Source organism: Pelodiscus sinensis, chromosome Z, assembly GCF_052426305.1.
Source record: "Pelodiscus sinensis isolate ZL-2025 chromosome Z, ASM5242630v1, whole genome shotgun sequence".
Lineage (NCBI taxonomy): Eukaryota > Metazoa > Chordata > Testudines > Trionychidae > Pelodiscus > Pelodiscus sinensis.
Window position 1 is genome coordinate 912,181 of NC_143085.1, and position 67,734 is coordinate 979,914.

The 67,734-nt window shown below is 61.9% G+C and overlaps 2 protein-coding genes, 1 long non-coding RNA gene and 1 other non-coding gene across 10 annotated transcripts in view; 2 read left to right on the forward strand and 2 right to left on the reverse strand.

Annotated features, from left to right (window-relative positions):
• The window catches only part of GAS2L1 (growth arrest specific 2 like 1), a 51,629-nt gene extending 45,645 nt beyond the window's left edge, over positions 1-5,984 (forward strand). For all 3 annotated transcript variants that reach the window (XM_075897919.2, XM_075897921.2, XM_075897920.2), the window contains 3 exons: positions 36-132; positions 601-1,033; positions 4,062-5,984. In XM_075897919.2, the coding sequence (XP_075754034.1) occupies positions 36-132; positions 601-1,033; positions 4,062-5,421 (1,890 nt within the window). In that variant the 3' untranslated portion in view covers positions 5,422-5,984. The remainder of the gene's footprint in view (positions 1-35; positions 133-600; positions 1,034-4,061) is intronic.
• A 3,562-nt stretch (positions 5,985-9,546) lies between these two features.
• Positions 9,547-43,350, reverse strand: AP1B1 (adaptor related protein complex 1 subunit beta 1). 4 transcript variants are annotated; one of them, XM_075897917.2, is made up of 23 exons: positions 43,236-43,350; positions 34,207-34,265; positions 31,667-31,772; positions 30,396-30,531; positions 28,134-28,379; positions 27,572-27,762; positions 26,211-26,432; positions 25,494-25,614; positions 25,047-25,142; positions 21,764-21,879; positions 20,365-20,530; positions 19,456-19,554; positions 18,317-18,576; positions 17,898-18,099; positions 16,671-16,691; positions 16,154-16,183; positions 15,932-16,057; positions 15,408-15,553; positions 13,179-13,308; positions 12,530-12,614; positions 11,560-11,646; positions 10,570-10,724; positions 9,547-9,829 (listed from the first exon to the last, which is right to left on the reverse strand). In XM_075897917.2, exons 2-23 carry the CDS (start codon positions 34,241-34,243, stop codon positions 9,755-9,757), a joined length of 2,853 nt encoding a protein of 950 aa, XP_075754032.1. In that variant the 5' UTR covers positions 34,244-34,265; positions 43,236-43,350; the 3' UTR covers positions 9,547-9,754. The 4 variants fall into 4 exon arrangements, with proteins under 4 accessions (XP_075754032.1, XP_075754033.1, XP_075754030.1 ...); XM_075897918.2 differs by lacking the exon at positions 43,236-43,350 and adding an exon at positions 35,081-35,208; XM_075897915.2 differs by lacking the exons at positions 16,671-16,691; positions 43,236-43,350.
• Positions 14,773-14,869, reverse strand: LOC112546921 (small nucleolar RNA SNORD125). The gene has a single exon (XR_003090648.2). It is a non-coding gene; the product is annotated as a small nucleolar RNA SNORD125 (small nucleolar RNA).
• Positions 43,351-43,508: 158 nt separating the features above from the next.
• Positions 43,509-60,138, forward strand: LOC102452584 (uncharacterized). 2 transcript variants are annotated; one of them, XR_016348342.1, is made up of 6 exons: positions 43,509-43,739; positions 44,540-46,181; positions 48,243-48,495; positions 58,430-58,582; positions 58,804-58,883; positions 59,541-60,138. It is a non-coding gene; the product is annotated as an uncharacterized LOC102452584 (long non-coding RNA). The 2 variants fall into 2 exon arrangements; XR_012895926.2 differs by lacking the exon at positions 43,509-43,739 and having other exon boundaries at positions 44,472-46,181.
• The last annotated feature ends 7,596 nt before the right edge of the window (positions 60,139-67,734 follow it).

Here is a 67,734-nt window from a genome sequence, read left to right on the forward strand (position 1 = left end):
AGCCTGACGGGCAGTGTCTCTCTGGGGCCTGCCAGGTGCTGAGGAGCCACGTGATGGTGCGAGTTGGTGGCGGCTGGGATACCCTGGAGCACTACCTGGACAAGCACGATCCCTGCCGGTGCGCCTCTCTCTGTGAGTGTGGCGAGGGGGGAGGACTCGTCCCTCCACAAGTTCCTGAGGGGCTGGGGCTAGAGAAATGCCATTGCCCCCCATGCCCTGTGCATGTGGCTCGTTCTCACCCCTCTCCAGGGGGACGGTTCTTGGACACTACTGCCCCTCCCCCCGTCCCTTTGGCTCCTTGCTCCTGAGCCATGGAGGCAAGCTGGGCTGGCCCAAGAGGAGAGGCCCTTGCAGCTTTGTGGCTTCTTGAGACCCCCTCTGGTCTCACTCCTCCCCCCTTCCCAAGCCGAGTTCTCTTTCACCTCCCACTATCCTGGGGGACCAGGGCCCATCTCTTGTCCCTTGCCCAGCCCTGCTGCAGGCACAGCAGAGCGGTGGGATCCAGCGGGTGTATTTGCAGCTGTCATGGGGAACGGGGGGCCCATTGATCCTGGCCTGGTCCGTGAGACACTCATGCTGATGTCTCTGTTCCCTCCACAGCGCATCGGCTAACGCAGGCACGTGCCCTGGGCTTCTCCCCACAGAAGGCGGCATCTCCCGGCAGCTTCTCCTCCAGCCCACGAGCTGCTAGCCCCAGCTCCCAGCGCCACTTGGAAATCATGAGCCCCTGCCAGCCAGCAGAGACCCTCCGCACAGGGGACAAGCACCTCGCAGTTGGTGGGGACTTGGGCCAGGCCAAGATGGAGCGGTCCAGCCTTGCGGCCAGGGGGGTGGGAGAGCTGTCTGTCCCATTGGACTCCTCCAGACAGAGCCCCAAAGTGACCTCGCACACCAGACAGGAGAAGCTGGAAGGGCTCCGTCCACAGGCTGGCGCAGGCCCCTCGTCTGCCCAGAGCTCCCCCAGTCCCTTGCGGAGAACCACGGCACAGGCACGCTGCGACGCATCTGAGCCACGACCTGCAGCTGCTCTCAGGTACCATGTGCCGGGGTGCCCAGTGGGAACTGTGCCCCAGAGCACAGGCACGGCTAGGAGACCACAGCTCGCGAGCCAGAGAGCTTCCTCCCCCGCATCCCCGTGCAGTAGGGCCATGGCCCCCTGGGAGGGGGGCCCGGACAGCTCCTGAAGGCCACGGACTGTTGTGCCCGTGCTATGGCAGCCGTCCCCATCTCTGTGCACAGAGAATCTCCTGCACTCCCCCACCTGCTGCTCTGGGGCAACCGGGTCTGCCCTTTCCTAGCCTGGGCTCCTCAAGGGCCTTGCTCCCAAGGCGGGGCTGGGTCCCGCTGGCCAAGGGGCCATGAAACAGCACTCTTCCTGAGGCAGGTTTTGCAGCCACAGGGGTGGGACTCCCCAGCCATGCCTGTAACTTGGGGGGTGGTTAAGGGGCCGGGCTCCAGCGCCACCTTGGTGGGCTGTCACGAGCCTACGTGTCAGAGGAAACCCAGCTCCAGGACGTCCTACCCGCCCCCAGGCAGGGCTTGGCTCAGCCAGCCACTGACTCACTCCCTGGGAATGGCTGCAGGCCACCATGACAACCACTTCCTCAAACAGCAACAAGGTCTCTAGGCCGAGCCGAAGTCTCCCTGTGGCATCGTCCAGCCCCAGATCCCCAGGAAGTATCCCGGAGCCAGGTGCAGCCCTCCCCCAGCGCGGCGCGCCCAGGCATTGTAGCTCTATTCTTAGCTTACTTATCGGCTTTGCTGGGGATCAGCCTTGCTCTCATGCTAGTGAGCCAGGCCGCACAGCTGTGCACGCCTGTACAGGGAGCTAAGGCAGCCACCCGCAGCCTGGGGGAGGGGTGTCACCCTTCGCTACAGCCAGAGGGGGCCCTTCTGGAAATGTTTTGCATTTTACTGTTGCTAGTAACTGTCTCCACCTCCGAATCCCTCCTGGGCTGAATGTATTTTCCAGCTCAAAGGGGAAGGTTTCTGGCAGGCCTGAGCAGGGCTATTTCTGATGGGGGGATAAAAATACTTCCCGCGCCTTTCGGAATGTTACACGCTGTGGCTCGAGCATAGCTGGAGTGAATGACTCAGGCTGGCTTGTGCGGTAACCTCCCTCGGGCTACAAAGCAAGGCCTAGGCGCCAACTCCACGGATGCTCTGGGCCTCAGGCACCCTTAGAAAACACCAGTGGGTGCTCGGTCCCCGGAGCCAGAGCTGGAGTGTGGAATGGGTGTGCCGTGGGGCCAGGCGTTCGGGGGGGAGGGTTAAGAGAACAGAAGGCTTGCTGCACTAAGGATGGGGAGATGATCCAGAAAGCTGCCCTGCATTCCTGTAAAGGTAGGAAGAAATGGGAGAGAAGTTAATAGCAGTGTCCCCAGCGGCTTGGGCTGGGCCAAGTGCTGCTCAACATATTCCTAAATGGTCTGCACAGAGGGAGGTAGCAAGGTTTATGTCGCTCTGTGGTCTGTGTTGGGATCTCACAAACTGGGCAACACAATGGCAGATGAGACTGAGTGAAATGCAAAGTAGTGCATGTGGCAAACCGACTGCAATGGTCTCCCCGTCAGACCTCTGCGGGGAGAGATCGTGTCTTAAAGCGGGACGATAGTGAAGACAGCTTGTAGGGGATGGCAACGTTTTTAATGCACTGATTCATTCCGTAGTTCGTTATTAAAACAGCGACATACCGAAGGCGGCTGCCATTGGTAACTAGGGTATGAAAGATGTACATAACGGTGGTAAAAATAGCCTCCCCTAAGCTGGCAGAGAGCCCCACAACACCCCCTCTTCAAAAGCACCACTAGCAAATCAAGTGTCTGCGCCTGTGGATTCAGTGGCTAGTGCATGGGCAGCATGAGGCACGGGTCACTTGCAGGCTTCTGCTGCGGCAGTGGTGACTCTGCAACCTGAAGTCTTTCTCTCAAGCTTTGAGGACATCCCTGCCTCAGCCAGACACAGGAGCCTGTTCCAGGAGTATGCGGAGGGGGGGAGGTTCCTGTGGCTGGCCTTAGTGTTTGTCTGTCTGGGCAGCAGTGGGGTGCCATGAATAGCAGGCTGGCTGGGCCTGGGTTCTATTCCTGGCTCTCCAGCTGACCTGTGGAATGACCTTGGCCAAATCACAGTGCCGCTCTGTGCCTCAGTTTCCCTTTGTGCAGTTGTCTGTTCGAGGGTAAGCTCTTTGGGACAGGGCCTCCCTCATGTCTGTACAGCACCTAGCACAGCGACCCAGCTCTCGGTTGTCAGTGACAAAAGCCCTGAGCTGCCCAGGCCAGCGGGTGCTGGGGCCCCTGCAGTTTGCTAGTTGAACCAGGAGGGGCAGGGGGCAGTGTGAAGCCGGAGGACTTGCACATCAGGAAAGCTCAGCAGTGGAGGCTTGGCCCCAGGAAGTGGAGCTGTTATGCTGAATGATCTGTGTAGCTACATGTGCCCCATTTCCCCCCCGTCTGGGCAGTGGAAGGCTTGGGTGCAGCAGGCTGCATTCTGGATTCACAGCAGGGTCTGGCTGCCCCGCGCGCTGTACGCCCAGGCCCCTCGCTCCGGAGAACAGAGTGCTGCGCAGAGGCAGGGGCCAGCTGGAGAGGGACCAGAGCTGTGACAGGGCAGCAGAGGGGAAAGGCTCTGGCAGACATTCACGGTGGCAGAGCGGGCTGCCCTCCAGTGGGCTCCTCAGGGAAAACGGTCTGGCTGCGAGCGCCGGGCCACGAGCCTCCTGTTCGGCCCCTGGGCTGTGAGCTCCAGGGCATGACACATCAGCAGCCTCCAAGCCGGCTGTGCAGCCAGGTGGGATTCTGGGCTTGCTGCAGGGCCTCCGGCGAGTGCGAGCTGGGCCTGGCTTTGTGTGAGGGATCCCAGTGCCCCAGCTATGGGGAGGGGACTTTGGATCCCAGCTGGGGCTGTGCCGCCTGCCAGCAGCTAGTATTGACTGGCTGCCCCGGCCCTGGCCGAGGCTTCTGCCGGGCAGTGAAATGTGCTGTCTCCAGCAGTGCCTCTCTCTCCCCCGCCCAGCCGCAGATGGCGCTGACGCCCTTTCCTCCTTGTGCTCCCCTCTGTTCCAGGCTTCGGGACCAGCTGCCCCCCAGGGCCAGACGCCTCTCTGGAGACAGCGACTCCTCCACGTCATCCGCCCAGAGCGGCCCTCTGGGCAGGAGGCATGGCGAGGACGGTGCCTTCCAAAGGGTGCCCAGGAAGGCGGGGGGGAGGCGCGCGTCCGAGGGGACCCCCACAAAGCAGCCTTCTAGCCGGAGCCAGTCTCAGGAGCGCGGGGCCCTCCGGGGGCAGAGGAGGACAGCCCCTGAGGAGCGGGGCCGGCCTCGCCTGGCCAAAGGGCCTGGCAAGCCCAGCCCCCGAGCGCAGAGCCAGGAGCCAGTGCTGCTCATCAGCCGAGGGAAGGACGGGCAGCACTCCTGGGCCAGGACCGCCGGGCTGAAGGAGAGCAGCCGAGCCAGCCCCAGGAACAAAAGCCCGACACGGGGCGGCTCCAGCAGCCCAGCACCTGCCGCTCGCCGAGCCCTTCCGAGCAGCAGTGTGGCCGAGCCCTCGGGCCGGGTGCCGCAGCAGCCCCTGGGGCCTGAGAGACAGTGGCAGGCGGGTGAGTCTGAGTCCGGGGTCCCTGCGAGGGGGCGGCTCCTTGGGCAGAGCCCCCAGGCCCAGGAGCTGGAGGGGCTGGCGAAGAGCTTCCGGACCCCCCTGCGCCTGGACCCTAGCCAGGAGCAGCAGCTGTACCGGCACCTGGAGGAGGAGTTCCTGGCCAACTCCCAGCTGTTGGCGCTGGCCGGGGATGAGGGGGAGCCCCTAGGCTGCACCCAGCAGACCACGCCAGACGCAGGGGCTGTTGACTCTGCCTACTGTTCCTCCAGCTCCTCCTCCTCTTCCCTGAACTTCTTCACTAAGCACGGCCTCCAGGCCGACTTTGAGCCCAAGAGGAACCTGGCGCCCCAGCGCCCATGGGCCCCCACTGAGCTCCCGAACGGCTCTGTCTGGGACTCCGTGGCCCCGGAACTGGCCTCGCGCCGGAGGAAGCCAGCTCTCTCGAGTTCCTCAGATGAAAGTAACTCCCCGGCGGTGGGCTCCGGGCCTTGGACCAGCGTGGAGCTGGCGGGCTCAGACACAGAGGAGCTGACTGAGGCCCAGGAGGGTTCTGTGGCGGGGAGGTGGGGCAAGACGCCGCAGGGACTCCAGCCACAGGAGGCCCCGAAGAAACCGGAGCAAGAGCTTTCCAGCTACAAGCTGAGGCCACGTGTGGATGTGCAGCTGGACAAGAAACCCTCCAAGATCCCCACGCCGCGCAGCTACCAGATGTCAGGCACCTTGTCCACGCGCCCGGCAGAGCACAGGCGCCTGCGGACCTTCTCCTCTGCAGAGCCCCCGTGGGGCCAGACGGAGCCGGGAGGGCCAGAGGAAGGTGCCTGGGCCTGATGGCTGGCGCCCGAGCCTGTAGCATTCCCCGCTGCTGCTTCAAAATCCACTGCCTTGCTGTGCTGCTACGGGAGGGGGACGAGTGGCCAGAGTCCCGGCCTCTTGATTTGTGCCTCTGCAGGGAGCGTCCGTTTGCAGGCCGGAGCAGGGGCGGCTCTCATATGCTCTGAGCCTGGCTTTCAGGGCCACGGGCTCAGGCTGGAATAGCTGTGCTCTGGGCCACTCCCTCCCTCTGCCCTGAAAGCCACGGGGCTCTGCTCACGGTAGCAGAGGAGGGGGCTGCCCACCAGTCTCCAGGCGAAGGCAGTGGCCTTGGATGTGTGGGGGGTTTTATTGACTGACTGTGGCTTGGGGTGGAGGGAGGGTGAGCAAACCGTGCTGCATGTTCTTGGAGGCGCTGCTGGCCCCGAGCCGGGGCTCCCAGCACTGAGCCTGCGCCGTGCTGTACCGTGTGCTGCACTCAGAGATAATATATTGACCACGTCGCTGCTCGCATAGCTGGCGTTAGCCCTAGGACTGCAGCACTGGGACTTACCCAGGACAGTAAAAGCTAATGAACCCACCCTGTGCTGTCTGGCCCGATTTGTCTCGAGCTGGGGCCGTGGGCTTAGGACCCCCAAAAGCGCAACTGAGGCAGGGTTCACCTGCCCCTCACATTGCCCAGCAATGTTCCCGCTACTCGTCTCCAGCCATGCCAACATGCACCACTGGGAGAAACACAAGCCCAGCTGCGGGCGCGTCTGAACCTCTGCTGAGCAGCTGCACAAGTGCCCAGCTCACAGGGACGCTGTTGGAGGGGCAGAGGAAGTGAAGGCAGCGCTACTTCCCCCTTGGAGACACTGTGATTGGGGGGGGGGGGGGGAGTGCCAGCTGGGTTAAATGGCCTGGCCTGACTCGGGGGGATGGGCAGTGGCCCAAGAGCAGCACTTCAAATTCCAGCTGCCCCAGCCCTGTGCGTGTGTGCAAGGGGAAGCTATAGCCTGAGCCACAGCAGATGAGATGGGGCCTCTGCCTAGTAGGCTCAGCACAGTCCTGACCTAAGCATCCAGGGTGCTCCATGCCCCCCCCTTGACACCTGTGGGGTCCTTGCAGGCTCCAAGCAGCTGCAGCGTTCTTGTGCGAGGCCCTGCTGCCCATGTGCTGCGCTAAGCTGCTGTTTGTGCCACCGGTGCACCAAGCAGAGCTTCCCCGCCCTGCCCGTGTATTCTGAGAGGGGACTGCTTAGCCCCAGGGTGGGACTTGGGACCCTCCCACGTTGGCGGGGGGAGGTGCCCTTTCGCTTTACACATGCTGCCCACAGCAGTGGGAGAGCAGGAGAGACGGGGCAGAGCTGTGGGGGAACCAGCCTTCTCCCATCATCCCCAACCCAATACGCTGCAGCACCTGGTACCCAAAAGGCTTTTCCTCCCCTGGCAGTGCAGTAGCGGCCAGGAAGGGGATTCCCTCCACCCCGCCTGAGGGAGAACAGACAGGTTCCCCCCATGGTCAGCGGGGCATGGCCCGGCTCCTGCCCTCGTCAAAGAGGGGGCGTCAGGTGCTGCTCCGCGGCAGGCCAGGGAAGCAATGGGCGCAGGCACGCACAGCTGCAGAGCCAAGAGGGGCCTGAGTTTCAGCTTGGCCGCTGCCGAGAAAGTGGTCTGGAGCCCGGCGCCCATCTGAGCCATGGCCAGTACGGTGTAATGTGCGCAGCTCCTCTTCAGTCAGCGCACATCCAGGACAGCCCGGGGCGCTCTGCTCTGCTCCACTCCCAGCTCATAGCCCCTGCAGGCCATGGGCCAGAGAGCCCTGGGTGGGCCCTGCTCTGAGTGCCCCACAGCCAGAAGCCAGGGCAAAGGGCTGAGCCGAGGCTAGGCCTGGGAGAAGGGGGCCGAGTCCCAAGCCAAGCAGCTGCACGATCAGAGGCTGTTTGCCTGGCCCCCGGCGCTGCAGGGCTGGAAGAGGGCACCGCTAGGCACTGGTACTTTCCCACACACAAGTACACATACCAGCTCTACTAAATATATTTAGTGGCAGGTGCTGCAGCCTCACCCCGCTCAGGGGGCGAAGCGCTGTGCTGGGATTTCTGGAGGGCGAAGAACATCGGCACTGGTTTCCAGGGCCCACGGCCCCTTCCCCGACAGCAGCCACCACCAGGACAAGCCACCATGCTGAGCGGAAGGGCAGCGCTTGCTGCTGCGGTAAAGGAGGCAGGGAGCAGCAAGAGGCGGTGCCTGAGGACACGCTCTCCTGGGAAGCGGCCCCCGGGCAGGGAGGGTTACGCAACCTTAGCACAGGGTTCGGCTCCAGCGCCCTCTCCCAGGGCATCAGAGCCCTGCCTGGCAGCAGCCCTCAGCTCCGCTATGGTGCAGGGGCGCCGCTGCCACCAGCCCGAGAGGAAACGCTGACAGGGCTGCTGCAGCCGAGGATGGGGCGTTTTGACGGGCTGGCAGGCGCTCCAGCCCGCTGCTCTGAGGGGACCGGGGAGCTACCCCGTCGGGCGCTGCTGCAGCCGAGGATGGGGCGTTTTGACGGGCTGGCAGGCGCTTCAGCCCGCTGCTCTGAGGGGACCGGGGAGCTACCCCGTCGGGCGCTGCTGCAGCCGAGGATGGGGCGTTTTAACGGGCTAGCAGGCGCTCCAGCCCGCTGCTCTGAGGGGACCGGGGAGCTACCCCGTCGGGCACTGCTGCAGCCGAGGATGGGGCGTTTTGACGGGCTAGCAGGCGCTCCAGCCCGCTGCTCTGAGGGGACCGGGGAGCTACCCCGTCGGGCACTGCTGCAGCCGAGGATGGGGCGTTTTGACGGGCTGGCAGGCGCTCCAGCCCGCTGCTCTGAGGGGACCGGGGAGCTACCCCGTCGGGCGCTGCTGCAGCCGAGGATGGGGCGTTTTGACGGGCTAGCAGGCGCTCCAGCCCGCTGCTCTGAGGGGACCGGGGAGCTACCCCGTCGGGCGCTGCTGCAGCCGAGGATGGGGCGTTTTGACGGGCTGGCAGGCGCTTCAGCCCGCTGCTCTGAGGGGACCGGGGAGCTACCCCGTCGGGCGCTGCTGCAGCCGAGGATGGGGCGTTTTGACGGGCTGGCAGGCGCTCCAGCCCGCTGCTCTGAGGGGACCGGGGAGCTACCCCGTCGGGCGCTGCTGCAGCCGAGGATGGGGCGTTTTGACGGGCTAGCAGGCGCTCCAGCCCGCTGCTCTGAGGGGACCGGGGAGCTACCCCGTCGGGCGCTGCTGCAGCCGAGGATGGGGCGTTTTGACGGGCTAGCAGGCGCTCCAGCCCGCTGCTCTGAGGGGACCGGGGAGCTACCCCGTCGGGCGCTGCTGCAGCCGAGGATGGGGCGTTTTGACGGGCTAGCAGGCGCTCCAGCCCGCTGCTCTGAGGGGACCGGGGAGCTACCCCGTCGGGCGCTGCTGCAGCCGGGGATGGGGCGTTTTGACGGGCTAGCAGGCACTCCAGCCCGCTGCTCTGAGGGGACCGGGGAGCTACCCCGTCGGGCGCTGCTGCAGCCGAGGATGCGGCGTTTTGACGGGCTAGCAGGCGCTCCAGCCCGCTGCTCTGAGGGGACCGGGGAGCTACCCCGTCGGGCGCTGCACTCTGCCTTATGGGCCATGCGCTTGGGGAGGGCAGGGAATGCAGAACACGGGCCTTTCACATGTTTAAGAGGAAGGGCAGCTCTCCCTGGAGACCTCCCAGCACGAAGCAAAGATCCAAGGCAGCCATTCAGCCTGCAGGGCTGGCCAGGCAGCAGCCAAAGCGCTTTCAGCAATTACCCTACAGCAGCCAAGAGCCCGAAATCATTTTAACTCCTGCTTCATCCCCCGGGCTGAGACTTGGGCCAAGCTTCCGCAGGAATCCCTAGTCGCCAGCCCCTCCGCCCAGGAAGGGTGGCTCAGAGCAGCCCCACGGGGGCGCCTGGCTGTCCCAAGCCGACGGGAGACAGAGCCCCATGCATAGGGTGCTCCAGCAGGGCTAGCCCGTCGGCAGAGGGGTTACTAGCGAGGACTTCTGCACCAGCCAGCACATGCGTTCAAGGCAAGGGACGCCAGGCAGCACAAGCCCACCTAAGCACTGGGGCACGTCACTGACTTTGCACGGAGGGGCTGCAGGGAGTGACGAGACAGTGGGCACTGAGCTCTGAAAGGACAGCGGCAGCCAAGAGGACACTGCATGACTTTACAGGACAAAATTCTACACAGAGGCACTGACTCACAGCTCGACCTCCCCCTTCTCCCCCCACCCGGCACAGGATGGCCATTCACGTCACGCACAGCAGCAGGGAGCCAGTGGTCTCCAGGGGTCTTGAGCTTGCAAACGGAGCCGTTCCCTCAGCGGGGCACAGGAGAGGGGAGCAGCTGTGGGCCTCAGTTCTTCACAATGGTCTCGTAGGCTTGGTACACGTATGGGGAGACCTCGGGCGCACGGCACTTCACAGAGAGCTGCAGGAGAGAGGGAGAGAATCCAGCGGACCTCAGGGAGCGCCATCCGAGAGGCACCCGCCGGATGCGCCAGGGCACAGCCTCTAGCAAAAGGCTGTGGATAGGCAGAGACACAGGCTAAAGGCCGGGGTTCAGGGTGGGGCAGACTGGCCTGATGGCCACCGGGGAAGGGGGGTCAGAAAGGCTGTGCCTCCCCTAACAGCCAGGCATGGCCCAGCCCTCCAGCCAGCCTGCCCCACATCCTGGGACACCCCTGGCCATGCCCCTGGAGACACTGGGGAGCCGAGGCTGTGAGGGCAGGGGCCCCGCTAAACACTGCGCTCGTGCACCAGCACAGAAGCCAGGGCCAGGGGGCCCGAGCGCGGTTAGCCCCCTGCTAACCAGGAAGTGCCAATGCTCCATCACCATTACGCAGCGCACCCAGCGTTCCCAGAGAGCCCGGGACAGCCCCAGCTGTTCTCACACTGAGCCCTGGAGCCGGCGGCCTGGGCCAATGCCGGAAGTTTGCCCCAATTGGGATTCCCAAGCCGAGGAGCCCAGGGACTGCTGGCAGCCCAAGGCACCCAGGGATGCCCCGTGGGCCAACAGGCTGGAGAGCTGCAGAAGGCCTCAGGCGAGAACCCTGGCCGACGGGGACGAGCACCACGTGAATCGGCGCCAACACGGGGCTGGGAGGCCAAGAGAACACGGAGCTCAGCGCTGGCGACCCTGGCACTAGCCTCTGGGAGGAGCTGTCTTACCATTAAGCCGGGGCTGCCGGGCTGGATTCGCAGCTCCGCCAGGACCCAGATCCCATTGGTCAGCTTGAGAGACTGGTACAGCATGTCTTGGCCCTCCACGTTGCGCTTGGCTACCGTGAAGATGTTGCTGCCTTGAAGCTTGCTGCTAACAGCATCTGTGCGGACAGACAGAGGCAGCTGAGTCGGGAGTGCTGCAGACACGGCTGGGCGGCTGTCACTGTGCAGTGAGCCCCCCTTGCTTAAAGGGGCTTTGAGACCCCAGAGCAGGACGTGGCGGGCAGTTTGTGTCTCTCCCAGACCCACATTTAGGGGGCTGCTGCCCTGAGCACATGGGACTGAGCTGCCAAACAGGCTGCTCTGCTCCTTCTGTTTGTAAGCAGCCTGCCCCGCAGCGACTCGTCGGCAAGTACCCGGTCCCAGCCAGCCCCAGCGTGATGACATACACAGGCGATTCTCTGGCAGTCCTGCACTCCCCAGCACTTCCTGAGCAGACTCCTGCGAACGAGGTGGCTGCTCTGATGTGCCATGCGCAGAATAAAATTCATTCCCTCTTACTCTGTAGGTGCTTGCGCGGGACACACCTCTCCACCACGGTGCGGAGCCGCCCTCAGAGACCAAGGGACCTGTCCGCATTGGATTTTCACCCTCTGACTCTGCTGGGTTGTGTGGGAAACGGACACTGACCCAAGCCGGGAATCCCAGCCCAGCCCGGTAGCGGCATGGGGCAAGGAACGGGGACTGCACAGCTGGAGTCTCTGACTCAGACCCTACGGAACATGCGATGGGCACTGGGGTGCTGACCGAGAACCATACCAGGCAGGAGGGAGGGACTTATGGCCAGGAATCGCTCGGCATGCGACAGAGCCTGGGTGCGTCACAAAGCAGCCGCTTCCTCCCGACTTCAACCCAGCGCAGCCCCCTCTGCTCACAGGGACGGAGAGGGGGCTGGGCTGCCTTTGCCAGCTCGGGCCCGGTTCCCAAAGCGCTCACCTGCACTGAGAGGACACTCTTTGATCTGGAACTGGGCTTCGTTCTCATTCGGAATGTCCTTCCAGGTGGCCAGGAACATCTGCCGCTCTGGAGACAGAAGCAAGTCTGGGCCATGAAACCCACGGGATTGGCTACCTCCCCTGCAGACACACATCTGCCCACTGCCCTCAAAGAAGGGCCCCTGCTTCCCACAACCTGGAGAAATGGGTCCCTGCGGGCTTGTCCACGGCAGTGCTAGGAAAATTCATCTGGATTAACTGCAGGTGGGAACTGAAAGGGCATCAGCTAAGCTGTTAAGCCCCGGGCGGGTGCTCATTCAGCACCAAGTGGCCTTCATGAGCTGCCAGAGTTTAGGCCAGCCCTGCTGGAAGCATTTTTTTAGAAGACATGTACAATCAAGGCTCGATTAGCAGAACTGCACTGGATTCTGGCTGAATTTATACGAGGCTGCTCCAATCTTGCCGTATTCGTCAGCATGGTTGTAGTGCCTCGTGCAGACAGGCGTGTGCACGTGTGGAGGCTCTACACACATGCCTGGCAAAAGGTGCACTGTAGCCGACTCCTAGGAGGGACTCACAGGGAAGCGGGTTACCGTCCTCAGTCCTTCCCCAGCCCTGCTGCGGAAAGCAGCAAGGACAAGCGGCTTGGCAAGAGGGCACGGCAGCCCCTGCTCTAGGCTGACTGTCGGGACATCCCAATTCTCTTCCCCCAAGGCCAAGAGTCGGGAGCGACAGGGCTGGAAACGGCGATGTGGATGGTTAATGCTGCCCAGCTCCAGAGCGGCCCCTGAATCGGTCCAGTGATAGCCCCTCGCCGCAAGGATTCCCTCTGGACAGCAAGCAGCATGGGGGGCCAGTGGAGGGACTGCACTTCAGCTGCCTGCGCAGGAGTTCTCCCCCGCTCCTCCCGCCCAGCACTGCAGCAGCCTGGTTCCGCCTTCCCCACGTGCGAGGCAAAGCCCCCCGCTCACCCATCTTCCCGTCTTCCACGAAGAGGATGTGCAGCGGGTACAAGGTGCTGAAGTAGAACACGTCGATGTTGTTCTTCACGGCGACCTGGTGCCAAGGGGCAGTGGGCGTTAGCTTTCCCTCAGGTGCCCCCACCCACGCACGGCTGGCTTGGAGGCGAGGCAAGGGTCCAGGGCAGCCAGCATGGAGCCAGGCCCCAGGAGCGCTCGAGCTCTAATCGGAGCCGTTCGGCTCCTGGGCACAGATCAGCTGAGGGTGGCCGAGCCTGGCCAGTGTTATTACCCGAAGAGCAGGGCCCCTGCCAAACCCACACTCCTACAGGCCCCTTCCCACGCAGGTGCAGCGCCTCCTCCCGAGGCGAACCACGCGCCAAGTGCTGGCACTCTGCGAAGCTGGGGGCACGGGATCAGTTGCATCTGGCCGGGCCATGTGCAGAGAAGGCTCCCGGAAGCAGAGAGACCGGCTGCAGCCGAGTTCCACACGCAGGAAATACCAACTCTCCCCACGTCCCGGCATCCGCTCCCCCAACGCAGCCTCTTCTGGATGAGGGGAGTCCCTCAAGCCGCTGCCACATTTGGCATCCCTCCCCTCCCATCCCCACGGTGCTACTCAGGCTGGGCCACGTGAGCGCAAAGGCCACGGGCGCCTCACCTGCAGGTTGTTGAGAGGCTCCATCTTCATGACTGAGCCAACCGTGTTGAGAGGCAGGGAGATCTCCACGGTCTGGTTGGGCGCGAGAGGGGCGTGGATCTGGAGAGGAGCTGCTGGTGCCAGGCCAAAGCTGTGGGTACACCCCAGAGAGCTGGTGGGTGAGTGGGGAGAGGCAGGCGACTGCTAGAATTCCTGTGGCTCGCGAGTGCCCTGCCAGGCAGGGAGAGGATGCTAGTGGCAGCTCGTGCCAGCGGCCTTCCCTGGGCAGCACATGCACCAGCCTGCTGACCGGGCCGCGTGGCAGGCCGGCCACGCCATTGCTCAGGCCACGGAACCCCCCCTCCTTCTCTGCCTGCTGACCGGGCCGTGTGGCAGGCCGGCCGCCATTGCTCAGGCCACGGAACCCCCCCTCCTTCTCTGCCTGCTGACCGGGCCATGTGGCAGGCCGGCCGCCATTGCTCAGGCCACGGAACCCCCCTTCCTTCTCCGCCTGCTGACCGGGCCACGTGGCAGGCCGGCCACGCCATTGCTCAGGCCACGGAACCCCCCCTCCTTCTCTGCCTGCTGACTGGGCCGCGTGGCAGGCCGGCCGCCATTGCTCAGGCCACGGAACCCCCCTTCCTTCTCTGCCTGCTGACTGGGCCGTGTGGCAGGCCGGCCGCCATTGCTCAGGCCACAGAACCCCCCTTCCTTCTCCGCCTGCTGACAGGGCCGCGTGGCAGGCTGGCCGCCATTGCTCAGGCCACAGAACCCCCCTTCCTTCTCCGCCTGCTGACAGGGCCGCGTGGCAGGCTGGCCACGCCATTGCTCAGGCCACGGAACCCCCCCCCCCTTCTCCGCCTGCTGACAGGGCCGCGTGGCAGGCTGGCCGCGCCATTGCTCAGGCCACGGAACCCCCCCCCCCTTCTCTGCCTGCTGACCGGGCCGCGTGGCAGGCTGGCCGCGCAATTGCTCAGGCCACGGAACCCCCCTTCCTTCTCCGCCTGCTGACAGGGCCGCGTGGCAGGCTGGCCGCGCCATTGCTCAGGCCACGGAACCCCCCTTCCTTCTCCGCCTGCTGACAGGGCCGCGTGGCAGGCTGGCCGCGCCATTGCTCAGGCCACGGAACCCCCCTTCCTTCTCCGCCTGCTGACAGGGCCGCGTGGCAGGCTGGCCGCGCCATTGCTCAGGCCACGGAACCCCCCTTCCTTCTCCGCCTGCTGACAGGGCCGCGTGGCAGGCTGGCCATGCCATTGCTCAGGCCACGGAACCCCCCTTCCTTCTCCGCCTGCTGACCGGGCCGTGTGGCAGGCTGGCCACGCCATTGCTCAGGCCACGGAACCCCCCCCCCCTTCTCTGCCTGCCTGTGCTGGTACCCACGGGGCAGCACGGTCTCCAGAGCAGCGCACGCGTGACCAGCACAGGCTGCGGAGCCAGGCCCATTACACATCTCAGCCATGGTGGGTCCTGGGGCGCGGCAGGCAGCCAGGTCCCGAGAGCCTTCGTTCTAGGCTGCCTCCGAGCATTACGCCTCGGGTCTGTCCCGGCATCGAACGAGCGCTCCAGCGCCCCCTGCAGCCCTGCACCCGTCCCTCCCGCAATCTCTGCTCTGAGCTGAGCACCAGCCTCCTCAGTCAACTTCTTAGAGGCTCAGGTTACTCATCACCATGGGCACTCAGAGAGAAGGATCATCACGCGAGGCTGCCCAGCCTGGCCCCACGGCCGCAGCCCCAGTCAGGCTCCGCCGAGTGCCCAGCGGGCTGGGGCGGTTACCCGCCCTAGCTGGCAGCAGTGCCCCAGAGTGACTCCAGGGAACACGCAGGCTGCCGGGTACATGGGGATGGCGTCTCCAAGGCCTGTCTGGAGGACACTGCAACCAGCTGCAGCCTCGTTCTCCTCCCCACAAGCCTGCTGCAGTTCCCTTTATGCGCTGCCCCGCGTTGCAAGGGGAGCGCTTGTAGTGCATGGCCGCAGGCTAGCCCCTGCCGCTTGCTGGCCCAGGCCCCGCACAGACCCACCGCTGCCCCCTATCCGAGGAGCCTCCCAGCGGCTGGCCAGCCCTTCTCTTGCCAGAGCTGTTCCCGTCCCCAGGTGCTTTTGGAGCCTGGAGCAGACAGCTGGGCCTGCAACACTGCTCGGCAAGGGCGAGCCATGTGCAGCTGGCCCGCTGGCCGGGGGCAAGTCGATTGCACCTGGCTAGTCCTGGCAAACGCCAGCCTCCCCGCGCTGAGCCGGCTGCAGCCCTTTCACCTGTTCCGGTTGAACTGGATGGCGAAGTCGGACATCACCTGCAAGGCCTTGTTCGTCAGCAAGAGGTCCATGGAGATGGTGCCCACCTGACGGCTGAATGTGCCAGAGATCTCCAGCCCCTTGGCCTTCATGGCTGGGAGCCAGACCTGAGGACAGGAAGAAGTCGCTGACCGGTGGCACACGAGGAGAACTGGCAGGTGGCCTCCCTCGACGGGCCCCAGGCCCTTTCCCACAGCCCTGCTGGGCGTCACTAGCGCGGGACGTGCGGGACTCTGCTCAGATGGTCGCAGCTTTCTGGGGAAGATTCCCCTGGGGCCAGCCCTTGCTCTTTCCTAAGAGGTGCCCTGTTCCGGCACCGAGGGGCTCCAGGCCATGTCAGCCTGCAGGCCACGCCCGACTCCCTCGGCACCAAAGGATCCTCCACGTTCCCCTCCGCCTGAGCAGCTTCCCCACCCCAGGTTAATCTTCGGTAGCGCAGCCCCCGCGGCCTGGGAACGCTGGAGCCCGCTAGCCAGGCCACTCACCGTTCGGGGCGCCACGTAGGAGCCTGACAGCGTGCCCACTCCGCCGGCCAGATCAAATAGGTCTCCCAAGCCACCACTGAGGGGGGGCCCGAGGCTCGGGGGCACGGCTGCGCTGGTGCCACCCATCTGCATGAAAGAAGGAGGCCCGTTACTCTGAGCCAGGCAAGGGAAGGGGGGGGGGAGCAGACGGGACAGACAGTAACACGGAAGGTGCACACTCACGGCAGGGCTGCCTCCCACATCGCTTCTCAGCTGCAGAGACAAGAAACAGGAAGGTCAGAGGGCAGCGGCGAGCGAGTACAGGACAGGCCCGCTGGGGAGCTCCGCACTGTCAGAGCCCTGGCTGAGAGCGGGGGCAGGCACCGGGCCCGGGCTGCAAGGTGAGCGCCACCGGGACGCTGCTCTAACAAGCTACGCAGGGCGGAGACAGCCGGAAAGGCCGCCCGGTGCTCGGGGGCACTGCCTGTACTGCGGCATTCCTCTCCTCCGGGGCCGGGAGCAGGGGTACTGGGCGCTGCAGGAGGGTCCCCGTGGGAGCCCCAAAGGGTTACAAGTGGAGTGGGACCGCATCACGTGAAGCCCTGAACTAAGCTAAGCTCCCGGCTTTCCTCCTTGCCCCCTCCAGGCACGCGAGCAGTCACTAATCCCCCCTCCGTCTGTGCTGCATGCCAGGGAGCAGGTGGGCGAGGGGACCCCGTGGGGATGGCCCAGAGCGCTAGTGAAAAGGGCTGATCCATACCCCTTCAGACTCGTCCCCCATCTCCAAGCAGAAAGAGACACAGTGAAGAGAGGAGCCAGCCACATGCAGAGACGCACAAGCCAGGAGACAAGAGAAGGGGAGGGACAGGAGTTAGTCCAGCCCATACATCAGACTGTCCGTGTGTGCAGGGGCCGTACCCCAGGACAGCCAGGGAGATGCCGTGGTGGGGATACCACCGGCTTCAGGAGCTCCCAGCGCCGCCCGCCTCTGGGCTGTCCATGTGGCTATTCTGCCCTGCCAGCCCAACCGCTCCTGACCGAGCTCAGCACCCCCCGTTTCACTGGTCCTGAGCCTTCCCAAGCAGCCTCCCCCCCGCACCAGGGGCTGCGATGGCACGTGCTGGCCTCACGCCAGACCTGCCACAGGCCTGGAGCGCCAAGAGACCTCGCTGGCGTCAGCCTGGCTCTCCTGCAGCTCCCAGCGACGCGCAGCCTGCCCAAGGAGCCAAGCCTACGCCACCCACTGAGCTGTGAGCGCCCAGTCCAGAGCCAGGCTCGGGGCGGGGAGAGCCTGGCGAGAGCACACTCCAAGCCAGGCCTGCACCCCCAGGACCTACCAGGCTGTCCAAGCCTTCCCGAGCCCACGCCACCCGCTGAGCTGTGAGCGCCCAGTCCAGAGCCAGGCTCGGGGCAGGGAGAGCCTGGCGAGAGCACACTCCAAGCCAGGCCAGCACCCCCAGGACCTACCAGGCTGTCCAAGCCTTCCCGAGCCCACACCACATGCTGAGCTGTGAGCGCCCAGTCCAGAGCCAGGCTCGGGGCGGGGAGAGCCTGGCGAGAGCACACTCCAAGCCAGGCCTGCACCCCCAGGACCTACCAGGCTGTCCAAGCCTTCCCGAGCCCACGCCACCCGCTGAGCTGTGAGCGCCCAGTCCAGAGCCAGGCTCGGGGCAGGGAGAGCCTGGCGAGAGCACACTCCAAGCCAGGCCAGCACCCCCAGGACCTACCAGGCTGTCCAAGCCTTCCCGAGCCCACGCCACCCGCTGAGCTGTGAGCGCCCAGTCCAGAGCCAGGCTCGGGGCAGGGAGAGCCTGGCGAGAGCACACTCCAAGCCAGGCCAGCACCCCCAGGACCTACCAGGCTGTCCAAGCCTTCCCGAGCCCACGCCACCCGCTGAGCTGTGAGCGCCCAGTCCAGAGCCAGGCTCGGGGCGGGGAGAGCCTGGCGAGAGCACACTCCAAGCCAGGCCTGCACCCCCAGGACCTACCAGGCTGTCCAAGCCGCCTCCGAGAAGGTCCACGGCCCCCAGCTGCACCGAGGATGTAGCCACAGGAGGCCCGCTCGCGGGGGGGCCCAGATCCAGGTTCAGGAGGTCCCCCAGGAGGTCCCCCTGAGTTGGGATAACAGCTGGTGGCTCTGAAGGGGGGGGCCCCGAGGGGGCTGCGTCGGGGCTCTCTGCGCTCTCGCTCCTGCGGAGGGAGAGAGGTGAAGCCTGGGCCTGCCGGAGACGCGCTCCCGCAGGGCAGGGCACTGAAGAGTGAGAGGCTCAGCATCCCGACACCTCAGCATCCTCCCTCTGGCCAGAGAGCCGGCGGCGCTGGGGGGAGGGCGCCTGGCCCCACGGGGAGCCCATGGCTGGGAAGGGGCTCGGCCCAGAGCCTGCCGGGGGCACCGCTAGGTACTCACGAGCCCGTCCGCGGAGGCAAGCTCTTATGCACGATGCCTCTGCTCCCCTCCACGAAGGCAGTGGGGGGCTTGTGGTACACGGAGGCCAGAGTGCCGATGTAGCAGATCAGCTCGTCCAGCAGCGTGGGCTCAATCAGGTCCGTCTCCTCGGAGATGAGCGGCTTCTCCGCCAGCACCACCTCCTTGGCAGCCACGGGGTCCGTGGAGAGCAGGCGCCAGTAGATGTAGCCACGGTCCCGCAGGTCCGGGTTGTCCGAGTCCTTTGGGAAGGCAGCAATTAGAGCAAGGCACGGGCTCCTCACCGGCCCAGGGACCAGCACTGCCAGCAGCCCTCCTGGGCAGGGCCAGCCGCCTCAGCAACCCCTGCTGCAAGGCGGCGGGGCAAACCTGGCACGTAGCATCAGGTCGGCGGTGCCGCGCGCTGCAAGGTGCAGGCACTTGGGCGCATGTTCACCCATCTCCCTGCCTTATCGCTACGGACGCTCCAGCTCGCCTCAGTCCTCGGCAGCACCTCTGCGGCAAGGCGACCGAGGGCGCCAGATGGGCTCGAGAGGCTGTCTCTCCAGGCATGTCATGGCAGGGAGGGCGGGTGAGCCAAGAAAATCCTCGGCCTGCTTCCACTCCCATGCTGCAGTGCCTGCAGGTAACAATCTGTGCAGCACCTAGCACAGAGCCCGGAGCCCAGCACGACTGAGCATCTGCCGGGAAAGCCTGCGGCCCAGGCGGCGTCACAGCGGCTGCCTTGCAGCCGGAGGGATATTCTAGCTCAGGTGCAGTGGGAAGCAGGACCCCAGATTCGAACGGGCAGCCCAGAGGTCACGGGCTCCTGGGCAAACAGGCCTGGCAGAGACCTCAGGAGCCAGGAGTACAAGCCGCTAGCGGCTCCAAGCGGGACCGGCCCCGACCGCTGTCAAGCTGGCACCCCTGCCGCCGTGTTAACCCCAGGACAGTGTCTGGCCAACATGGCCGCTGCACGGCTCTCGGGAGCCAGACCACCAGCAGCGCTGCTCGCCAGTCGCCTGCACCGACACGGTCCGTTCTGGGGCGCCCTCCCGCGCCTGCCTCCCCGCCTTGTCCCGGGCCGGCCCCCGAGGCCGCAGGCCCACTCTGGCCAAAGGCGCTGCGGACGTGCTACCCACCTGAGTCGCGAGGCTCAGCACCTGCTGCACCAGCTCCTGAGTCTCAGTCGGCTTCTTCAGGAAGAGCTTTACGATGGCCGTCAGCAGCTGCAACTGCACCTGCACCGCGTGGGCAGGGAGGGGTCAGGGAGCAGACCATGCGCACCCACCAGCAAACGCAGATCCCGTCCCGCACCAGCTGAAATCTGCCCCCCACCCCCCGGATGGCCGAGCTCAGCCCCCGGCCCGGCCACGCAGTCTCTGCCCTCGCCAGTTCAGGGCAGGGATTGGTCCTAGCGCCCGGGGATGCAGGCGAGAGGAACAAGATGACAGCCATTTGCCCTTCCCCCTTGCTACATGGAGATGTGAGGGCTACTTGGCTCCTGCCATGTTTCAGTTCAGAGCACTTTCCCGTCCCTCCCCAAGTACTGCAGGGCAGCACCGCCCCCATTTTGATGATGCAAACAGAGGAACAGGTGGTTAAATGATGTGCCCAAGGTCTCACTGGATCTCAGTGGCAGAGACAGGAACGGACTCGAACCTCCCAGTTCATTGTCTTAATTCCAGAAGAGCCGGAGAGCGAGAGCACCCGTTTCCGTACCTCCCAACTAGGGACAGACGCGAGCCATGCCCAGCGTTTCCAAGGGGCTGACGGCCTTCGTTTACAGCGAGCGTGGGCAGGCCCGATTTCAGACCAGGCCAGAGCCTTCTGCAGGGGGCAGATGCCGCACTCGGTGGCGCGAGAACGGCAAGGGGAGCGAAGCCGCAATTACCCTGCTGCTCAGCCCCGCGCACAGCCAACGAGCAGCCAGACCCCCCCGCTGCAGCGTCAGCAGCCTCCCTCCCTCCCTCCCTCCGCACAGCGGGGCCAGCGAGCCCAGCTCCGAGCAGGTCTCCACGGGCAGGCCACGCAGCCGTTGAGCCATTCACCTGGGTGCTCTCGTCGTGGAAGCCCTCCAGGAAGCTCTCCAGCAGCTCGTCCGCGTTGTCGATCCGCTCCGCGTATTCGCCCACGATCCAGATCATGGCTGCTCGGGCCTCGGGCTCATCCAGGGAGTCCAGGTTCTCGCACAGGGTGGCGATCACGCTCTCGTACCTGCCCGGTCGCAGACAGGGTGAGTGGCTCCCGGCGCCTCTGCCATGCGCGACATGGCACCTGCAGGGCCCCGCCCCGAATGGCTGCTCGCCGAGAGGGGACCGGACGGCTGGGCCTGCGTGACGCGTTGAAATCCTGCCGTGCAACACGACAGGCGCCCCGCAGAGCGGGGACAACCGGACCCACGTCGGTTCGCCTGCGTCACAGCCAGGGGCCCTCGGCCCTGGCCCCGGTCGGTGACTGGGGGAGACCGAGCAGGAGGGACAGGCCATGGCGAGGAGTGCCAACACGAGGTTTGCTCCAGGCCAAGAGCTCAGGAAGCCCTCGCAGGACTCCCAGCAGCCCACCAGAAGGGAGGTCCCATCGCCAGCCAGGCCATTCCAAGGGCTCCCACCTGGGTATTCTCCAGCACCTGGCTCCTTTCCCACCCTGCTGAGACAGCGGCTAGGGGCAGGCCATTCGCTAGCCGCAGTCTGCCCCGGGGCCCTCGTGGACCTAGCGGGAGTCTGCCACGCCCCAAGGCCTCAGCCACATCATGGCTTTTCCTGGAGACGGGCCTGGCCCCGTTCCCTCAGATACGAGCAACTCGCCCGCTGCTCATTTCCCAGCACGGTGGCGGCCTGACCGTTACAGCCAGAGTCGCCTGTGGGACAGTCCCTGAGTCACCCTGAATTGCCCCTCCCTGCTTCACTGAGGGGACTTCAGCACGTGGCACAAGCAGCCGAAATCTCCCTCCCACGAAGGGCCCTTCACCAGGAACGCGCCTCATCCGAGACTCTGGCTCCTCTTCTCTCACGTTTACAGGGACTGCCACACACCAGCATCAGACACACCGAGCCCAGGGGAGAGGCAGAGCCGGCCGAACGCGGCACCGCCTGGAACCGAACGTCGTGTCGTGCCTGGGTCGGGTCTCAGCTGGGGGCTGGCTTTCCTGAACCTCGTTTTACCTCAGGTAAGACCCACCCCCATTCCGGGCACAGTCCAAGCCTGCTGCCTCACAGACTGCGGTCAGCACCGGTGTGGCCAACCCCAGACTTGCTGCGCCCCCGACGGCACCGGGAAGGCCCCTCTGCAAGGCTGGCACACACCAGCTTCGCATTGGCTCGTGTCCCAAAGAGGCCAATGGGATTGGCTGCTTCCTGAACGGGGTCAAGGAACGGGGCAGGAGCAGCGAGATCTCCCCAGGACAGCCCTGCCCGAGCGCCCGGTGGGGCCAGCGGCCGCATCACGCACTTGTTGGGGTACTTGCGGAAGATGTCTTTGATCACCACAATGGCTTCCTGCACCACATAATTGACTTTGGTCTGAATGAGGTCCAGCAGGGTGCTGACGCAGCGCTCCGCCGATTGCTAGGCAGAGAAGAGAGCGACAGGTAGAGCCCCTGGCACAGCCTGCCCGCCGGGCTCTGCGCGCCCAAGGGTGCCCCGTGTGCTCCCTCCCATCCTGCCCTCCACTGCCCTGTGCACACGGGAGAGGCACAGCCTGCCCGCCGGGCTCTGCGCGCCCAGGGGTGCCCCGTGTGCTCCCTCCCGTCCTGCCCTCCACTGCCCTGTGCACACGGGAGGGGCACAGCCTGCCCGCCGGGCTCTGCGCGCCCAGGGGTGCCCCGTGTGCTCCCTCCCGTCCTGCCCTCCACTGCCCTGTGCACACGGGAGGGGCACAGCCTGCCCGCCGGGCTCTGCGCGCCCAAGGGTGCCCCGTGTGCTCCCTCCCGTCCTGCCCTCCACTGCCCTGCGCACACGGGAGGGGCACAGCCTGCCCGCCGGGCTCTGCGCGCCCAAGGGTGCCCCGTGTGCTCCCTCCCGTCCTGCCCTCCACCGCCCTGCGCACACGGGAGGGGCACAGCCTGCCCGCCGGGCTCTGCGCGCCCAAGGGTGCCCCGTGTGCTCCCTCCCGTCCTGCCCTCCACCGCCCTGCGCACACGGGAGGGGCACAGCCTGCCCGCCGGGCTCTGTGCGCCCAAGGGTGCCCCGTGTGCTCCCTCCCGTCCTGCCCTCCACTGCCCTGTGCACACGGGAGGGGCACAGCCTGCCCGCCGGGCTCTGCGCGCCCAAGGGTGCCCCGTGTGCTCCCTCCCGTCCTGCCCTCCACTGCCCTGTGCACACGGGAGGGGCACAGCCTGCCCGCCGGGCTCTGCGCGCCCAAGGGTGCCCCGTGTGCTCCCTCCCGTCCTGCCCTCCACCGCCCTGTGCACACGGGAGGGGCACAGCCTGCCCGCCGGGCTCTGCGCGCCCAAGGGTGCCCCGTGTGCTCCCTCCCGTCCTGCCCTCCACCGCCCTGCGCACACGGGAGGGGCACAGCCTGCCCGCCGGGCTCTGCGCGCCCAGGGGTGCCCCGTGTGCTCCCTCCCATCCTGCCCTCCACCGCCCTGCGCACACGGGAGGGGCACAGCCTGCCCGCCGGGCTCTGCGCGCCCAAGGGTGCCCCGTGTGCTCCCTCCCGTCCTGCCCTCCACTGCCCTGCGCACACGGGAGGGGCACAGCCTGCCCGCCGGGCTCTGCGCGCCCAAGGGTGCCCCGTGTGCTCCCTCCCGTCCTGCCCTCCACTGCCCTGCGCACACGGGAGGGGCACAGCCTGCCCGCCGGGCTCTGCGCGCCCAAGGGTGCCCCGTGTGCTCCCTCCCGTCCTGCCCTCCACTGCCCTGCGCACACGGGAGGGGCACAGCCTGCCCGCCGGGCTCTGCGCGCCCAAGGGTGCCCCGTGTGCTCCCTCCCGTCCTGCCCTCCACTGCCCTGCGCACACAGGAGGGGCACAGCCTGCCCGCCGGGCTCTGCGTGCCCAGGGGTGCCCCGTGTGCTCCCCGCCCAGCCACAAGCCCACTGGGGCCACTCTTCTGCAGAAGTTCCCTGCACGACGCCCCGAGGCTGCGCTCTCTCTCAACTACCCTTTCCACTGCTTCATATGGCTTAATGCCGCAGGCTACGCCCATTCCCCTCCCCTCTGCCTGCCAGGGAATATTTTAGCAGGTGGGCCAGCAGCCTGGCTCACACCGGTCCAGGACCTGCCCCCTGTGGCTCTGTGTTTAAAGTGCGTTAGGAGCTGGGCAGGCAGCCTGGCTCAGGCCTGGCTCACACCGGTCCGGGACCTGCCCCCCGTGGCTCCGTGTTTAAAGTGCGTTAGGAGCTGGGCAGGCAGCCTGGCTCAGGCCTGGCTCACACCGGTCCGGGACCTGCCCCCCGTGGCTCTGTGTTTAAAGTGCGTTAGGAGCTGGGCAGGCAGCCTGGCTCAGGCCTGGCTCACGCCGGTCCGGGACCTGCCCCCCGTGGCTCCGTGTTTAAAGTGCGTTAGGAGCTGGGCAGGCAGCCTGGCTCAGGCCTGGCTCACACCGGTCCGGGACCTGCCCCCCGTGGCTCCGTGTTTAAAGTGCGTTAGGAGCTGGGCAGGCAGCCTGGCTCAGGCCTGGCTCACACCGGTCCGGGACCTGCCCCCCGTGGCTCCGTGTTTAAAGTGCGTTAGGAGCTGGGCAGGCAGCCTGGCTCAGGCCTGGCTCACACCGGTCCGGGACCTGCCCCCCGTGGCTCTGTGTTTAAAGTGCGTTAGGAGCTGGGCAGGCAGCCTGGCTCAGTCCTGGCTCACACCGGTCTGGGACCTGCCCCCCGTGGCTCCGTGTTTAAAGTGCGTTAGGAGCTGGGCAGGCAGCCTGGCTCAGGCCTGGCTCACACCGGGTCCAGGAGCTCAGACCCCCAGACAGGGGCTGCTGCCCCCCCCCGCGCTGCCGCCTGTGTCTCAGGACCAGCGGCGCAGGGCGACAGGGAGCCGGTCCATGAGGGGCTGGTTTTCAAACCCGCAGACCAGCTCCCACCTGCATCCCGCGCTGCTGCCTCTGGTACAACGGCTGCTGGTCCTGCCCCGGGGCTAAGCGCTAAAACGTCACGAGGTTCACCAATCCCCAGGGAACATCCCTCGGAGTGAAGGACGGCCCTTCCCTCCAGCTCCTGTCCAGCACAGCCGGGCTGCTATCCCGAGCCCCGCCTCCGGTTAGCTAGCACCTGCGCACCCAGCCCCACGGGGCAGGGCCAATTGCCCCCCAAGGACCCAGCCCCCGGCTCCTCAGTCCTTCAATACGACCGACTGCCCATCGTCGGCTCACGAAACACCCTTCTCCCTGCCCGTCTGCAACAGCCACCCTTGCACTGGGAAAGGCAGCGCCAGAGCACAAGCCGTGATCACGGAGCCCCAAGAGGATGGACGGCACAAGTTCCAGGCCCCTCTGTGGCAGGGCTGATGGAGATCTCTGGAACAACCGCAGCCCCTCTCACGTGCGCCTCTGCACCGAGACGGTCCGAGCCTTCTAGCTCTGGTGCCTCAAGTCCGAGCGGGCAGAGGGAGTCAGCCTGGGCTGAGCCATTCCACCCCACGAGACGTCGCACCTACTGCTGAACGTGGCCTCCGGGCTAGACACAGCACGAGGGCGCGTCGATCGCCTGCAAGGGCAGCTCCGGCGCACTCCACCGCCCCCGCTTGGATTCTGGTTTGTCCAGCCACAGCCCCTCACCCCCCAGCACCTGCCGCTCACCTCCACCTTGATGGCACAGCGGCCGATGGCTCGTACAGCCTTCCTCACAAAGTCCACGTCCACTTCGGTGGCGTACTCCTTCAGCTCGGCGAGCACCTGCCGGAGGGGCAGAGAGGTGAGCCCTGCCCTTGGCAGTGGGGGCTGGGACCCCCAAAAGGGGCACGGCAGCGGGCTCCTGAGCAGTCAGAGGCTGCGGCTGACCGAACGCGGACAGGGCCGTGGCCTGCGGGCTCTGCCAACGCACCAACCGCCTTCAGCCACCCAACTCCTGAGCCGAGAGCACGGAGGCAGGCGTCACAGCTGGGGCCAGCCACATGCAGCTGCTCGCCAGGGCCCCGCCTGGCATCCGTGCACGCTGACAAAGCCAGGCCACGGGGAGGTGGTGCAGAAGGGGTCGCGGGCACGGAGGCGCGTACGGCCAGACTGCTCCCCTGGGGAGGGGCTGACCTGCGCGATGTTGGCCTGGGAGGCCAGGCGGATCATGATGTCCAGTTTCTCCAGTTTAACGTAGATGGGGTCGTTGTACTTCACGAAGAACACCTTCATCTCATGCTTGAGGATTTCCGGCCTGGAGGCGGACACGGGGGTTAGCACCGCTCGGACCCACCACATTTTGTCACGTGCCCCAGCGAAGCGCCAGTCGCCCCCGCCCCTGCAGTGCATCAGCAGAGGCTGCCCAACAGGCACCAGAGCCAACACCCCTGCGCCGGAGAGGGAATGGGGAGCAGCGGATACCCGAAGGACACAGCCAGCTTGGAGGGGTGCATGGGGCTGGCCAGAGCAGACCTTTCGTCTTGCAGCCCGCTTCTGGCATTGGCAGTCCCTGCGTCTCCCTGGAACGCGCTAGCCGCAGTGAGCCAGGGGAGACACGCCCTGACCGCCGCCATCATCGGATGTCCTGGAACAGCCAAGGGATGCCCTTCGGGGCCAGCCAGCAACACTGACCACGGGCTGCAGAGCGGACAGAGGCTTCGCGAAAGGTCGTAACCAGACGCCCCCCTGCCAGCCCAGCCAACGTGCCTGTCCAGTCGGGGCTCATGCTGTTGGCCTATAACCGAGCTGGCACAGCAGGCTGGGCCGCTCCTGCCGGCGTCTTACCGCGCTGCCCGAGCTCCTGGCGCGAGACCCGGGCCGGCTCCGTCTGCGTGCCCGCCAGCGGCTCACCTCTTCTGCACAATGAGGTTGATGTTGCGCAGAGCCACGTACTGCAGCTCCGGCTCGGCCGAGAGCAGCGTGACCAGAGGAGGAGCCAGCTTCTTCAGCAGGGTGCCATAATAATCCAGGTCCTTCGACAGCATCTCCATGAACTTCATCAGCACTTTCACTGCGGAGAGCACCACGGCAGAGTTGGCGTGGGACAGCCGGGGCGTCACCCGCTCACAGATGCTGCCGGGGCACGGGAGAAAGAGAAAAGCCAATCCAGAGCCACTGGGCAGAAAGGGTCACGCACGGCAGAGCCTGGGGAGCACCGGCGCGGAGCTCGCAGGAGGGACGGCCTGCAGCCACGGAGCCACGCTCTGCTGCCCAGAAAGGAGGCTGGGCTCACAGCCCTGCTGGGGCCCCCATTGCCAGGGCCACTGGACTAACTCCCAGCCCGCCAAGAAAAGGATCTTGGCCACTTCTGAGCCGTCACCTGGAGGCGGCCTAGAAGCCACAAGAGGCTCGGGAGAAAGCAGAGTCTAGATCTCCTGGCTCCGGGAGAACAGCTGGGACCTCACCAGGAGCAGGAAGCAATGTGCCCACTCCAGGCCACTAGTGAAACCTGCCCCCCCAGGGCTGGGCAGAGACCTGGCCTGTACGTGGATACGTCCAACGTACCCTCGAGTCACCGGTCAAGCAGCCTGGTTGCTAGATCCCTCGGGTCCAGGGGCCCCAGCAGCCCAAGAGCAGGATCCACAGGGCCTGCCAGCGTGGGATCTGCCGCTCTCTCCGCCCCCTCCCCCCCAGGCCTGCCAGCGTGGGATCTGCCACTCTCTCCGCCCCCCCCCAGGCCTGCCAGCGTGGGGTCTGCTGCTCCTCCCCCCCCCCCCCGGGCCTGCCAGCGTGGGATCTGCCACTCTCCCCCCTCCCCCCCAGGCCTGCCAGCGTGGGGTCTGCTGCTCCCCCCCCCCGGGCCTGCCAGCGTGGGGTCTGCCGCTCCCCCCCCCCCCCGGGCCTGCCAGCGTGGGGTCTGCCGCTCCCCCCCCCCCCCCCCCGGGCCTGCCAGCGTGGGATCTGCCGCTCCCCCCCCCCCCCCCAGGCCTGCCAGCGTGGGGTCTGCCGCTCTCTCCGCCCCCCCCCAGGCCTGCCAGCGTGGGGTCTGCCGCTCCCCCCCCCCCCCCCCCGGGCCTGCCAGCGTGGGATCTGCCGCTCCCCCCCCCCCCCCGGGCCTGCCAGCGTGGGATCTGCCGCTCCCCCCCCCCCCCCCCCCCCCCCAGGCCTGCCAGCGTGGGGTCTGCTGCTCCCCCCCCCCGGGCCTGCCAGCGTGGGGTCTGCCCCCCCCCCCCCCCCCCGGGCCTGCCAGCGTGGGGTCTGCCCCCCCCTACCTCTGGGCCTCCCGGTCGTCCTTGGGCATGTAGTTTGCCAGGCAGTCCAGGATGAAGATCTGCCCCCACTCGGTGCACTCGTTCAGGGCCGTCAGCAGCTTGTTAATGGACTGGGGGTTCAGGTCCAGCAGGTTGCTGCTGGGGTGGGACTCTGCTATCTCGGAAAGGGCCGCTACCGCATTAGCCACCACCTGCAGGAGCACGCGGGCTGTTAGCTGCCACTTTCCACCGGGCGGCAGCCAGCCGGGAGCGCCCCGAGGTCCCGTGCCCAGGCCCCTCCGCACTGCTGAGCGTGCTGCAGCCTGGCACGAGCATGGCTCTGGGAGAGGCCGACACCAAGGGCTCTAGGCAAGGAGAGTCCCTGCCCGAGCCCAAAGAAGCCTCCTTAGTCTGGTCAGCAAGGCCTCTGAACAGCCCTCACTGTGCTTGTGTTCTGGGGCCCGGCTGAAGCAGCAAATGCCGCACCAGGCAGAGGGCTGTGCCTGGACTGGGGGGCAAGGATGAGGGCCTGGGAGCAGACTGCTGCACTCGGAGAGAGAGGAAGGGCTGGAGGAGCGCTCACCATAGGGTTGGAGTCCGAGATGAGGTCCTTCAGCGTGTCCAGGAAGCCCTGGTCCTCCACCAGCTGGGCGTTGATGTCGTGGAGCTTGGCCACGCAGACGGCTGCGGTCTTGCGCACGTAGGGGTCCTCGTCCTTCAGACACTTTCTCAAGGGCTCACAGAGGTACTCCGTTATCTTATCCACCCGGATGCAGCCCATTGTCCGCACAGCCAGGGCCCGGATCAGGGGGTTGGGGTCCTCACAGTCCTACAGGTGTGGAAAGGGACACTAGAGTCAGCCCGTCTTTGGGCCAGCGTTCAGGCTGGGGGCTCAAGCTCAATCCACACCGAGGAACCGAAACGAAAGCAATCTGCATGGCAGCGGTGCCGCGCACTGACTGCTAACGAGGGCCTCTCCCTTAGGTGCCTCAGTGTGGATTTAGGGCGTCCCTCCACACCGAGGAACCGAAACGAAAGCAATCTGCATGGCAGCGGTGCCGCGCACTGACTGCTAACGAGGGCCTCTCCCTTAGGTGCCTCAGTGTGGATTTAGGGCGTCCCTCCACACCGAGGAACCGAAACGAAAGCAATCTGCATTGCAGCGGTGCCGCGCACTGACTGCTAACGAGGGCCTCTCCCTTAGGTGCCTCAGTGTGGATTTAGGGCGTCCCTCCACACCGAGGAACCGAAACGAAAGCAATCTGCATGGCAGCGGTGCCGCGCACTGACTGCTAACGAGGGCCTCTCGCTTAGGTGCCTCAGTGTGGATTTAGGGCGTCCCTCCACACCGAGGAACCGAAACGAAAGCAATCTGCATGGCAGCGGTGCCGCGCACTGACTGCTAACGAGGGCCTCTCCCTTAGGTGCCTCAGTGTGGATTTAGGGCGTCCCTCCACACCGAGGAACCGAAACGAAAGCAATCTGCATGGCAGCGGTGCCGCGCACTGACTGCTAACGAGGGCCTCTCCCTTAGGTGCCTCAGTGTGGATTTAGGGCGTCCCTCCACACCGAGGAACCGAAACGAAAGCAATCTGCATGGCAGCGGTGCCGCGCACTGACTGCTAACGAGGGCCTCTCCCTTAGGTGCCTCAGTGTGGATTTAGGGCGTCCCTCCACACCGAGGAACCGAAACGAAAGCAATCTGCATTGCAGCGGTGCCGCGCACTGACTGCTAACGAGGGCCTCTCCCTTAGGTGCCTCAGTGTAGATTTAGGGCGTCCCTCCACACCGAGGAACCGAAACGAAAGCAATCTGCATTGCAGCGGTGCCGCGTACTGACTGCTAACGAGGGCCTCTCCCTTAGGTGCCTCAGTGTGGATTTAGGGCGTCCCGTCACACCGAGGAACCGAAACGAAAGCAATCTGCATGGCAGCGGTGCCGCGCACTGACTGCCAACGAGGGCCTCTCCCTTAGGTGCCTCAGTGTGGATTTAGGGCGTCCCTCCACACCGAGGAACCGAAACGAAAGCAATCTGCATGGCAGCGGTGCCGCGCACTGACTGCCAACGAGGGCCTCTCCCTTAGGTGCCTCAGTGTGGATTTAGGGCGTCCCTCCACACCGAGGAACCGAAACGAAAGCAATCTGCATGGCAGCGGTGCCGCGCACTGACTGCTAACGAGGGCCTCTCCCTTAGGTGCCTCAGTGTGGATTTAGGGCGTCCCTCCACACCGAGGAACCGAAACGAAAGCAATCTGCATGGCAGCGGTGCCGCGCACTGACTGCTAACGAGGGCCTCTCCCTTAGGTGCCTCAGTGTGGATTTAGGGCGTCCCTCCACACCGAGGAACCGAAACGAAAGCAATCTGCAGCGCAGCGGTGCCGCGTACTGACTGCTAACGAGGGCCTCTCCCTTAGGTGCCTCAGTGTGGATTTAGGGCGTCCCTCCACACCGAGGAACCGAAACGAAAGCAATCTGCATTGCAGCGGTGCCGCGCACTGACTGCTAACGAGGGCCTCTCGCTTAGGTGCCTCAGTGTGGATTTAGGGCGTCCCTCCACACCGAGGAACCGAAACGAAAGCAATCTGCATTGCAGCGGTGCCGCGCACTGACTGCTAACGAGGGCCTCTCCCTTAGGTGCCTCAGTGTGGATTTAGGGCGTCCCTCCACACCGAGGAACCGAAACGAAAGCATAACCTGCACAATTACTGGTGGACCGGGTGGCGGGCGTCTCGTTCCTCCCCCAAGCTCAGACAGGACAGCGGCGGAGGTTCCGCCCAGTGACCTAGGTTCTGGCTACACACGGCAAAGCGAGCCTGAGCCCTTCACCTCACCTCTCCCGTCTCACCTTTACGAAGGTGTTGACAGCCATAATGGCCATGTCTGGCTGGCTCTTGGCATAATTCATGAGGTACAGGTAGACCAGCTTCTTCAGCTCCAGGTTATCGGTCTGCATGCAGTTCACCACGTCTGGAAAGAGTGCGCTGAAACACAAAGCGCCAGCATAAACCATCCCAGTGCTACGCAGATAGGCAGCAGGTTTCAAACAAACCAAAGGAAGTTTTTCTTCATGCAGCGCACAGTCAACCTGTGGAACTCCTCGCCAGAGGACGTGAAGACCAAGACTGTATCAGGGTTCAAAGAAGAGCTAGATAAATTCATGGAGGTTAGGTCCCTGAATGGCTATTAGCCAGGATGGGTAGGCACAGTGTCCCTGGCCTGTGTGTGTCAGAGGCTGGGAAGGGGCGACAGGGGAGGGATCACCCGAGGATTCCCTGCTGCGTTCCCTCCCTCTGGGGCACCTGGCATTGGCCGCTGCCAGCAGACAGGACCCTGGGCTACATGGAACTTGGGTCTGACCCCGTCTGGCCGCTCTGATGGGAGGGGAACGAGTTAGCTGGGCTGGCATGCCCGGGCCCAGCCACGTCCCACCTCCCCGGCCCTCCCAGCTCTCACGTTTAGATTTCTAAATGTGAGTCTCCGCCGATCCGAAGGAGCCATTCCAACATCTGGAGTTCTTCATGGATCTGCGCCACCAAGCAGTCCCTAATGGACACCTTCCCCACACCAAAACGCTCTCCCCTGGAATTCCGGCTGCAAACAGAGCTCTCCTATCACTCAGCGCTCTCTACCGGCTACCCACACCTGGAAAACGGGCGCAGAGCCGTGGCTGCCGGAGCACAGGAGCTCAGCCTGACAGCTCATTTTCGGCTCAGCGACAAGAGACGCCGCCCTCTGCGGAAGGGGGCTGGCTCGCTTTTATCGAAGGGACACAAGGTTCGGTTTCCAGAAAGCAGCAATCAGCGCCAGCCCGCTGGTCTGGAATCTAGTCCAAGCCCTCGCAAATTCGAGTTGCGCCTGCCCCCACTAGAACATCCCCCTGCAGGGCAGAGGCTGCGCTCCCCCGGAAGCTCTCACCCGAGACCAGAGCCAAAAGGAGCCGTCTGCCATGGAAACTGAGGCAGGCCTCAAGCCACAGGCCCGGTTACGCGGCACTCAGTCTCAAGCCGAGGTCTGGGCCAGCCGCCAGGGCATCCCCGCAGCTGGCTCTCGTTCGGGCCCCCCTGCAGCAAGAGATGGCTTCCCCAGAGCCTCCCCACGCCACGCACGGCAGCACACCTGACATCCTTGCCAACGGTCATGGACGCGATCACCTTCTTCACGGCCTCCTTCTTCTTCTCCTTCTTGTCGCTGTTCAGCTCTGCCTTCAGCTCAAAGATCTCCCCTGCAGATGCAGCCAAAGGGAGCCAGGCGTGAACACTGCCCTGGGCAGACAGCTTCCCGCCTAGACCCTCCTCATCCCGCGTGCCTGCGGAGCAACTGCCTGCCTGCTCTCGTAACCGAAGGTGAGGGACGCGCGGCGAGCCAGGCCGGCGGGGGAACCGCTCCAATGCCACGTCCCAGCCTGGTCTGAGCCTCGCTGGCTGGGAACGCAGCCACGCCAGGCTACGCCCGGGGCGACGAGCAGGAGGGCCCACTGGGCAGGGTCACGACACGCTACCCGGCTCGGGACGAGTCTGAGGTCTGGGTCTGGCCGCTCCCTGAGGCTGGGCTGCCTCAGCGAGCACAGCTTACGTTTGCCAATGCCCCGGATGGCGGCTCAGAGCCAGCAGAACTGGCCTAGCAGAGAGGCACTAGAAACACTCAGGTGGAAGCAGAGCTGGGAGCCAGCCCCAGGCCCCACTACCCACCACCAAAGGGCGTGGTCCCCAGGCAGGCAGGCACGGCTGTGAGCTGTGCATCCCGTCTGGCCTTGCCATCTACGGGCAGCCTGGACCTTGCTGCCAGGGTGAACTCGGCTCCACACGGACATTCACCGCCCAGCAGCCCTTGCAGGCGGACGGGGGAAGTGACACTTCACGGCGGCTTCTAGGAAGCCGCTCCAATCGTGAAGGAGGCTGCGTGCTCGGCTCTGAGGGCGCGAGCTGTTCATTACCGATGAGCCGTCTCCCGCGCGGAGCCGTGCGCTGGGGTAGCCGAGCCAAAGCTCGCAGGGCGATGCTCTGGGACTGCCCTGTATGAAGCCAGGCGGAGCTGCCTCTCCGAGCACGCTTTCACCGTGGCAAGCAGTGCACCCTGCCTGACTGTCCTGTCTGGCCTGAGCATCCGTGTGGCAGCAGGTCCAGGTGGGCGGGGCCCCCAGCAAGGACTCAGCCAGCCCGCGGTGTGAAACGCAAGGGAGGGAAGCCGCAGGCGCACACGGCAGAACAGAGCTTGTGAGCACAGGACTCAGGGACTCTGTGCCAGCCCATCGGTCAGCAGAGACCAGCGTGTGGCCCAGGGCGGAAAGGAGAGGGACGGGCATTGGACTAGGTGGGTGGAAGGGGCCAGGGGATTCCAGGGGGCTGCGCGCTAGAAAACTGACGCAGCAGAGTGTGTATGTACACACACACACACACACACACACACACACACACACAATTAGAAGCTAGGGGAGTTCTGTGCACTAGGGACGCGTGTGAATGCCAGGGTGAGACAGGCAGAGCTGTGTCCTGCCCGCCGTGTGTTGCTGGGGTCACAGCTAGCTTCCTAAGCTTCCTGTAACTCGCCCCCCGCCCTGCAGAAATCCCTCTGCAGACACCCTCCCCTCCCTGACGGGCACGCAGCACCCCAAGAGTTACTCCTCGGGCTGCTCCAGCCAAGGGCTCAGCCCCCGGGATCCCCCCGCGCCCTTTAACAAGTGCGTTACCAACAGGCCAGGCTGGCAGCTGCACCCGCGGGCATTATTGAGCTGCCACAGCTGATAAAAGCAGCCTAAAGGCATCTCAGCAGTGCCAGGCCCCAGCTCAGGCTCCGCCCGGCCCCAGAGCTGCCGCAGCCCCAAGGCACCGGGCCCCGGCTCGCTCTCCGCCCGGCCCCGGAGCTGCCGCAGCCCCAAGGCACCGGGCCCCGGCTCGCTCTCCGCCCGGCCCCGGAGCTGCCGCAGCCCCAAGGCACCGGGCCCCGGCTCGCTCTCCGCCCGGCCCCTGAGCTGCCGCAGCCCCAAGGCACCGGGCCCCGGCTCGCTCTCCGCCCGGCCCCGGAGCTGCCGCAGCCCCAAGGCACCGGGCCCCGGCTCGCTCTCCGCCCGGCCCCTGAGCTGCCGCAGCCCCAAGGCACCGGGCCCCGGCTCGCTCTCCGCCCGGCCCCTGAGCTGCCGCAGCCCCAAGGCACCGGGCCCCGGCTCGCTCTCCGCCCGGCCCCGGAGCTGCCGCAGCCCCAAGGCACCGGGCCCCGGCTCGCTCTCCGCCCGGCCCCTGAGCTGCCGCAGCCCCAAGGCACCGGGCCCCGGCTCGCTCTCCGCCCGGCCCCTGAGCTGCCGCAGCCCCAAGGCACCGGGCCCCGGCTCGCTCTCTGCCCGGCCCCGGAGCTGCCGTATCTGGAATGCTCAGCACCTGAGTGACGGGCAGTGCTGTCTGCAGGTAGTGAGCAAGTTAACCCCACTTCACTGGTACCTGCAGGAGACACCTGCACGGAGGCCAGTCACCCCTCAGCAAGCATGTCTCTTTCCCCTCTATGAGAGCAGCGAAACAGACCCCCCTGGCCTGTCAGCCGTGGCACAGGGGAATGGCAGTGACTACGATCGGGGCAGCGGGCAGGACTCGCACGGGCGGTCGCAGGGAGCGACAGGAACCTGGGGGCTGGCTGGGAAGGGCGAGCGACCCGCACGTGCGCGTTACCTTTCTTCGTCGTGGTGAAGTACTTGGAGTCTGTCATTTTGGTCCCTGGTTTGTGGTGTCTGAGGAGAGAAACAAACCACTGAGGCCGGGCTGCATCCTGGAGGAAATACGCCGAGAATGTGGCAGCTCTGCCCTCAGGAGAAGCAACAAGCACACGCACGCTCCGGCCAGCATGGGGCCACACTCCTACCCCTCAGAGGAAGGGCAGCGAGGCAGGCTGTGCAGGATTTCCTTCCCCTCTCGCTGCACCCAGAGGGCAGCGAAGAAAAGCCAACGTGCCATTATCCCAGCTGGCCATTCGGTGGCCTGGACGAGAATGGAAAAACCCACGGCGCGTGAGTGAGCGAGCATCGGTCCCAGCTTGCTGCCCTGCAGAGCGGGGGGCCGGCGGTGCTGGGGAGATGTCCACGCGCAGCCCAGCCCACGGCTGCTAACGGGCCTGCTCATCAAGAGCCCCAGGACAGGCCTGGGCTGCAGAGACTAACCCCCCCTTGGCTCCGGGTGCTGACACCTCAGGAGGACACTGCCGGAGGGACGTCAGTCCTGCCTGTGCTGGGCTCATTCTGTCGACACCAGAATTTCTGCTCAAGTTCACACAGTTCGTGACCCAAATGGCTGCACTGCCAAGCCATCCCTAAGCAAGACTCCCACAACTAGAGCAATAACCTGCACCGCTGCCTGGAGCGAAGGGACCATTTATTCCAGCGAAGACGCACCCGGAGGCCTGCGCCGCCTGGCACGGGAACGCGCCTCATCCAAAGGAGGAACACGCAGCCTCCCTCTCGGGGAAAGGTAAAGGAACAAGTGCAGCTCAGAGCACAGTGCAGACCCCCACCGCTCGGCAACGTCCCCCGAGACGTGGGCCTTTTCATACCAGCTCTCAGGCACGGCTCCAGCCAGGCGCTCTAGGCCACTTCTACAATCCCAGTCGGCCGAGGTCAGCCTGACAGCCCGGCTCTGCAGGAGGCGGAGAGCTACGGAGTCAGGGGCCTTTGGAGAAGGCTGTAAAAGCACCACAATATAATCAGGCTGGTTTCATAAGAGCAGCCAGGCTGGGTCAGACCAAAGGTCCGTCTCGCCCAGCGTCCTGGCTGCCCACTGCCGTCAGTGCCCGGTGCCCCAGAGGGAGGGAACAGAGCTGAATCACGTGATACCTCTCAGCCTCTGCCAACCACAGGTAGGGCCATGAGCCCTGCCCACCCTGGCTACTAGCCACTAGCAGATGGACCTTATTTATGGATTAATTACATTGGTAATTTATTTCAACTGCAACACAATGGCTGGATATTGGGAATTGGGAGCATTGGAGAAATCCCCAACTCCCCTTGCCTGTCTAATGTAGCTAGGCCTGATCCTTTATTTCTCACTAGCCCTCAAAAGTTACACGCAGCCAGTGCATGCTCAGCGGTCCCTCACAGGACACGGACAGCAAGTGAGAGGTGGAGACGCCAGCTCCCGGTTCCCGCCGGCCCCCGAGGGTCCGCGCGGAGCCCAGCTCCCGGTTCCCGCCGGCCCCCGAGGGTCCGCGCGGAGCCCAGCTCCCGGTTCCCGCCGGCCCCCGAGGGTCCGCGCGGAGCCCAGCTCACGGAGCACATTTTGACAAGAACATTTTTCAGTCCAAAATGTAGACCAGTTCTAGATCACGGGAGCACAATAAGCACCCTAAGAACGACAGGCACATCTACATTGCAGAGGAAGAGCCAAGCTATTCCTTTCGATCTCAAGCGAAGACAGCCAATTGGAAGGGAGGGGCGCTCCGGCCAATGCTGGTAGCCCTGCTTTCACAAGGTGCAAGGGAAGTCGAAGGGAGCGTGTTCTTCCCTCCACTTTCTGCAGGCGAGACAGCACCGAACGCTGAGTTAAGCTACTCTGGCTTCAGCTACACAATGAACACAGCTGAAGTTGCGTATCTTAACTCCACTTCGTCGTGTGGGGCAGACGCACCCTTACTGTCCTTCATGCCACTCTGGCAACGTACTGGAGCCTTCATGCTTTGTTCCTGTTTTATCCTCCTGGGGAAATTCACAAGAAAATGGAAACAACTTACTTAGCAAACACATTGCTGCATTCAGCTCTGCCCAATGGGAACGGCCTGTTCCACTCCTACTTCCTCGGAAACACCCTGAAGCCCTGCCCCTCCACGCTGCGAGGACAGAGTCTCTGTCTCTCTCGCACGCACACGACTACCCAAGCCTCTTCCCCAGCAGTGATGTGTGTCTGCTGGCCGCTCGAGGTGCCCAGACCAGCCTGCCTGCACTGCTGCAAAGGGCACCTAACACTTTGCTTTCCAGGCAGAAGTCATTTTTCTACAGGGATGCAAAGAAATCTGCAGGGGGCATGAATTCTGTACATGTGCAGTGATGCAAAATTCCCCCAGGCATAAGAGAGCTGACCGGTTTAGTTTCCCTGCCCAAGCCAAGTGGGAGAGGAGGAAGACTCAAAGCCAGACCTGATGTATTAGGGCAGGGGTGGGCAATAGGGATGTGACTAGCGGACTACCTGTCAAGCCTAGGCTTATCAGTAGTCCAGTTGACCAGTTGCTCCTCCCCACCCCCTGCTGCCTCTGTTACAAGGGGGGGCGGAGCAGGAGCCAGTGCTGGGGGGAGCTGGCTTAAAAGCCCCACTGGCACGGGGTCCCCCGCTGCTGCACCTCTCCCTGTGAAATGTACAAGGGTCCCAGGTGGCTCGTGTACATTTCAAAGGCAGAGGAGCAGCAAAGCATCCCCCTTACCGGGCAGTTGATGGATCATGGACATCTCGTGAGCAGTCATTTTCACAGGGGAGGGGGGATGACACTGCATTTTGGTACGTGGTCACAGGCTGGTTCCACCGTACCCTGGAAGGGCGGAGTCTGGAGTGGAAGGGGCGGGGCTGGGGACTTGTCCCCACCCAGAGTCGTCTGGGGCCAGAGGCTTTGAATTAAACACACAGCAAGGGGCTTGCGGCTCCCGGCCCTGCCGCTACCGCGTTGCCTGGCAGCCGCCTGGGATTGCTGCGGCTATTCAAAGGGCTTGCGGCTCCGGCCCTGCCGCTACCGCGTTGCTTGGCAGCCCCCTGGGATTGCTGCGGCTATTCAAAGGGCTTGCGGCTCCGGCCCTGCCGCTACCGCGTTGCTTGGCAGCCGCCTGGGATTGCTGCGGCTATTCAAAGGGCTTGCGGCTCCGGCCCTGCCGCTACCGCGTTGCCTGGCAGCCGCCTGGGATTGCTGCGGCTATTCAAAGGGCTTGCGGCTCCGGCCCTGCCGCTACCGCGTTGCCTGGCAGCCGCCTGGGATTGCTGCGGCTATTCAAAGGGCTTGTGGCTCCGGCCCTGCCGCTACCGCGTTGCTTGGCAGCCCCCTGGGATTGCTGCGGCTATTCAAAGGGCTTGCGGCTCCGGCCCTGCCGCTACCGCGTTGCTTGGCAGCCGCCTGGGATTGCTGCGGCTATTCAAAGGGCTTGCGGCTCCGGCCCTGCCGCTACCGCGTTGCTTGGCAGCCGCCTGGGATTGCTGCGGCTATTCAAAGGGCTTGCGGCTCCGGCCCTGCCGCTACCGCGTTGCCTGGCAGCCGCCTGGGATTGCTGCGGCTATTCAAAGGGCTTGCGGCTCCGGCCCTGCCGCTACCGCGTTGCTTGGCAGCCGCCTGGGATTGCTGCGGCTATTCAAAGGGCTTGCGGCTCCGGCCCTGCCGCTACCGCGTTGCTTGGCAGCCCCCTGGGATTGCTGCGGCTATTCAAAGGGCTTGCGGCTCCGGCCCTGCCGCTACCGCGTTGCCTGGCAGCCGCCTGGGATTGCTGCGGCTATTCAAAGGGCTTGCGGCTCCGGCCCTGCCGCTACCGCGTTGCCTGGCAGCCGCCTGGGATTGCTGCGGCTATTCAAAGGGCTTGCGGCTCCGGCCCTGCCGCTACCGCGTTGCTTGGCAGCCCCCTGGGATTGCTGCGGCTATTCAAAGGGCTTGTGGCTCCGGCCCTGCCGCTACCGCGTTGCCTGGCAGCCCCCTGGGATTGCTGCGGCTATTCAAAGGGCTTGTGGCTCCGGCCCTGCCAGGGCAGCCCCGTGACTGGGAGCTGGGAGCCATTTCAATACGATCCTGCTGCCTGAGCCCACCTGGAACTCAGCGGCACGGGCAGCAGGATAGAACTAGAAAGCGGCCAGATGCCATCCCGGGGCCGGATCCAAGTGGTAGGTGGGCCGGGTCTGGCCCCCAGGCTGCATGCTACCCAGCCTGTACTAGGGGGTCTGTTCTTTAACACAAACGGGGCTTGAGGATAAACCAGGCTTTACAGCTCCCCTCCTCCCAACATCACCAGGCTAAGCAGCTGCTGAATGTAGACAGCAGCATCCATCGAGAGAACGCCAGGAGCGCTGTGGACACGACTGAATGGAGCCCCCCTCCCGGTGAGGCAGGGAAGAAATCTCTGCTCCAGAAGCAAGGGAGACAAGGCACACAGATGGGGCGTTGCAGTGCAGAGCAGAAGAGCTGGGGTCCCACCCCACTGCCCTGCAATAGGGAAGAGGGCTGTGCTAGTTATGGGGTTATACGTAAAAGGCCAAGCTGCTACACAGAAGGCTGCCCCAACGTCACGTTCACTCCTTGGCCTGTGCCTGGATGGGGACATCAGCTGGCCAGCCCTTAGATGTGCCACCCGGCAGTCACACACCCCCAGCTGGCCCATGCCAGCTGACAAGGTAAGGGGCTATGGGACTGTGATGCAGATGTTCAAGCTCAGGCTCTAGGCCCCAGAGTTCAGGCTGCACCTCCGGATCCGTGCTGAGCTGCTAAATGCAGCAGACGCCCTTCGAGAGACAGCAGCATGGTGGTCACCTTGCTTGTCTGTATTTCGAGGGAGGCAGAGCGGACTAGTGCCCCGACTTCTCTTGATGTAGCCGTGTCCTCCACAGAGAGCCTCGGGAATCGATAACAGAATGCCAGCTTTCCGACCGGCCTGCACTTCGCTTCCGGAGCGTGCTGCAGCATGGGGCTGCACATCGCTGCAGGGATCCTAGGCTTGCCGCGACAAGAGGGAGGGCTTGCTGCAATCCGTCGGCAGAGGACTATCCTGCTTATCAAACTGTCTTACTTGAGCCGGAAAGCAACCTGGCTCCCCCTTCCTGCGAGGCAGCTGGCGTATCGCTGTGTTGGAGACCAGGCGGAACGCTGCTGTGTCCCAAAAGACACAGGAATTGCCAGACGCTCCACTGAAGAGTCAGAGCACAGGCCTGTGGATATTGCAAGGGACCAAGGAGGCGGGGTTTTCCACATAGAGCAACAACAGCCTGGACACTGACAGAACAGTCACTGAAAAGGACTCCTAGCATTTAGGGCAAGAACTGTTTGGCTAGTACATGGGGCTGTCGGGTCTCCCCCCTGCATTCTAGCCTCCGTGCTCTCGGGTATTTCAGCACATGCTTTCGCAGTCAACCTGTAGTTGGACGTCAGATGGGGGCACGTTAAGATCCATTCTAGCTGCATGAATTCCTTGAACTCCAAAGTGCCAACACTGGGATTTAAGAATAGTTTATTGCATCCGATTCAAGTGTGAAGAGGAGTTATCTGGCCTGGGGGGGGGCGGGGGGAGTCTCAAGCCATATCTCCTGCATCAGTGTTTTATTTGTGCACTTCAACTAGGCAGAGGCAAAGAGGCAGAAATGCTGAAAGGGAAGCAAGTTCTCAAAGCAAGCGTGACAGGGCCAGGCTGTGACCTTGCTTTTGGCTTCCCAGCTCCCTGCTGGAGAGCAGATGGCTTTTACTGCAGCGTGGGGTTCGAGTCCTCTCTCAGACGCCAAACCCAGGAAATGAAAACAAACCGGCTCAGGCTGCAGGCCCATATCACAGGGCTCTGTGGCTGCAGCTCCAGCCCTGCACACTCTCTCCTGGAAAGAGAGGAGGGCCGTGGGTACCGCAGTCCGAGAGAAGAGTCGCTACGTTCCCGGGCACTCTGGAAAAGGCTACAGGATACAAACTGGACAGCTGGGGCGACGAGTGGAAGCGGGTGGTAGGTCTCAGCCCACGCGGCAGTAGCACTATTGCCCATGTCCGGATGAAGGTGTGACGGCGCGTTGGGGGTTCCCCGTCTCCTGCACCCCGAAATGGCACAAACAGACTGCACCAGCCGGTGGAATAGAGGAAGTTTATTGCCTCTCCAGGATACAGCACAGCACAGATGGAATCTGGTCCCAGAGCTGGGCTAGGATGCCTCAGGCCCCCTTGAGATGGGGGAGACTGGACCCCTAAACTCCAGTCCCTTCCCTAGGCTGTCTCCTCCATGCTCCCAGACACCAACTAAACTCACTCTCCTCCAGCCCTGCCCCCCCAGCCAGGGCAGCCTTCACCTTCCTTTGTTCCTCTCCATGGGGGGTATCTGGTTCAACCAGTTTGGCATCACCTTTGCATAGTGAGGTTTTCCCTGCTGGGTCTTGCTCCAGACAGCAGGGGTCACCACAGCCCAGCAAGTACCCCCACTACGTCACAGAAGGGGGCCACACGTGTGCATTATAAGGAAACAGACGGATACCAAACTTTAAAGCAACTCATTTTAGTGGAACTCTGTTCTCCTCTCCAGAACACCTGGACAAGGCTGTAAGCAGCCAAGCCTCAACCCTGACAACATGGCTGTGACCCGAGACTTGGTCCCGGCTACTTGAGCAGGCTAGAATGTGAAGCCAGGAATTCTGGGAGTCAAGTTGAATGATGGAAAGAAGCCAGTGACCCTGAGATTCCAGGGCTCCTTCTACCCCAGAGGCAAATGAGAAGCCCTGCCCCAACTCCAGTGCCAGGTTACAGTTTCTTTAACAATCGACTGCCATCCCAAGCTGCGAGAGCTCCTGCTGAGCCTGCGCCGTGGTGGCCCTGACAGCAGCAGGGAACTCGGTGCTCTGTGACTCTAGGCTGCAGAGGTTTGTGTTGCTCACAAACCAGAAACCACAAGTCAGGTGGGAGCCACAAACCACAAGCTCAGGTTTCACTCTAGGAACTCTGCTGAATAACAGCCTGGCTGTTTGGGGCAGAGGGTTAACAGAGCTTATGGTGGACGATGTTGAGCTTTTAATGATGACAGTGCTGACTTTCCAGAGAGAGAGGAGAGGCAGAGAGAAGTGAGCATCTGAGGACAAGCAAGATGGTCTGAAGTCACAAACATGGCGATTAGACCGCTTGGAAAGCCGCTTCTAGCACACTAGTGAGAACAAGTGGAACACTCACAGTGGAATGCTGACTCTGCCCCTGACCTGCAGCAAGTCACAGTAAAGCTCGGTGCCTCAGTTTCCCTTGCAATCCTTCGATTTATCTGCATAGACCATAAGCTTTCTGGGGAAGGGACTGTAGTACTTACTGTGTGTGGGCAGCATCTAGCACACCGGGACTCCAATACAAACAGTAGGGTCTCCTAGGCCTCACCGACCTCCAGGCATTCAGAGACAAGGTAAAGGGCAGGCACCACAGCGCAGTGGTCTCTAAAGCACCACTGAACCCATCAGCCAGAGGAGGCAAGCCCAGCCAGCCCTCAGATCAAGGAACAGCTGCCCTAGACCGTGCTGCTATGCACGCCTCTGGGTGGCAGCGAAATCAAGTTACATCTGACCCGCATCCGACGAGCTGTCGGAATCCTAGAAGGTGAGCAGGGGAGGAGCCCAGCCACAGCAGAACGTACTAGGGATGTAAGCAACTAGTCGACTACCTGATAAGCATGCAGAGACTCAACTAGTCGCTTCCACCACCCTTGCTGCCTGGGGGGCAGGGGAGGCAGAGGCGTAGCATGGGGACCAGGAATCAGCTGTCCCGGCTCTCGCCTGGTTCCCCTTGCTGCAGCTCTGCCTTTTAAATGCATCCGGCACTTAATATACATCTAAAAGGCAGAGCTGTAAAGGGGTCCCACTGCAGCTCTGCAGTTTCCCCCTTCATCAACTAATCGAGTAGTTCATGGAAATTCCATCAACTACTGTAGTTGAGTAACTGCAATTTAACATCCCTAGAACATACACCTCTAGCAGGCAGTTCCACTAGCTGAGCCGGAGTGTGCCAGTTTTCTGCCATCACCAACTCTTCAGTAGCGTTAGCTGCCACAGAACATACACACAGGGCACTTCCTCTCCCAAACCAGCGCTTTGCCGACTGGCAACTTTGCAGCCCATGCCTCTGCTGCTGGAGTAAGGCAGGTAGCGAGTGCCATGTTCCAGTGGCATGCAGAGCCCACCACAGCAGCTGTGAGAAAGCAGCCTATAAGCCACATTTATACCCCAAGAAGCCCAGCTGAGGTCAACGGATTTCTACACGGGACAAGTCTAGCCCTCTCCAACATGAGCATGGAGTCTCACGTGCCCAGACACCAGTTTTTCCACTGACACAGTCCTTCCCCTAACGATCAAGCTCCCCAAATCCACCAGCTGCTCTGCCCTCAGCTCTGGGAAGCTGTTGAGAAGGGGGTGGCCTGAGTCCTCAGAAAAGCAGAAGTGGGAATGGGGAAAGAAGCCCCCAAACCCTGCAGAGAGCAGGGCTCACAGCTGGGGATATAACCAGTTAACCAGTAAGCATCGCCCTCACTGGGGGATACTTACCGGCTATGGATAACAGGCAGGGGCAGGAGCAAGCAGGGAATTGCTCAAGCCCGGTGGGGCCGTGGCCAGGAGGTGGGGCAGCCCCCTCCTCAGCAAGCTTGGGCAGGGGCACTGGATAGTGTTTAACCCATGGGATTTTACATCCCTAGTCGCAGCAGTAGCCTCCGGCCCCGCCGCCGGGAGACACCTGCAGGGGGAGGCGGGGCAGCCTGCGCTGCAGCAAAGCCGGAGAGGCCGCGCAGGAGCGCACGGCTCGCCCGCAGATGTGACCGCAGGAGGCGGATCGATGCGGCCCTGCCCGGACGGGGAGTCGCCGCCTGTCGCCCAGGCAGCCCCGACCCACCGGCCCCGCAGCCCCCGCAGCGCGGCGCCGGGAGCGGGAAAGCGAAGGAGCCGCAGCCGCTCGGGCGAGCCCCCGGGGGCAGCACTGGCCCGAGGACGGCTCGGCTCGGCGCGTGCAGCCAGGGCCGGGCCGGGATCGGGGCGCCCCCACCTACCGCTCGCGGCTCCCTGCGCTGCCTGCGCCTCCAGCGGCCCCGCGGAAGTGAGCGCCCGGGCGGGGAGCACTTCCGGGGCAGGGGCGGGGTGTCACGTGGGGTAGGAGCGCGCGGGCAGGCAGGTGAGGAGGGGCGGGGCGTCACGTGGGGCAGGAGCGCGCGCGGGCGGGCAGGTGAGGAGGGGCGGGGCGTCACGTGGGGCAGGAGCGCGCGCGGGCGGGCAGGTGAGGAGGGGCGGGGCGTCACGTGGGGCAGGAGCGCGCGCGGGCGGGCAAGTGAGGAGGGGCGGGGGCTGAACGGTCGGGCCTCTCTCCCAGCCGAGAGGGGGCGGGGCGCTGCGCTGCGCGTGGCTGGGGGCGGCGCGTTCTCTGTCCCGGCCGTTGGGCGCGCGGGCCCGGCCGCGGCTGCTCGTCACGTGCAGGGCCCCGCGCGGGATCCGGCTGCCCCCCCCCCGCCCGGGCCCTTGCTTGCGGGAGAAGCGGCCCCCCCGAACGGCGCCGGCAGGTCAGCGCCCCCCCAGGGCCCCCCCCGAGCGGCGCCGGCAGGTCAGCGCCCCCCCCAGGGCCCCCCCCGAGCGGCGCCGGCAGGTCAGCGCCCCCCCCAGGGCCCCCCCCCGAGCGGCGCCGGCAGGTCAGCGCCCCCCCCAGGGCCCCCCCCCCCCCGAGCGGCGCCGGCAGGTCAGCGCCCCCCCCCAGGGCCCCCCCCGAGCGGCGCCGGCAGGTCAGCGCCCCCCCAGGGCCCCCCCCCCCCGAGCGGCGCCGGCAGGTCAGCGCCCCCCCCCGGCCCCCCCGAGCGGCGCCGGCAGGTCAGCGCCCCCCCCCCAGGGTCCCCCCCCGAGCGGCGCCGGCAGGTCAGCGCCCCCCCCGGGCCCCCCTGAGCGGCGCCGGCAGGTCAGCGCCCCCCCCCCCGGGCCCCCCCCCGCGGCCCCCCGCCCCCCCCCCCGAGCGGCGCCGGCAGGTCAGCGCCCCCCCCCCCGGGCCCCCCCCCTCGAGCGGCGCCGGCAGGTCAGCGCCCCCCCCCCCAGCCCCCCCCCCCCCCGAGCGGTGCCGGCAGGTCAGCGCCCCCCCCCCCCAGGGCCCCCCCCCGAGCGGTGCCGGCAGGTCAGCGCCCCCCCCCCGGTCCCCCCCCGAGCGGCGCCGGCAGGTCAGCGCCCCCCGAGCGGCGCCGGCAGGTCAGCGCCCACCCCCCCCCCCCCCCCCCCCCGAGCGGCGCCGGCAGGTCAGCGCCCCCCCTTGCCCCCCCTTGCTCCTCTCGCCCCAGGAGCCCGCCGAGCCCTTCTGACCGGTGTCCGTACTGTCCCACAGGCGTGTCGGGGAGGCTCCTGTGTGGATTTGCGCAGTCCCTAGGCAGTTCCCTTCCCCCCCCCGGGCCCAGGGCTTCACGCCGTGCGGTGCCTGACCCGATGCCTGCGGAGACCCCCGAGGAGAGCTTGAAGCGCCTCGGCGCAGGTCATCGAACGGACTCCCGCAGGGTCTGCAAGACCTTCCAACCAAGGACTAAACGAGAGCGACGCCAGACTCAGGTTACTTCAGCGCTTTAACCCGCGGCACCGCAGCCAGCGTCTGAGGAGCGCCCGGGCCAGCATGGGGCATGGGTCCATGTCGAGGCACTCTGTGCGTTGGGGCGACACACGGTCCCCAGCACCGAGCGCTCAAAGAAGGCACGAAGAGGGAGATCACCTTCGAGACGGGTCGGGGCTGCGTCTGCGAGGGGGACGCCCCGAGGCTCCATTGCCGCTCCCGCGCACCATCGGTACAGGTCGAGTCCCGCGCAGGCGAGTAGCCCTGAGGGGTCCCACAGCCGTCAACCCCGGATTTGTTTCTGGCGGCCCGGGAATAGATTGAACTTACATCTTCCCTGGGCCCGACGCTGTGTGGTGCGGAGGGGCCAGGAGCGACAGGGACAGGATGGTGCCACTTCCTCCTCTACCGGTGTGGAAGTCTGGTCCGGCACCGTCTGTAGTGATGGCACAGAGGAACCGGGGCTGGTACAGAGTGCAGCCCTCCCGGCACCGATGCTTTCAGCACCGGAGCGTGTGACTGCCCCCTTCGGCACCGGCACCGGCGCACCGAGGGAAACCGGCAGCCATGCCACACCACTGCCAGCACTGGGAGCAGGCAGCTTCTGCAGCACTGCCGTGGTCCACATCTGAGTGCTCCTCAGTCGCACATGGAGTTGATGACATCTAGGGCATCTTCAGACGGCTCCTCAAAGTGACGCTGGTCAAGGTCTCCGCACCGGTCCCAGCACTGATCCTGCTCGCAGTGCCACTCAAGGAAGGCCAGTCTGTCTCCATCACAGACTCGGCCCCCACAGTGACAGCTGCCTGCCCAATGGCCTTTTTGGATCCTCTGGCCATATCATCAGACCCAGGGGCACGGACCCTCGGGGTTGGCCTTGGGGCTTAGGGCTGCACCTTCGGCCACCCCACTCATGCGGGTTCCACTGTCGGAGTCCAGGGCCAGTCCTTCGGGGTCAGCAGGGAACCCCTCTGCCCCTTCCCCCTGCCCTCCTCAGCCCCCTTGAAGTGCCCCATGCTCAGCCCTTTCTCCAGCCCCTCCTCCCCTGCCTCCTGCTCAGACCCCTCATGTCTGTTTTTCATAAGAACTAGGTAGTTCTTTGCATCCATGCAGCCAAAGGTGCTGCCTCCCTTTTGGGTATATCAAGATTCTCTCCCCTTCCCCCTCCCTTCGCCCCAAGGCCGGCGAAGAGCAGAGCTGGCTTCTAGGCATTGCAGGGGCCAAAAGGAGCCAAGCTCTTGTTATGCTTAAACTTTCAATCCCAACACTCTTTCACGTGACCCTTTTCTTTGTTCTTCTGCAGGGCCCCCTCTGGGACCGGGGCAGGGATGTGCAAAGGAAGGGGCTGCTGCCCTGCCGTCGCTGACTTCACTGCCGTTTGGAAAACTGCACCCCTAGGGATGCTGCTGGAAAGCCCTTTGTGAGGGTAAGAGTCCTTGTCCTCCCCCTGGCCAGAAGGGTACGATCTGGTGGATAGACCGGGCAGCACTCCTTCAGGCAGCCCCACGTGCCGCAGGGTCAGGCGCCTCTATGCTGCACTGTTGGACGCTTAGCCTGGAAAATGCAGCGGTGGAAGAGCTGGGACCCCCTTGAGTCCCAATTTATTTAACATCAGAGCAGCCAGACGGGGTCAGACCAAAGGTCCATCAAGCCCAGGGTCCTGTCTGCCCACAGTGGCCAATGCCAGGGGCCCCAGAGGGAGCGGCCTGGCCGGGCCCCTGGACAACCATTGCCATTCCTTGTGGTGGTGAAGCCATTTCACAGGCATTGCCCGCCCCAAGGTCAGTTTCAGAAGGTGCTGGTGTAGTTACAGGACTCACTAGGGATTGAGAATAAGACAGAAAATACCTTATTGCCTCTATGTAAACCCATAGGCCTCCCACAGCTTGAATACGGCGTGCAGATGTGGTCGCCTCATCTCCAAAAGATCTCTTGGCATTGGAAAAGGTTCAGACAAGGGCAACAGAATGATGAGGGGTTTGGAACAGGTCTCATATGAAGAGAGAGAAACAAGACGGGGACTTTTTAGCTTGGAAAAGAGGAGACTACATGGACTATGATGGGGGGTCTATAAACTCATGACTGGTGTGGAGAAAGTGAATAAGGAAAGGTTCTGGACTTGTTCCCATCATATAAGAATGAGGGGTCACCCAATGAAATGGATAGGCAGCAGGTTTCAAACAAACCAAAGGAAGGTTTTCTTCACACAGTGCCCAGTCAACATGTGGAACTCCTCGCCAGAGGACGTGAGGGCCAGGACTTTACCAGGGTTCAAAAAAGAGCTAGCTAGATTCATGGAGGTCAGGCCCATCAATGCCTGTTAGCCAGGATGGACAGGGCTAACGTGCCTATTTCTCTCTGGTTGTCAGAGGCTGGGAAGGGGCCACAGGAGGGATCACGTGAGGATTCCCTGTTCTGTTCACTCCCTCTGGGGCACCTGACGCTGGCTGCTGGGCTGGAGATCCCTGCCTGCGGTTGCAGTTCGCTGCAGTGTGTATGTGGTTGTGTGTACCAGGGGAGGGCCTGTGCTCTTACTGGCGCTTTGCTCTCCTCCTTCCCTGCAACCTTTCCTCTCCATATGCAGCCAGTAGCTGTTGGAAACCCAGCCCCCCAGAGGGAGGGGAAGCGAGGGGAGTTTTGGTAACCAGTGTTTGGTTCTTTAAAGGGTTTCATACCACGGACAGAGGAATACTTCCCTTTGGGGTTAACCAAAGACTTGATTTCTATTTACTTGTATAACTAATGTGTAATTTAAATTAATTCACTATCCTTACAGAGTAGAAAAAAGAGGAGAACAGTAACCCCTTCTACAGTTCTACCCGCCAAAGTTACCTTTGAACAGTTCGTGGCGTTCTCAGACATACCTATGGAATACTTACCTTAAGATGGATAGAAGCATTGTTTAGATTCAGGAGATATTCTTTTCTTTATGTCTTTGCTTTTGGATGTTTTGTTGCAACTTATGACCGGTGTTCCCCTTTCGGAGCTTACGAGCAACAGCAAGATTCAGCGCTGGGGAGGGAGCCCTGGTTGATCAGACCTGGCTTTTCGGATTCGCAACCCGTCCGCTTTTGGTCTGTTTAGTTCAACCTTTTTACCGTGTTTCGGTATTTTTCCTCTTGCCTGACTTTGCTGACATTACTTTTTGTTGTCTCATTCGGCCCCCCCCCCCCTTTTTTTTTGGCATTGTATTTTACTTTTGTCTGCTTCTTATTTGGGGTTATCAGCACTTTGTTGCTTTTCCTGTTTTTGTTACTTTTACTTCCCTAAAAGCGGGGTTATTGTTGGTCATCCAATCAAATTTGGGTTTCTCGTTTACGTCTCCTGTATCTTGACAATGCTGCCTTCCTTTTACACTTCCAACTAAATTAGTGCTCATTTGACATACACTGGGTAGGCCTTAACATGTCCTTTTCACACTGACGAGAAGCTGTTGCAATTAGCCGTAGAGCGAACCCTGTTTCTGAGCCCTGGTTCTGTTTTGCAGGGTCAGGCCTGCCCGTCTCTTCCCGACGTGGGACCCTGGCGCCGAGCCCACGGCTCAGTTGTGGAGGACCCAAGATGTCTGCGGGTCCGAGTCGGAAACCTGAGCCTGAGGACACACGCCCCTTGCAAGAGAGGAAGCTGCCCTTTGCCAGCACAGCAGTCGGGGCCTTCTGCCAAGAGCAGGCCAGGCTTGGGAACCCGGACTTGGACGACGCTTTCCTTCAGTGTTCCTTGAGAACACACCTGCCGCCCAGGTTTGAACCGCGTGTGTGTGTAGTACAGTCCCTTCGTGCCGAAACGGGGGCACCTTTGCATTGCCGGGACGAGGAGCTGGAAGTGTGGTGCTCCAGGCTCCGGCTTACGGGGTTTCCATCCTCTCCTGGGTTTACAGTTCAGTTCAGTGGCTCTCGGTGTTGCCTCTGTGCTGCAGAGCGAAAAGCCCGTACATCTCTGATCCCCTTTACTGCTGAACCGTATTCATGCCCAGGGCTTCCTCTCACCATTCATCCACAAGTGCTGATGAAAACCGGAGAGGGGACATGCGCGTGTTCCCGCCGAAGTGAAAAGGGTTTCACGGAGTCTCGTGGTAGGTTTGGGCGAGAGGCGGCAACTCTGTTCTGTTGGGCTAGCGATGCTAAGCCTGGAGTAAAAAATCAGGGAATAAGCTAATCCCTGGTAACCTAACCCATGCCAGCACAACCCACACTGTGCTGTCATGCCCTCCACCCCCAGGGCTGCGAGAAGCAGCGCAGCTCTCCGAGCTTGTATCCCAGGGTTCGTAGCACCACAGCGCTGTGTGCTCACGTGTCGGGTGTTGTGGGACAGTTTGCCTGCCTGCTCTGGTAGCCGCAGGCTGCTGTGTGGACATTTTTATACTGTGCCACACGCCAGACTTGTATGAAGCTGAAGAAGCACCCAGCTGGGCGCTGAGCGAGGGGAAGAGGTTGTGAATTCAAACCGATCGATTGCTGGTTCCAGGCTTCTGGGAAAGGATCGGACCATCGGGTCTTGATGGTTCACCTAGGTGCTGCCTCCGTGGGGGCTGCAGAGCCGCGGGGGTAAAATGGGGGGTTCTCAGCATTCCCCCGATCCACTCCCTGCTTGCCCCGCTGATTGGCTTCTTCCCCGTGCCCCGCCGCAGTCAGACATTTTGCCATGTGCCGGGGGGGAGCGAGGGCACCGCTCAGGGGTGGGGCCGGGTTGAGCACTCCCAGGCAGTTTGGAAAGTCAGCGTCTCTGCTTGTTCTGACCGCGACTGGGGCAACAGGCAGTCTCAGGGTAGTAATGCACGTACAGCAGAGGCAGCAATACTTTTATTGGGTGGCACTTAATGACTTTTAGTACGTGGTCGCGGGCTGGTGGTATGTAGAAAGCTGCTCCCCATAGGAAGACTTTAGGGGCACTGAGCATGCTCAGTACCTCTGCTGAAGCCCCTGCCCACGCAGGGTATAAGTTTCTGCTGGCTGCATTTCATAGGGGCGAAAGAGGGGACATGAAGCCTCGTAAGGTTTCACAGCTTTGTTTGAGCTTCGGCCGGGGGGTCTCTGACTCACTGCAACCCATTTTCATCGGTGCTTTGCCACCTTGCAGATGGTCCTGCTGTTACTTTGCTAGCCCTGTGCTAGTGTTGGGCTGGCCGGGAAGCCGGAGGTACTGACCTGAGCCATTCGGGCTGTGGTCTTCGGACAGCACTTGCTGCCTTTCATTGGAACTTTACAGCACTTGCCAGCCAGGCAGGCTAATGCCCCAGTCTCGGCTTGAACCAAAGCCGATCGGCAGCCACGGGGGAAGACGCACCTAAACCCCTCCCCTCCTGCGCCTCGCTCCATTTGGACAGAGACTGGAGAACAGATCCAACACAAGAACCGCACAGCCTGCTGGGAATCCCTGCTCCAGGTGCTAATGACCCCTCCCCTGCACACACCCCTGTCGGTAATGCTCAGGTCGATTCGAGGAAAAAGTCCTCGCCTGCCTAATTGAATGAGGCGGCCCCTCTAAGGCCGGGGTGGAAAACCCGCAGGCTGGGAGGCTCTGGACTCCCTCCCACGCCCAGCACCAGGGCAACTCGGCACTGATGCGTCAGCCACGCGGGGAGGGGCTCCTAGGCTTGGAGCAGCGCGTCCTGTCCTGCTACAGGGACCCTGAGTCTCGGGAGCCAGATCCGGGCAAGCCGCAGGCAGCCTCTTCAGAAGGGAGGACGCGGCTCTGTGAAGAGCTGCACAGGGAAGCTCTGTGTCCCCGCTCGCTTGCAAGCTGCACCCCGCTCGGGTACAGGCGCACAGCCGTGTAGGACCGGGATGTAAGGGTGTCACCGTTTCATCAGCTGATTGGCTTCCATTCCGGCTGTGTCGTTTCCCGGCTGCCAGCCCTGCTCCTGGGCGCCGGCTGTCCCCTGCGCTGCAGTATGAAGCTGTGCAGTCCGCAGCGCGTGGGACGGTGTAACTGGGAGGATTGTTAACAGGGACATGCGTACATTGTAGCTGTAGTTTACATCCCTAGTATACAGCCGTTCGCACAGCTCCGGGAGGTGTCCCCAGTAATCCGCCCCTGTCCCGTCCTGCCCAGACCCTGCTCCTGCACTCCACCTCCCTCCAGACTGCCCATCTTCCCTCTGCTCCTGTACCCATCCAATGGCCCAAGCAGACCCTGAATCTCCACCCCCTCGGCATGAACAGCCTGCCTAGACCCGCCCCAGCCTGCTGCCCAGGAAACACCGACGGCACGCCACCCTGGGCCCTAGAAGAGTGCACCTGGACGGTCCCTCAGTGCTTTGGACAGTGGCTCGGAGACCGGGGGCCACCAGGTAACAAACCCCCAAATATAAGGGCAGAAGCCGAGGGAGGCACCTGGGGAGCAAGGAGAGCTGGGGCTGCCTTGCTGTGCCTCCCCCGCTGCTGCTGGGATAGGCAGAGCCGAGGAAGAGAGGGAGGGATGGGCGCGGGGGATTGTCCTGGCCCTTCCCCAGCTCTCCTGCCGTCCCCTCACCTCCCCAGCCCCCTGCACTGAGAGAGTGCCCGCGCAAAGGTGGGGGAATGGTATCCCCGATGCGGTGAATGTCACCATCCCCACTAGGCAGGCACTGCCGGCCCCCGGCTGGGCCCCCGGCTGAGCCACAAGCGTCTGTCCGGGGCATAGGAATAGTCTCAGGACCATACCTGGGGCCAGCAGCTATGGCAGGGGAAACCTAGCCACCAGCTCAGCCGGGGCAGGGTCTCAGGGAAATCCTCTGTCCCGCAGTGGGGGCTCCCTGCTCTCCCTGGGACAGAGGGCCTCCTGTCCAAGCCCTGTGGCCAGAGGCTGTGCTGGAAGAGGCGCTGGGTGGACGGCTGAGTTCGGTGGCGATTGAAGAATTGTTTGTGTGTGTGTGTACAGCTTCCCTCTGTGTGCTGGCTAGCTGGGGTTTGGAGCAGGGTGTGTGTGCGTGTGTGCGTGTGTGTGTGTGTTGGCTGGCTAGCTGGGGTTTGGAGCAGGGGGTGTGTGCGTGTGTGTGTGTGTGTGCGTGCGTGTGTGTGTGTGTGTTGGCTGGCTGGGGTTTGGAGCACCTCTGCTATTTGGGTGTTTAGTGTGGAGCAGGTCTGGGTCCATCCCCCATTTTTCCCCCTTCCCCTAAGAATCCCCTAGGGAAACTGCGGGGCAGAGCTGGACTACTGGCTATGTGGGGGGTGACACTTGAATAGTTGGGGGAGCCCTTCAATTGTCCCCCCCATCAGCTCAGTTTGAGGGGGAGCTGCTCTTCTTCCCCAGTGGGAGTGAGTGGGGGGTGAGTTACTGAGGCTTGGCTGGACAAACTTGTCTGGTTTAGGAAGGGGCAGAGTATGTTTGAAGCTTTTTGTCCTTTTACAATTCTCAGTCATTGGGAAGTAATGGGGGAGGTCTGACGATCGGTAATGAGCTGAGCTGCAGTGTTCAGGCGTTAAAGCGGTTAAAAAGAAGCAGACACACGAGGTGGGGGAGGTCAAACCTTTTTAAATTTTGGAACAACTTTGATTGGTGAGACATCAGCCCTTCTGAGCGCCACAGACCCGGAGAAGAGCTCTGAGGCGTTCCAGGGGTCGTCTCTTCCCCCAACCAGTCAGAAATATTCCTTCACTCCCCTTGTGGCTCTCACCCTGGTGACGAGGCAGCAACCACCACCACAGCCCATGCAAGATCCACAAGATCAATATCCTGACGCCAGACAGGTTGGTTGATAGAACTGTTCACTCCCTCGTCCATTTGTAGCACGCCCCTAAGGGCCACTGACCCACCGAAAAGTCATTCGGGCCACGTGCAACTGAGGAGCAAAAACCCAACCAAACGGGACCCGGCCCGACGTGGGCCCCAGCTGGGGCGGGGTGGTAGATCTTGTGTGCTCCAGCCCCGAGGGGGGATGGTGGGAGGCCCCCAATGCCGAGGGGAAGCCGTGTAGCTGTGAAAGGAAGGGTTGGCCAAGAGGGACTGAGAACTCCCTTTGCAAGGGGGAGAGACTATAGCCCTGTACTCAGGCGCCAGGGACAGAGTGGCTTCCAAGGGAAATGGGGGGGAAGGGCGCCAAACGCAAGTTCCCCTACGGCTGGCCCTGCGTGCAGGAGTGGGGACCCCGAGCTGCATGGGCCGGATGCGGCATGTGGGGGAGGCATGGCGCTGCAGCCTGCCGCTCCTCCTCCCCCCAGCCGCGGGAACGCGAGGCTGGATCCCGCTCGTGGGAGGGTTTCCCCGGAGTGCCCCTGGGCCAGATTTCGGGGCCACAGCAGTGAGGGGCTTTGGTTTCTTCTTTGTGCTGGGGGGTGTTGCCTCTCACTTGTGTGGCCCCTGACTGACTTTTCTGTAGGTCAGTGGCTCCCGACCCAAGAAAGATTCCCCCCTGCTCTGCAGTTTTCCATAAGAGCATCATCATCTGCAATGGGTGTTGTCGTTTCTCTCACACACTTATAAGTATCTATACAGATATTTAAATGTACAGTGGGTGGGTGTGTGTGTGTATGAAAAATAATGGGGCCCTATGATATCTCGGATGGAAAACCATAGATTTCTATGGGACGGCTACTTTTTACTTCTGGATACCTGAGTACATGGCATACTTTTGTACTTTTCCAGCAGGATACTTTGACTTTATTACATTTCTTCCAAAGCAGCAGGAGTTTTATGCCAGTAGCTTTTTGGGGTACTACTTAGAGAGTGTCCTTACATAGGTCATGAATGAGAACACATTGAGGGGGGCTTGCAGGTACTTTGGACCACAAGCTCCATACGAGTGAACAGTGTAAAACTCCTGCAACCCCTCCTCCCCCTCCCCCAAAAAACAACAACCCTCAAACCTCAGTGTTGTAAGCAAGACACACGATGTAATTCCTGTGCGAGAAGCCTGAAGCATGGTAACAATCGCTCGGTCTGCAGGAGTTGGCTAGATCTGGTGTTGGTGTTTGACAAGAGCAGCGTTTCACACTTACAGGTGTGTAACGGCTCCCTGTAGGATTGTGCTGACTTGGGCAGCAATATCTGACAGGAGCAGTTCCTTACAATCATACAAATCAGAAACTGCCACCATTAGCACAGTCTTACGAGGGAGCAGCTTTATAAGTACAGTAAACTTCCGATAATACGGCATCTTTACGACCCAGGGGGTGCCGGATTATCAGATATGCCGGACTATCAGAAGGGGGGACTATGGGGTGGGGATGCCACCCCAGTCCCCTCATAGCCCCCGCTTCTGATAGTCTGGTTCTGCCCAAGGCGTCCCCATTCAGCCGCTGCTGGTCAGTTTCAGTAGCGACCCAGCAGCACCCCAGCTGCTCTGCCCGAGGTGTCCCCAAGTCGGCTGCTGCTGAAACTGATCAGCGGCTGACTCCAGGAAGCCTGGGGCAGAGCAGTTGGGGTGCTGCCGGGTTGGTCCCTTAGTGCCGCCCCGCCCCGCCCCTCAGTGCTGCGGGACCAACCCGGAAGCACCCCAGCTGCTCTGGCCCCGGCTTCCCCAATTCAGCTGCTGGTCAGTTTCAGCAGCGGCTGAATTGGGGAAGCTGGGCGCAGAGCAGCTCCAGTTTTCCAGCTGCCCGGAGCACTTCCGGGTTCCCGATGGTGATGGACCATCAGGAGTGCTGGAGCATTAGATGCTGGACCAATGGAGTTTTACAGTACCACCGGCTCCACTCCTGCAAGGGGCGGGGCCTATGGCAGAAGTGGCGGGGCTGGGGACTAGCCTCCCCCCAGAGTTGTCTGGGGCCAGAGGCTTTGAATTAAACACACGGCAAAGGGCTTGCGGCTCCCAGCCCTGCTGCTGCGGCGTTGCCTGGCAGGCGCCTGGGGTGGCTGCAGCTATTTAAAGGGTTCACGGCTCCGGCCCCTGCCGGGGCAGCGCTGGAACTTGGAGCCTTGAGCCATTTAAACAGGATCCTGGCGCCTGACCCACCGCCTGGGAATTGGGTGGCTGGGGCAGCAGGATATAAGTAGAAAGTGGCCGGATGCTATCCGTGGGCCGGATCGAAGTGTTCGGAGGGCCGGATTTCGAACTGAGCTATTTGGGGATGTCTACACTACAGCGTTATTTCGAAATATCTAATTTCAAATATGCACAAAATGCGTTTCGAAATAGCGTTTTTCTATTTCGAAATAGCACGTCCACACTGGGTGGACGTTGAATCACATTTAAGGCTGGTTGGAACCAGTTCCGGCAGGGCATCAGATCAGAAATTACCTTGAGGCCAGGGCGGCGAGCAGGGCACCCTAGGAAGGGCTGGAGGTCCCCTATTTCGAAATAAGCATCTGCACAGCGCTTATTTCGAAATAGCAATTTCAAAATCGGCGCTATTCCTCGTGGAATGAGGTTTACCAATTTTGAAATAAGCCCTCCGCTATTTCATTTTAAATGTAACACGACTGCCCTATTATGTCCTGTGAGTTTTTAAAAATTAAACTGAACTGAGAAGTAAATTAGCACAATCCGAAGTGCCTGTCCCAGGCTGCAAATATGAGAGGTTCAAAAACAACAAGGGAGAGACTCAGATCTAAGAGTGATTGCTTCAGCCTCGCAAACAATCTAGCCAGCTTTCTATCTACCTTACAGTCCAGTTATCCAATCCATACTCCCTTACCTTGCTGGCAAGAACATTGTGGGAGACCGTATCAAAAGCCTGGCTAAAGTCAAGGTATATCACATCCACTGACTTCCCCACGTCCACAGAGCCAGTTACCTCATCATAGAAGCTAATCAGATTGGTCAGGCACGACTTGCCCTTCATGAATCCATGCTGACTATTCCTAATCCCTTTCCTCTCTTCCAAGTGCTTTAAAATGGATTCCTTGAGGATCCCCTCCATGATTTTTCCAGGGACTGAGTTAAGGCTGACTGGTCTGTAGTTCCTGGATCATCCTTCTTCTCTTTTTTAAAGATGGGCACTACATTTGCCTTTTTCCAATCATCCAGGATCTCTCCCGATTTCCACGAGTTTTCAAAGATAATAGCCAAAGGCTCCACAATGACATTTGCCAACTCCCTTAGTACCCTCGGAGGCATTAAATCTGGGCCCATGGATTTGTCTGTTTAGCTTTTCTACATAGTTCCTAACCTGTTCTTTCCCCACCGAGGGCTGCCCACCTCTTTCCCATACTGCGTTGCCTAGTGCAGTAGTCGGGGAGCTGACATTGTCGGTGAAGACAGAGGCAAAGAAAGCATTGAGTACTTCAGCTTTTCCCACATCATCTGTCACTAGGTTACCTCCCTCATCTAGTAAGGGCCCCACATCCTCTCTGATCACCCTCTTATTGCTAATACGCCTGTAGAAACCTTTCTTGTTACCCTTTACATCCCTTGCCAGCTGCAATTCCAGTTGCGCTTTTGCCTTCCTGATAACTCCCCTGCACTCTTGAGCAGGGTATATTTGTACTCCTCCGCCCTAGTCACCAAGTTTCCACTTGTAAACTTCCTTTTTGTGTTTAATCTCTCCAAGGATGTCCCTGGCAAGCCAATCTGGTCGCCTACCATATTTGCTTTTCTTTCTGTGCATCAGGATGGTTTCTTCCTGTGCCTTTTGTCGAAGCAAACGCCTCACTCAGTTTACGCGGCTAAACAGACAGTTTTATTGGCCAATAAAAGCAAAGTGAGCCAAACGTGGTCTCAGCAAAGCTGGGTCCAGTAAGGCTACCTAATACAATCAATCCTAGTATCTTTATACCCTTAACCAAACAGTCTGACGTCAGGGCATCCAATTACAGAAATAATCAATTAGACTAGGAAAAACAAAGCCTTATCAACATGATGGCGGACAGGTACGAGGGAGTACCTCTCCTCTCTGAACCAGCCCAATTAACACATTCCAATAGCACATCTGTCTTGGCCTGGTGCATGGGGTGATAGAAAGTTCACTCTGGCCTACGTGCAAAGACAAAAAGCTGAAATGGTTTCTGTTATACAAGATGGCTTCTAGCTAAACATAAACTAACTTCATCACTTTAATAAGGTGTCTTTAAAATACTGCCAGCTCTCTTTTCCCCTTCATGTAAGCATCCTAGGGAATCCTGCCCATCAGCTCTCTGAGGGAGTCAAAGTCTGCTCTTCTGAAGTCCAGAGTGTGTATTTTGCTGCTCTCCTTTCTTCCTTTGGTCAGGATCCTGAAATCTATCATCTCATGATCACTGCTTCCCAGGTTGTCACGCATCTCTACTTCCCCTACTAGTTCCTCCCTGTTTGTGAACCATTAATAACTACTCTCTGGGTACGGTTATCCAGCCAGTTATGCACCCACCTTATAGTAGCTCCATCTAAGTTGTATTTGCCTAGTTTATTGATAAGAATGTAATGTGAGACCGTATCAAACACCTTACTAAAGTCTAGCTATTCCACATCCACCGCTTCTCCCTTAGCCACAAGACTCATTATGCTATCAAAGAAAGCTATCAGATTGGTTTGACATGATTTGTTCTTTACAATGCCATGCTGGCTGTTCCCTATCACCGTGCCACCTTCCAAGTGTTTACAGATGATTTCCTTAATTACTTGCTCCATTATCTTTCCTGGCACAGAAGTTAAACTGACTGGTCTGTAGTTTCCTGGGTTGTTCTTATTTCCCTTTTTATAAATGGCCACTAGATTTGCCCTTTTCCAGTCCTCTGGAATCTCTCCTGTCTCCCATGATTTTCCAAAGATGTAGCTAGAGGCTCAGATACCTCCTCCATCAGCTCCTTGAGCATTCTAGGGTGCATTTCATCAGGCCCTGGTTACATGCTGCCAGTTCTCTTTCTTGTCCTGTACTGCTCTGGCTGGCTATTCAGCCTGCAGGATTAAATGTTGCCTTCTATCGAGGAAGTCTTCATTCTCTCTATGCCTCCCTCCCCTCCCCCAAAGCTAGGCACTCCCAGCCCTCCCCCTCACCCCGAACCCCATCCCTCTCCCTTCCCCCAGAGCCAGGCACCCCCTCCCCCGCTCTAACCTAATGCCTGGGTTCCAGAGCCGTTGCTGCCACCACACACTTCTCCGTGCAGGCGCTGGGGCACGTGCGCTGAGTGGCTGGCCGTGAGCAGTCCGGGTGTGCGGCTCAGAAGCAGCAGGAGCCACATTTTTTTTAATCCAAGAGCTGTGTGCGGCTCAGCCACCCTGCTCTAGGTGTGCTTGAGCTCACGGACAGATGCTCATTTCTAAAACAGCGAGAGATGCACGTGCCGCAGTACAGGAGCCTGGGAAACCTACACACCAGGCTGCCCTCGATCTTGCCCACCTAGGCAACAGCATGCACTCATGGTTGTTAAAAGGAAGGTTTTCCCACAATGCAGCGAGGCCCTGAGAAAATGGCAGCTTCCGGGGAGGAGCCCACAGCCCCTTGGACAGCCAGAGCCACGTTTGGAGTGGGGCTGGCTGCTTTGGGTGGGCAGAGCCCTGCACAGGAACCAAACGTATCCGCGTGATGCGTGAGGGGGCTGGGTCTCCCAACCTGCCTGCAGCTCCTGGGGCGCGGCGGCTGCTGTCACTGTCTGAGCACAGCTCTGACGTGTTTGGTGGCAGGGCAGACCAGACCCAGCGGTGAGGGGCAGGCTAGCATGGACAGTCGTTGGTACCTGGGCCCGCTGCATGGCCAGCATGGCGGAGCTAGCTCAAAGCTGTCCTCCAAGCAATGGTTTCCGGGTTCAGCTGTCTGGCATGGGGGAAGGTCCAGCCTCTCATCCGTGCCGTGCCCCGCCCCTTCCAGAGGTTTCAGGGGGCTCCAACTGCTTCCTTCGCAGGGCAAGCAGCCACTGGCTGCCAGCGTGTCAGGACTGGACTCGGCTGCGCCGTGGTACAGGATGCTCTGCACCGAGGAGCAGGCACCAGGAGGGCCGCAGCGATGGAGCTGGCAGCAAGGGGCTGTGCCTACTCGCTGGCGAGGACCTACACAGGTAACGGGGAGAGCCGATGCGCTGCTCAGACTCCCAGGGCCCCAGAGCTAGTCCTAGGACACCGGGGGTAGGATTCAGGTGGTGGTAGGAATGCTGGTCTGTGCCTGACGGGGATTCGGGTTGGGACCAGCTTTGGTGGCCGAAGGAAGACCTGACCCTGCTGCTGCAGTTGGGGGAACGGGAGTCTAGGAACACTGATCCCTGATGTGCGCTTTTCACAGGGGCGCTCTCGCTGGAGCATGCGGCCCGGCCAGACGCCTCCTCCGCGAACACCTCCTTGGACCCACACCTGCGGAGGCAGGTAAGTAACAGTCCCGGCGAACTCCCATCAGTCCCCTCCCACTGTCTGTGTTCATGGAACTAGGCGTCTTGGCAGGGACCTGCTAGAGACTAGTGCTCCCAGGGTCAGGTCGCAACGAGGAAGGTCCGTAAACAGTTACTTGCGTTCCCTACTCCGGTGGTGCAGACGGGACCGCTGCCCGGTACGCTCTTGGAGTGCTGGCTCATGTCCACTCCGCTGAGGTGCGCGCCGTGTACATGAGTCCCAGAAGCGTTTTACCCTGAGCAGTGCCCGTGTGGCCAGTGGGCGCCCCCCCCCCAGAGTGGTGCCGGCATATCAGCGCATACAGACCCCCGCTGGCCCTCTTCCCCTCGGTTCCTCTTGCCCCAGGCGGGTGGCTGGAGCGCTCGGCTTGCAGCCCCTTTTATCTTGTCAGTAGTTCTGGGGTAGGTGAGTGGTATCCTAGCTGCTTGTGTGATTAGAAGTAACTTCCGGGGGGGGGGCGGCGCACGGCTTCACACCCTGTGTGCAGTGCCTGAAGCCTGTGCCCTGCAGAGGTGCACAAGGAGTGCTCGAAGCAGTGGAGGCCTCTGACAGACCCCTCCAGGATCTGCAAGTCCTCCAAACCAAGGCCCAAATGTGAGCGATGCCAGACTCAAGCTGGATTCTGTGTTTCAGCTGGAACTGGCACCGTCCGTGAGGAGTGCCTCCGGGTCGGCATGGGGTACGGGATCCGCGCCAGACACTCCATGGCGTCGGACCGTCAGTTGGCACCTTGGCACCATTCCCAGTCCCTGGTGTGGACCGAGTGCTCGCAAGACGGCGTGGAAAGGGAGGTCGCCTTTGAGACAGAACCGGGGGGTTCATCTGCTAGGGGGACACCCCAAGAGTTTCCCGGGCGAGTAGCCCCGAGGTTCAGGATCTGTCAGTGGAAGAGATCCCTTGGCCATCGACCCCGGACACTTTCATTGCGGGCCGGGAGTTGATCGAACTCGCCTCCTCCCTGGGACTGGTACCCTGCGGAGAGGAGCTGCAAGGGACTTAGGTCGGGGCCGACATTGTACGCGGCGCCACCTTCCTTACTACCGCTGAGGGACTCTCTACAGTTATTCAAGCATTTAATCGGCATCACAGAACAGCAGAAACCCACAGTAGACAAACTATACCTTTAACAAGTTTTATTGCAAGCAATTCTGGAGCAGTTTTAAAAGTGTGTGTGTGTGTGTGTGTGTGTGTGTGTGTGTGTGTGTGTGTGTGTGTGTGTGTGTGTGTGTGTGTGTGTGTAAAATCTAGTAATTAAAAGAAATATTTAAATGGAATAATTAACAGTTTAAACTCACACACACACACATATTCCACTTAGCCTCTGGGGCTGGCTTGATCATTCCCTGTTCGGTTCACTCCCTCTGGGGCACCTGGCATTGGCCACTGCGGGCAGACAGGACACTGGGCTGGATGGGCCCTGGGTCTGACCCCGTCTGGCCAGACCAAAGTACGTACTATTCAATTTAATGTAGGCTATAGCTTAGCTTGGGGGGGGATGGTACACAAGTGAAGTTAAGAAAACATGGGATATTTATAGGATGACCAGGCAATACACCATGTTTGAGTGTATAGAATGGCAAACTAGTTAGTATATGAATATATAGACACACGCACACACCCAGACTGTGCGCGATCTTGCACAAAAACATGCTGCCTGCCTACATGGGTGAGGAGTCCTTGTGCAAGATCACTGACGTTCTAATGTATGAAGTCAGGGCTGCTTGCACAAGAACGATGATGCTCCCGCTCAGGAATAAGCCCTCTTGCGCAAGAGGCCAGTGTAGACAGGCAACATGAATTTCTTGCGCAAGAAAGCGTCTACAGTGGCACGGATGCTCTTGCACAAAGGCACGTGCCAATGTAGATGTAGCCCTATTGTTTTACGGTTTGTGGACTGATTCTGGGCAGAGGAGTGGGGGTTTATTGGCCTACACCAATACTTTGGCAGGCAAAACAGTGTTCTATAAAGTGGGCTTTGGGGTTTTTGTGTGAAGCTGATTTTGATCAGAAATACTCTTTTAATTGCTCAGTGCTGGCTTTGATTTCTTAACTGTTACACTGCGGAGCCAGTGAAGAGCAGGGTGTTAGCGGCTTAACGAAAGGCCAGGGGGGCGGGCATGGGAACCCTGCCTATGTGCTCTGCCTGCCCTGAATGCTGGGGCTGGTCACTGCCATGACGTGACAACTACCTGCAGTGCCAGAGCACCAGCCCAGCACTGGGGCCTGCCAACATGTTTGACACGTTCAATGGGAGGAGGCGGGGCGGTGTGTGCCAGCCTCAGGGAAGGAAATGCCCGAGGGGCTCGCCAGGCAGCAGTGATGGGAGGAAGCCGTGTGAGTCAATCGTTTGCAACCAGGGGCCGGCGGCGGCACGAGTCCAGGCTCCGCCCCGTGGCGCAGCGCGCAATGACGTCGGCAAGCTCGCAATTCGCATTTCAGCGCTGTCTGTGGCCAAGCCAGTCGCGTGTTCGCGAAGAATCATTTCTTCCCCTTTGGAGTTTGCAGAGAGGCTGGTTTTGTCACATTTGTAGGATGAATTTTAAGGAGGCTTTTTAGGCGTCTGTGTTGGATTTTTTTAGCAGTTTCAAAATGTGGCTCGTGTTGTTCGTAGGAATCGATGAGGAGGATTGGATTGTTCAGCTGAAGTTGCGGTGAGCAGTGCTTTATGCAGATTTTTGGAAATGTCTTTAGTTCCTGATTGATGCAAGCAGCTTAATTTGCGACACGTGTATTTCTTTCCCTGTGGTGTTTGGATCAATACTAGACGAAGGGGGTTAAGGCGATTTACTATGGAATGGGGGCAAGTGATTTTAACTGGAACGTGTAGATTGAGAACATGAATTGTTACTAGGATTTTTACGCCGGGAGCGTTGGTAGGGACGGGCGTTGTCAAGAAGGCTTTTGCGTGTTGCTGATGTGTTTGGTGGGTGATAATATTCAGACCTGTCCTTTGAGGCGGTGGGAGTTGGGCTTTTTTAGGTTTTTAACCGAGAGCCCAAACTGTCTTTGGCAGCTTTTCTGTTTGTGTTTTAGTGTTTTAACTAGGAAGATCCCTAGGAGAAGACACATGACTTTTGGCGGGGGTGGGTTTTTTGGTTGGCTTTGTGCTGCATGAATATGTTTTCGATGAGACGAGGGCAGCGGTTCTCAAAGCACGGGCCCAGTGGCCCATGGCTGCCTCCCAGGTGGTCTGCGGAAAGAGCTTCCCCTCCAACCTGCCCTCTCCCCTTCCCTCCAACCTGCAGCCGCGCGGTTGTAGCCCCAGCTCCGGCCAGCTGGCAGGGAAGTGAAAGAAAGCAAAACACCCTCCCTGCATGTGGGCCGCAGAGCTACACGGGGAGGTGCGTGGCCGCCATGGGATGGTCCCACAGGGCAGGCAGCATGTTGGGCTGTGTAGGACGGAGTCTCGTGGCGTGCGAGGGGCCGGGTGTTACGGGGGTGTCCGTGTCTCATGACCTCTGGCACGCTTGGCTCTTGCAAGCCCCCTTCTTTCTACTGCGCCTGTTCGCATCCTGCCGGATGCCGCCCATCCCACCGCTGCCACCACCGTCACGGCGCGTCAGGGAGCCCCCGACCCTACAGCCCCGCCCGCAGCCAGAGGGAACGCTCCGCTGGCAGGTGGAACAGAAGGTTTCTTGGTTTCTGCACCCCGGCCCTGTCGGGGAGATCCTCAGGGCACCTCCCAGTGTGTAGGCAGCAGGGGGGCAGGTACTCGGCCCAGTCCTGCGGGTGTCGGTGCATAAAGGCCTCCAGCATGTTCTTCAGGGTCCCCGGGCACCTCCCCACCAGCCCGCTGGGCCGGGCGCCAGGACAAATTCTGCAGCAGCCTCAGCCGGATGCACCGATCCCCAGGGGCCCCGCGAGTGGGACGGCATGGCCAGGTGGAGCAGCTTGCGGCGATACTATTGGGGACCTCCACGTCCCCACCTTCCCTGGGGGGAGCCGTTCCCGGGACAGGAATCCCCGCTCCCTCCTGGCAACCTCCCCCAGGGGCTGAGCTGCGCCGGCCAGTCCGGTCCCTCGGCCTCTGCAAGGAGGGGTCTGCAATTCAGACCTGTCCCACACCCTTGCCTAGGTCCGGAGACCCAGCCTGGCTGGACCCCGTGTCCCCTGGGATGGGGCCCTGAGCCCTCCCTTGGGTCCGGGTCACCAGCCCCTCTCTGGCTCTGGCTCCGGGCGGTGACCAGGGTCCTGCGGCGTCCGTCTGGCCACTCCTCTAGGTCACCCCCCATCAGCACCTCCGTGGGCAAGTGCCGGTGACCCCCACTTCCGTGGGGCCCCCCATTTCCGATGAACTCGGGCTACGGGCACCTTGAACGGGTCCCGTCTATGTCCCTTGGGGTCAGCTGAGCGTTGGGCACCATGCGGTGCCTTCTGGGTAGCGTCATTCACCGAGCCAGAGTCCTGGGAGGGCCCCGGCAGTAAATCCTGACCCGTCCAAAATTGCTGCCGTTGGCTCTAGAGGGGCGTGCGAGCGAGTGAGGGGCTGGGGGCTGCGGGTTGTTGGGAGGCAGGAGGGGTTGCAAGTGAGGGGCTGGGGAGTTGCAGGTTGTTGGGGGGGGTTGCGGGTTGTTGGCCGGGCGGGGTTGCGAGTGAGGGACTGGGGGGTTACGGGTTGTTGGGGGGGATTGTAAGTCAGCGGCTGGGGGTTGCGGGTTGTTGGGGGGGGTTGCGGGTTGTTGGCCGGGCGGGGTTGCGAGTGAGTGGCTAGGGAGTTGCGGGTTGTTGGGGGGGGTTGCGGGTTGTTGGCTGGGCGGGGTTGCAAGTGAGGGACTGGGGGGTTACGGGTTGTTGGGGGGGTTGTGAGTGAGGGGTTGCGGGTTGTTGGGGGGGATTGCAAGTCAGCGGCTGGGGGTTGCGGGTTGTTGGGGGGGATTGCAAGTCAGCGGCTGGGGGTTGCGGGTTGTTGGCCAGAGAGAGGGGTATGTGAGTGAGTGGGATGTGGGGGGTTGTGGGTTGTTGGCCATGGAGACTGGTAGGGGTGTGGGAGTGAGGGGGTTGGGGGTTACAGGTTGTTTGCCGTGGATGTGAGTGAGGTTATGGGGCGGTTGCAGGTGGTCGGCTGGGTGGGGTTGACAGTGAGGAGGCCGAGGGGTTGTGGGTTGTTGGCCGTGAAGAGGGGTAGGGGACTGTGAGTGAGGGGGTTGGGAGGGTTGCAGGTCATTGGCTGTGAGGGGGTAGGGGGTTGCGAGTTGTTGACCAGGTACATGGATAAGGGTGAGTTAGTGACCTGGGTGGAGTTGTGAGTGAGGTTGCTGGGGGGGTTACAGGTCGTTAGCTGTGTGGGATTGTGAGCGAGGGGACTGGGGGGGGGACAACTGAGGGTTGTTGGCCGGGGGTGGGGGAGGTGCATGTGAGGGAGGGAGTTTGGGGGTTACAGGTTGTTACCACAGATATGAATGATGTGACTGGGGGGTTGCGGGTTGCTGGCCGGGAAGCGGGGTAGGAGACTGTGAGTGAGGGGGCTGGGGGGGTTGCAGGTTGTAGGCCAGGGAGAGGGGGTAGGGTGTGTGTGTGTGAGGGAGCTGGGGGGCGAGGGGGGCGGTTACAGGTGGTTGACCCCAGATATGAGTGAGGATAGTGGGGCGGTTGCAGGTTGTTGGCTGGGTATGGTTGTGAGTGAGGTGGCTGGGGGGTTACAGGTTGTTGGCCACAGAAGTGAGTGAATTGACTAGGGGTTGCGGGCTCTTGGCCGGGCAGAGGAGTGCGTGTGTGGGGGGGGGGGGGGAGGGGAGTGCAAGTTGTTGGCTGGGTTGTGAGTGAGGGGCTGGGGGGTAGCAGTTTTCTGGCTGGGTGGGGTTGTGTGTGAGGGGTTTGGGAGTTGCAGGTTGTTGGCCGAAAGAGGGGGGGGGGGAGAGTTGAGTGAGGGGGCGGGGGGGGGGGGTTGTTGGCCAGGGAGATGGGTAAGGGGTGTGTGTGTGTGTGTGTGTGAGTGAGAGAGAGAGAGAGAGAGAGAGAGAGAGAGAGTGTGAGTGTGAGTGTGAGTGTGAGTGTGAGTGTGAGTGTGAGTGTGAGTGTGCGCGCGCGCTTGGTGGATTTGAGAGTGAAGGGTTGCGGGTTGTTGGCCAGGGACAGGGGTAGGGGTGTGTGAGAGGGGTGACAGGTTGTTGGCTGGATGGGGTTGAGAGTGAGGTTGTGGGGGGTGGGTTGCAGGTTTTTGACCGGGGATGTGAGTGACGTGGCCGGGGGTTGCGGGTTGCTGGTAAGCGTGTGTGAGTGAGGGGGAGGGGCTGTGGGATTGCAGGTGGTTGGCCAGGGAGACAGGCGGTTGCGGGTTGTTGGCTGGTCAGAGTTGAGTGCGAGGTTCGGGGGTTTGCGGGTTGTTAGCCAGGGATGTGAGTGAGGTGGCCGGGGGGTTGCTGGTTGGTGGCTGGGCACAGGGGTTGATCTTCTTGCCAGCAAGTTACGGGCGTGTGGATTGGATAAATGGAGTAAGGTGGGTAGAAAGCTGGCCAGACTGTTGGGCCCAACGGGTCGTGATCAGCGGCTCCATGTCAGGTTGGCGGGCGGTTTCTAGCGAGTGCCCCAAGGATCGGTTCTAGGACCGGTTTTGTTCAACATCTTTACGAATGACCTGGATGAGGGGCTGGATTGCACCCTCAGCAAGTTCACAGATGACACTAAGCCGGGGGAGAGGTAGATACGCTGGAGGGCCGGGATCGGGTGCAGAGCGACCTGGACACATTGGACGGTCGGGCCAAAAGAAATGGGATGAGGTTCAACAAGGACAAGTGCAGAGTCTGCCCTTGGGACGGAAGGACCCCAAGCATTGGTACAGGCTGGGGACCGACCGGCTAAGTCCTTGTAGCCAAGAAGGCTAATGGCATATTAGGTTGCATTAAGAGGAGCATTGCCAGTAGATCCAGAGATGTCATTATTCCCCTTTATCCGGCTCTGGTGAGGCCACATCTGGAGTACTGTGTCCAGTTCTGGGCCCCCCGCTACAGAAGGGATGTGGACACATTGGAGAGGGTCCAGCGGAGGGCAACCAAAATGATTCGGGGGCTGAACCTACGAGGGGAGACTGAGGGATTTGGGTTTGTTCAGTCTGCGGAAGAGAAGAGTGAGGGGGGATTTGAGAGCAGCCTTCAACTCCCTGAAGGGAGGTTTCAAAGAGGCTGGAGAGAGGCTGTTCTCAGTGGTAGCAGGTGGCAGGACAAGGAGCAATGGGCTCAAGTTGCTGCGGGAGAGGTCTAGGTTGGATATTAGGAAAAACTATTTCAGTAGGAGGGCAGTGAAGCGCTGGGACGGGTTCCCTAGGGAAGTAGTGGAGTCTCCATCCCTAGAGGTGTTTAAGTCCTGGCTTGACAAGGCCCTGGCTGGGTTGACTGAGTTGGGACGGTCCTGCCTCGGGCGTTACCTACCAGCCCTGTGCTCTTGGGAGCCAGGGAGTGACAGTCATGGAAAACCATCCCCCCCCTTCCCATAGGCCTTTGCTAGATTCAGACAAAGCAAGGAAAAGGCCGGGGAAGACACCTCAACTAATTAAGGAAACACCCCAGCTCATCTGCATTGAAGGGAGAACTCATTAGCATACAGAATGGAGAGCCGCTCTTCCAAGGCAGGAACCGCAGTGAACTCTGGGATACTGAGAGCAGAGACGCACGGCCTGATGGGAAATCTCTGCTCCAGATGCTAATGAACCCAGGCCAGCTTGCCCCCAAACTAGTCATGATCAGACCAGTCCTAGTACCGATCCTATTGACATCGAAAATACTGACACTGCCTAGTTGCAGTGCGAGCTCCTTCAAGGGACATTCCCCATCACCAGGGGTGATCAGTGTCTATTGTCTCGCCTCCTTCTCTGTGAACTATTGTCCTGTCCTATCAAAACTCCCCTCCTTGCCCCAAGAAAAACTGTTCTGATTCCTGGATTTAAACGGCATCAGTTCCATTGAGACGTCTTCATCTCCTGTCTGATCGTGCTGGGGGCTCTGTTCTGCTCGGCTCTGTTCTGCTCGTCTCCTGCCCTCAGATCCCCGGCTCACATCTGGGAATCCCGATCAGTGCAAGCTGCATGGATTGGTGAGAGGTCTCTCTCTCTCTCCCCCATCTGCTACCTCTCTAAGCACAGCCGCCTGCCCCTGCCCCGTGTAAACTGTTCTCTGGTTCCCTCACGTTTGTAATCAGTTCCCGTTTCGATTGAATAGTGTATCTGTGTGAGATCTATTCACTACTCAGACATAAATCCCGTTCATTGTTAAGCTGGCTGCTTCTCTCTTCCTTTCTCTCTCGCTCACTCTTCCTCCAGGGGGGTTGTTTTGGCTCCCCCATTCGCTCTGCAACAACGCTCTTCGTACCCAGCTCCAGATCCCTGCAGTGCCCCAAGTCCTGCGGGGTTTGCTCATCGTGTGGTTACCAGTGAATGAGGGTGGGGTGAGAGTGGGGATGGGGGTGCTGAACCTGGGGCCGTATGAGGATGGCAGCTGAAAGTGCTGTTTAATCCAGCCCACGGAGTCCAGAGGCACATGAGGGTGCAGTGTGGCATTGCTGTGAACCCAGCCGGCTGAGTCCAGGGACATATGAGGGGGTCGGCGTGTGAGTGCCGATTCCCCAGTCGTCTCAGACTGCTCCGTTAGTGGGGTGAGTGTCTGGGTGTGTCGCTAGGTGGGAAGAACCCGCCCGGAGGAACCTAGTTCCTGCAGGAGAGCTCCAGCGGGAGGGGAATTGGCAGCAGGGAGAATTCAGCTCCGTGAGAGAGCACAAGTCGCACAAGCAGCACACGGATAGAATTGTGAACCTCCCCAGTCCCACAAGAGTAACCCTGATCAATGAGCATACCCCAGAGTATTGGGCACATCTGGTACCAAATTGGGGGAGAATGTGG

What these genes read in the sequence shown, in the direction of transcription:
- AP1B1 (XM_075897917.2), bottom strand. Translation starts at nt 34,243, where the DNA reads ATGACAGACTCCAAGTACTTCACCACGACGAAGAAAG. An exon ending in CCCAGGCCAACATCGCGCAG is followed by an intron (nt 25,143 to 25,493) that starts GTCAGCCCCTCC and finishes CCCCTCCGGCAG; the next exon opens with GTGCTCGCCGAGCTGAAGGA. An exon ending in CGTGGAAGACGGGAAGATGG is followed by an intron (nt 11,647 to 12,529) that starts GTGAGCGGGGGG and finishes TTCTGTCTCCAG; the next exon opens with AGCGGCAGATGTTCCTGGCC.